Below are 71266 nucleotides of genomic sequence, written 5' to 3'. Positions count from 1 at the left end.
GTGACTATGTATCTGACTAGAAGCTGCCCTCTTACATTGCATTATATGCCCAGGCCAGAATCGTATTCACCTGGTACATGTTTTACCGAGACAGATATAGATGCGCACTCTTTTTCCCCCTTTTGATCACGAGAGTAAGTAATTAAAGCGTCACTAAATTGGGACCGGTGAGTTGCTCAAACCTGTTCTTTATTTAAGGTGCAGGACGTTGTGAGCTGTGTGGGACGATGTGAGCTGTGAGCAGAGCAGTTACAGAGCCAGAACCGAGGCGACTGATGACGACATGCTGTAGCTGTAGAGGACCTGGACCAGAGGAGACAGAGAAAAGGCCTTTTGGGGAATTGGGAGGGTGAACGTGTCACCCTTCCCAAAGCTAAGTACCTCTCCATATCCAACTCCAACATAATGCCTGATAGCGCCGTATGTGGACATTCTCTACTGTGTTGTGTCATACGCACTCATTAATGCCAATGTATCTGTGGCTTGAACCTGTAGCTGTGTGGACTCGACCGGAGGGCCATACTATGAGACAACGAGTCACTGCGAATCAAATTGACGGCTGCCGGCGAGCGGGAGGGACAGGAAATTGGGCGGGAGAACACTTCACCCTTCCTCAAAGCTAAGTACCTCTCCATATCCCATCTCCAACAGTTCTCCTGATAGCGCAGCCTGTTGACATTCTCTACTGATTTGCGTGCTACGCACTCATTAATGTCAGTGTATCTGTGGACTGAATTTATAGCTGCGTGGACCTGAGCCCCGCACACTACAGATGGCCATCGACGCAACAAACTACTGTAAACCAGATTGAACCAGAGAGGAGGCCTTTTGGGGTACTGGGAGGGTGAAACACATTCACAATCCCTAAATTAAGTAGCCTGCGCCTCTCCGATTTCAGCCGCAGCCGTAGCCATGGACAACCCTCGAATTCCATATAGCCATTGGATTGCAAAACATTGTGGATTAAAGCTCATTTTCTGGCTGAACCCTACCAGCTCACATCTGAACTGTCCCCCCACTAGCTTTTGCTCCAAAGACTATTGTGAATAGACATTGTCCTCTAAAGGATACCCGATAACGTTACCTGAACCACTATCCCTTGCCTCTCCATTTATTTTGTATTTGCATTACCTTGTGTGAATTTAGTTACTATTTTCCATTATCATTAGTTTTTGCTTTGATATTACTGTATTCCTTTATTTAGTAACTATTTTGGTTTATTGTGAATTTGTTGAATGGGTATTGTGGAGTTGTGTATTTGGTCTACGGCACCTTAGTGCAACAGTGTCCTTTGCTGACAGAATCTTTGTCTTTCACTCAGTACAACACCACCCAGGAGAGGCCTGCTGCAATTGCTACTAAATTGGAGCCCTCAACGTGTGCCTGCCGTTGGGGGACCACAGAACATTCAAAAAATATTTTTAAAACAGAAATTTTAACTTTTTCATCTCTTTGGACATGTCCATTTGGGACATTTAGATATAGTTCAAATAAAGATGTGTGTTTGAATGATATACAATCTGCTCGTCAACAGTAAATAGGGTTTTTATCATGGTTCAACTGGACCGGTGGTCTCGCCCCCGTTATGCGAGCGCGCTCATGCGTTACCTTGGTGGCCTGCAGGTCCACTGTCTCCAGGAAGAGCTGGCGACTCAGCTCCTCCAGAGCATCCACTTCCTGCTGGATCAGAGACAAATCTGGAGAGGGGGGTCAAGGAACCATACACACACACACAACAAAAACACACACTTCCTATTATGAGGAGTGAAGGATACTCTCGCTGCCTGTTGGTGAGGAGGTGACACTCTTGATCATGCCCCAGAATCCCGTCTGTTTGTTCTGGTCCTCCCCTCGCTGGTACATCTGCCTCCGCGTCATGGCAATGCTATACAGATAAAACACAAAACGCATGATACCAAACACTGGCACAGGACAACAGAAAATTACACTAGAGCCTTAGAATGACTTCATTATCAGAAAAAGGTAAGGGTCTCTTTGCTCTCTCTAGATACATATATTCCCCTCTCCCTTTCTCTCTCTCTCACCGTTTCTTCTTGCTGACGATCATGTCCATGGTCTGAAGAAGTCTCCTCTCCAAGGCAAGAATATCACTCTCTGTCACATTCCTGTAGATAAAGATGCAATGCATCACATAGGTATAAATGTAGTGAGGGTAGTGGTGAATGAGAGTGTAGGTCATTTAGTTGTGACGCATAGAGTATGTGAGAAGTAGAGTAGCAGGCGTCTATGGGGAGTTAGAGAATGGGATTGTAGGTAATGTAGTTGTTTAATGCTGTTTTGGACTATATAGACTTAGTCCACTAACCGTAGGAAGTAGGACATGTAGGTGTAAGGGCAGTTGACAGCACCAAAGCCGGACAATAGAGCCATCAGCGTGACCCCTATGACCCCAACACGACTGATCAGCTGCTCGATGGACAGGATACCTGAGGTACAGAAACAGGTATAGAAAGCAACATTATGTACAATCACTGTTACCATCCAGTCCTTATAATAATTTGGTTGGTGCTTATATTTGTTCTATTTCACACATGTACAAGTGTGTATGAATATGCATGTGTGAATTGGAAATGTGTTTGGAATAGAGCCTTACACACAGCAGTGAGAATAGGGCGAGGGGGCAGGGCAGGCACTCACCATGTTTGGGACTGAGGATGGGGAAAGGGTCCCCCAACTTCCAGAAGAAATACATGAAGGTAAACCAGACGACACAGGCAAAGAGCAGCTTCTGTCTCTGCACTGAACACAAACACACAACATACACTTCAGAGACTGCATGTGAGAATCCCCAGCAAGACAGCACCCATCATACATTCTGTAGCATCAAACACGGAAGGATCAATGGAATTATGCTACAGCTGGAATAATATGGACAAAATGTCACTCACACAGGCGGATGTTGCTGACGACAAAGTAGCCGATATAAAAAGGCACGACGAAGATTAGAACCAGTAGAATCACATACAGGTTGAACTTCCAGTGGAAATACCTGGAACTGAGGAACACAGATACAAGGACATCAGCTAGCCTATTTTAGCTGGTTGATGGAGAGCAAAGTATCATACCGAATGAACATGGTCATGTAAAGAATGAATTAAACCATTGTACTTACCTAGTTTCTAAGGCACCCAATATCTCAAAGATGATGAGCTCAAACATGGTGCAGGAGAAGGCAAAGGTGATGGAGAACACCACTTGGACCACATACTGCCGTACCTGTTGACCGGAACATGACCACAGAGTTAGATCTCTGTAGGTGCATTCTCAATAGATCACTACTGTGTAAACACCCATGCTGATGGATCAGTCTGTTTCATGCTGGTTCTCACAACTGTTCTTAAACAAAAACAGTCCAGGAACAGCTACAAAAATAAATACAAGGTATGTAGATTACTGTCTACCAAATCATAACTGATATAACAGTACTTGTGTAGTAACTAAATAACATACCTCATAGTCTTTGAACAGCTGCCGCATGAAGAACAGCCACCCAAAGCCAAAGAAGAACACCTGGGTCAAGAGAGTTGAAAGAGTTTCACGTTAGTAAACTTGCCCCAGACATAGTATGTGCCAACATTCTAAATGCCTAACATGATAGCTGGTTAAGCAACGGGAGCCAAAAGTGGTGTTATAGTAGCTAGCAGTTTCTTGTAAGGTTACACTAACGGTTAGCTAGCTAGAAGGACAGCCACCCAAGAAAAGCTAGCTAGCTATTCTTACCTGTGAGGTGAACATGATCACTGAATCCATAAGAAACGACATTTTGATCGGGAAACCACGGACTAAAATCTATAGAACACTTTCAGTTCAAAGGATCTGCATTCAGCTCATGTATGACTACAATACAAATGTCAACAAACACGTGAAAACGTGGTTATTTTGTTGATATTCTTGCATTGTGGAAACGTGTTGTTGAGCTGTCAACTTACTGAACTGTGAACTACGTCATCAGAATGAGTCACAGTCCATTCTGTCGCAATGCTATGACGTTTCAAAAAACTATTTATCTGGTTTATACATTTAATGTCCCCTTTGTGCGTTATTTTCAACAGTATTTTGTGGGAATTAATTTCAATAAGAAATCGACTTCTTTCTAATGCGAAACATGAAAAATGTATGCTCTCACTAACTGTTAGTCGCTCTGGATAAGACCGTCTGCTAAATGACGTAAATGTGAGGTTTGTGGCCTGCAGAGGGCGACAAAAACGATGGTCTAGGTTGGGGAGCCATTAAGGTTGAATACAGTCTGGTTTAATCTGAGATATTTATAAATATAAATTATGTGAATAGCTTATGTGAATGCAGACATACACACAGCTGTCTTACCAAAATAATACAAACTAAATGCTGAAAGTAGTAGCCTATGTAGTCATGCATGCAAATAAAAATACTGAATAGCAGTTTGGCTTAGAATACTGACACAACTGCGAATTTGAACGACTGAATGCGAACAGAATATCAGAACAGTAAACAAAATATCAGATCGATAAAGGCATGACACAATCTATATTTAGGCTAGTTACATTAACCTCTACGGGATCGGTGTCCCGTATACGGGACTGTTGAGCTAACGTGCGCTAATGTGATTAGTATGACTGTTGTAAGTAACAGCAAACTTTCCAGGACATAGACATGTCTTATATTGGCAGAAAGCTTACATTCTTGTTAATCTAACTGTACTGTCCAATTTACAGTAGCTATTACAGTGAAAAAATAACATGCTATTGTTTGAGGAGAGCGCACAACAACAAAGAACGTATCACGGCAACTGGTTTGATACATTCACCTCTGAAGGTAAATAATGTACTTACATTCAGTAATCTTGCTCTGATTTGTCATCCTGAGGGTCCCAGAGATAAAATGTAGCATAGTTTTGTTTGATAAAATCAATTTCTATATTTCTATAGCTGGGTTCTACAGTTTGAACCCTTGCTGTCACTGGCTCCACACCCACCCTGCCTGGCCATCTAGATGTGTGAAAGTTAGTGTATAAGCTAATGATCCATCATGTATGACATTCCTGGGAGTGTGTAAACTTACATTTTGTATTACCATATCATTTTTGTATGTTCTCTATAGTTATGCACTTGGAAATGGCGTAGCAGTGCGGTCGTGTGCTATGTGTGTGTCCGTGTAAATAGCCAGTTTTTTGTATTTTTCGTACATTTTTCCCTATCACACTTTTCATCCTTCTACTAAATACAGTGGGGAGAACAAGTATTTGATACACTGACGATTTTGCAGGTTTTCCTACTTACAAAGCATGTAGAGGACTGTAATTTTTATCATAGGTACACTTCAACTGTGAGAGATGGAATCTAAAACAAAAATCCAGAAAATCACATTGTATGATTTTTAAGTAATTAATTTGCATTTTATTGCATGACATAAGTATTTGATCACCTACCAACCAGTAAGAATTCCGGCTCTCACAGACCTGTTAGTTTTTCTTTAAGAAGCCCTCCTGTTCTCCACTCATTACCTGTATCAGGGATGCAATTGTAGACCTGCACAAGGCTGGGATGGGCTACAGGACAATAGGCAAGCAGCTTGGTGAGAAGGCAACAACTGTTGGTGCAATTATTAGAAAATGGAAGAAGTTCAAGATGACGGTCAATCACCCTCGGTCTGGGGCTCCATGCAAGATCTCACCTCGTGGGGCATCAATGATCATGAGGAAGGTGAGGGATCAGCCCAGAACTACACGGCAGGACCTGGTCAATGACCTGAAGAGAGCTGGGTCCACAGTCTCAAAGAAAACCATTAGTAACACACTACGCCGTCATGGATTAAAATCCTACAGCGCATGCAAGGTCCCCCTGCTCAAGCCAGCGCATGTCCAGGCCCGTCTGAAGTTTGCCAATGACCATCTGGATGATCCAGAGGAGGAATGGGAGAAGGTCATGTGGTCTGATGAGACAGAAATATAGCTTTTTGGTCTAAACTACAATCGCCGTTTTTTGGAGGAAGAAGAAGGATGAGTACAACCCCAAGAACACCATCCCAACCATGAAGCATGGAGGTGGAAACATCATTCTTTGGGGATGCTTTTCTGCAAAGGGGACAGGACGACTGCACCGTATTGAGGGGAGGATGGATGGGGCCATGTATCGCAAGATCTTGGCCAACAACCTCCTTCCCTCAGTAAGAGCGTTGAAGATGGGTCGTGGCTGGGTCTTCCAGCATGACCACGACCCGAAACACACAGCCAGGGCAACTAAGGAGTGGCTCCGTAAGTAGCATCTCAAGGTCCTGGATGGCCTAGCCAGTCTCCAGACCTGAACCCAATAGAACATCTTTGGAGGGAGCTGAAAGTCCGTATTGCCCAGCGACAGCCCCGAAACCTGAAGGATCTGGAGAAGGTCTGTATGGAGGAGTGGGCCAAAATCCCTGCTGCAGTGTGTGCAAACCTGGTCAAGATCTACAGGAAACGTATGATCTCTGTAATTGCAAACAAAGGTTTCTGTACCAAATATTAAGTTCTGCTTTTCTGATGAATCAAATACTTTTTTCATGCAATAAAATGCAAATTATTTACTTAAAATTATTGACTTACCTTTTGTCTAGAATCTCCAGTTGAAACTAGCTAGCCAGCTAACTAGCTACTTGCTATTAGCCACCGTTAGCGGTTTTCACCCAGAACATCGGATTTTCTGCCGGAATAACTGAATCACTGGACATTAACACCGGATCGCAACTAGCTAGCTGCAACCAAATGGATGTTGCTGTTGGCTAATCACCACTGCCCCCGAAGCAAGCACCAGTTAGCCTTGAGCTAGCCTCGAGCCAGGCCCATATCCCGGCTATCTACCTCTCTGTCTACCGGACGGGAGTAGCCAGCTAACTAGCTACTTGCTATTAGCCACCGTTAGCGGTTTTTCACCATTAACCATGGCCTGCACTACCTACCAGCCAGCTCTAGTCTGGACTATTATCGGCCAGTCTGCACTGTCTGCACAGCGCGTTATCGACCCAGAACATATCGGTTTTTCTGCCGGAATCACTGAATCACTGGACCTTTAATTCCGGATCATCGCAACTAGCTAGCTGATGCTAGCTGTTGTTGTTGGCTAATCAGCCTTGACCTACATTCGAGTCAGGCCCATCTCCCCGCTATCTACCTCTCTGTCAACCGGACGGGACCTCCTAGAGTCGACACGGAGCCCCGCCGAACCATCACGACTGGTCTGCCGACGTAATCGTCTGTGGTTTCAACAGGCTTTCCGTTGCGACGACTACGAAGATCCATCTGCTAGCCCCGGCCTGCTAGCACACGCAAACAACAGCCATGCTTCCTGCTAGCCAGTGCTGTAGCACCAATTCGAACTGCTCTCGGACTCACATATTGCTGTTCCCTGGACCTTACGATCACTCAGCTGCACAGCTGATGCCTGCTGGACTGTTCCTTTACATGGTACCCTGTCCTGTTTATCTGTTTAGCCTCAGCCCAAACTTTCATCGCCATTACCAGTTGTTGTCTTAGCTCTCTCGAATAACACCTGTGATTGCTTTATGCCTCTCTCCCATTTCAATATGCCTTACCTATTGCTGTTCCAGTTAGTTCTTATTATACAATTTCACTGTAAAGCCCCAAGTCCCTCTCAAACTGCCTCAAATAGCTCCTTTGTTCCACCCCCCATACACGCGGAGACCGGCTCAATCGGTGCCTCCAGTGATGCTATCTCTTTCATTGTTACCCAACGCTTAGGTTTACCTCCACTGTACGCATATCGTTCCATATCCTTGTCTGTACATAATGCCCTGAATCTATTCTACAACGCCCGGAAATCTGCCACCTTTATTCTCTGTACCCAATGCACTAGAAGACCAGTCCTTAAAGCCTTTAGCCGTATACTTATTCTAGTCCTCCTCTGTTCCTCTGGTGATGTAGAGGTTAACCCAGGCCCTGTAGCCCCCAGTATCACTCCTACTCCCCAGGAGCTATAATTAGTTGACTTCTGTAACCGTAAAAGCATTGGTTTTTTGCACGTTAACATCAGAAGCCTCCTCCCTAAGTTTGAGTTATTCACTGTGTTAGCACACTCCACCAACCCTGATGTTCTAGCAGTGTCTGAATCCTGGCTTAGGAAGGCCACCAAAAATGCAAAATCTCCATCCCCAACTACAAAATGTTCTGTCTAGATAGAACTGCCAAAGGGGGTAGAGTTGCAATCTACTGTAGAGATAGCCTGCAGAGCTCTATCATACTATCCAGGTCTGTGCCCAAACAGTTTGAGCTCCTACTTCTAAAAATCCACCTTTCCAGAAATAAGCATTTCACTGTTGTCGCTTGCTACAGACCTCCCTCAGCCCCCAGCTGTGCCCTGGACACCATATGTGAATTGATTTCCCCCCATCTATCCTCAGAGTTTGTACTGCTTGGTGACCTAAACTGGGATATGCTTAACACCCCAGCCATCCTACAATCCAAACTAGATGCCCTCAATCTCACACAAATTATCAAGGAACCTACCAGGTACAACCCTAAATCCGTAAACATGGGCACCCTTATACAGTGAGGGAAAAAATTATTTGATCCCCTGCTGATTTTGTACGTTTGCCCACTGACAAATAAATGATCAGTCTATGATTTTAATGGTAGGTTTATTTGAACAGTGAGAGACAGAATAACAACAAAAAAATCCAGAAAAACGCATGTCAAATATGTTATAAATTGATTTGCATTTTAATGAGGGAAATAAGTATTTGACCCCCTCTCAATCAGAAAGATTTCTGGCTCCCAGGTGTCTTTTATACAGGTAACGAGCTGAGATTAAGAGCACACTCTTAAAGGGAGTGCTCCTAATCTCAGTTTGTTACCTGTATAAAAAGGCACCTGTCCACAGAAGCAATCAATCAATCAGATTCCAAACTCTCCACCATGGCCAAGACCAAAGAGCTCTCCAAGGATGTCAGGGACAAGATTGTAGACCTACACAAGGCTGGAATGAGCTACAAGACCATCGCCAAGCAGCTTGGTGAGAAGGTGACAACAGTTGGTGCAATTATTCGCAAATGGAAGAAACACAAAAGAACGGTCAATCTCCCTCGGCCTGGGGCTCCATGCAAGATCTCACCTTGTGGAGTTGCAATGATCATGAGAACGGTGAGGAATCAGCCCACAACTACACGGGAGGATCTTGTCAATGATCTCAAGGCAGCTGGGACCATAGTCACCAAGAAAACAATTGGTAACACACTACGCCGTGAAGGACTGAAATCCTGCAGCGCCCGCAAGGTCCCCCTGCTCAAGAAAGCACATATACATGCCCGTCTGAAGTTTGCCAGTGAACATCTGAATGATTCAGAGGAGAACTGGGTGAAAGTGTTGTGGTCAGATGAGACCAAAATGGAGCTCTTTGGCATCAACTCAACTCGCCGTGTTTGGAGGAGGAGGAATGCTGCCTATGACCCCAAGAACACCATCCCCACCATCAAACATGGAGGTGGAAACATTATGCTTTGGGGGTGTTTTTCTGCTAAGGGGACAGGACAACTTCACCGCATCAAAGGGACGATGGATGGAGCCATGTACCGTCCAATCTTGGGTGAGAACCTCCTTCCCTCAGCCAGGGCATTGAAAATGGGTCGTAAATGGGTATTCCAGCATGGCAATGACCCAAAACACACGGCCAAGGCAACAAAGGAGTGGCTCAAGAAGAAGCACATTAAGCTCCTGGAGTGGCCTAGCCAGTCTCCAGATCTTAATCCCATAGAAAATCTGTGGATGGAGCTGAAGGTTCGAGTTGCCAAACATCAGCCTCTAAACTTAATGACTTGGAGAAGATCTGCAAAGAGGAGTGGGACAAAAATCCCTCCTGAGATTTGTGCAAACCTGGTGGCCAACTACAAGAAACGTCTGACCTCTGTGATTGCCAACAAGGGTTTTGCCACCAAGTACTAAGTCATGTTTTGCAGAGGGGTCAAATACTTATTTCCCTTATTAAAATGCAAATCAATTTACAACATTTTTGACATGCGTTTTTCTGGATTTTTTTGGTTTTTATTCTGTCTCTCACTGTTCAAATAAACCTACCATTAAAATTATAGACTGATCATTTCTTTGTCAGTGGGCAAACGTACAAAATCAGCAGGGGATCAAATACTTTTTTACCTCACTGTATATATATATATATATATATATATATATATATATATATAGTATAATTGCAGGAAATTAGATGTAAAACTGCTAAATGTAGTGTTATAATTAAGCAATAAGGAGGTGGTGTGGTATATGGCCAATATACCACCGCTAAGGGCTGTTCTTGCGCACAACGCAATGCGGAGTTAGCCGTGGTATATTGGCCATATACCACAAACCCCTGAGGTGCCTTATTGCTATTTTAAACTGGTTACCAACGTAATTAGAGCAGTAAAAATAAATGTTTTGTCATAACCGTGGTATGCGGTCTGATATACCACGTCAGCCAATCAGCGTTCAGTGCTCGAACCACCAGTTTATATTTGATCATTCACTCCCAATGTACTTTCAATGCCAACCACTAGAGGACAGCATTCCTACACCACACGCTGTTGAAGCGATAGGTGCGCCTTTTTGTCCGCACTACACAGAAGTGCGATAAAAAGGACATGCAATTCATTCGCCCCAAAGCATGACTAGCGTTGGCACCATGACGTAAGGCTACAATTTCATTTTCATTAAGAAAATACAAATATTTCCCTCTCAGTTGTTGCCCAATGCCCTTTGTTATTCACACTATTTGGTCCTTATTTGTAGACTCTCACAGATGTGCGGTGTTTTATCCGAAGCAGCTCTATATACCCGTAATAGATAGTCTATGAAATACATGGAATTACACGGACCATGAGAGTACAGTGATCGGACTAGCTGTCAAAGTAACGCCTGCAAGCTACAACAGAGGTAAGCTATTAAATATATTTTAAGAGAAAGTTTCAGGATAGATAGTGGCTTTTAGTGCCCAAAAGCGCTCTAATTACTAGGATACTACTTTAGATTTGTATATTCTGCATCATACACCAGTGAAATATTTGTTTAAATGTTCATCCTTCATTGTTATTTGATCCATAGCATATACTAGCTGTATTGATCAAAACTTATTTGGCTGGGGTAACAGGCCTATTGTATTACCAAATGCATATGTGGTGTGGTGTGATATGGTTGCTTAAATGTTGGTAGGCTAACGATGTCCTTTAATCTTGTGACAACAACAATGTGGTAGCAACAATGTATAGCCAATTTCTTGCCTAAAGAAAATCGTTTACAGAGAGATGTGAGAGGATTTTATGCTCCCCTTTGCTCTGGTCAAATTGACTAAGCTAAATGGGATTGTGTTCATGAGCTAGCAGGTTCTTTTTTACAATAATTATTTTAAAGAATGTCATGTGGCTTAATCTTATTCAAGAAAGTGAAAGGGATTGGATTTCACAACACAGCCCTTTAGGCAAGGCTCAAAACAGCCTTTATTTTCACTGTGGCATCAGGGTTTTTCTTTGAGGTGTGTTACTCAATTGGATATTTCAAAAAGAAGATGCTGGGTCAGAAGTTATCATTTATCCTCAATGGAGCAAGTGGAGCCTCATTCTGTGAGAGAATGGTAGCTGTTGGGCTTGGCCAGTCCCTTGATGGTAGAACGAAGCCCTTAATTTTACCTTCACATTTCTAAGGTTAAGTGACTGATCCTATGTCAGCAGTTCAGAGGCAGATTTCCACACTGGATTAAGCCAGATTCAAGGATGTGTGTGGGCTTATGTGTGTGTGTTTGTTTCACCCTCTGTGTGTCACGGTTCAGACAGACGACAAGAGGACCACAATTGCGTCACACCAGAAAGTTTATTAAAACTTAAGGGAAAAGGGAAGTAGGGAGTGAGTGAAGGCTCCAGGGGTTATCCCGTCCAATGTGCTGGGTCTGTGCCCCCCCCCCAGTGGCAGCGGTGCGTCCGATGACGCCGGTGGTTGGTGGTCCAGAAGTCCTGGGGGGGGGGAGGAAACACAGACACAACGGGGCGGATGAAACAAGGCAGAAGTACAGTTCAAGGGAAATCCAAATACGTTGTAGCAAGGCAGAAGGCTGGTCAGAGTTACCGGGGTCGAAGAGTAGTCAGGAGTCGTAATGGCAGAAAGCAGGTCTGGTTTTCCTGGGGCAGAAGAGTATCCAAGAATCAGGCAGGTCCGGGGTCACAAAACAAGGGTGAGCCAGAAGCGCGAGCACACAGGTTCCGGGTGTGAGCTTTGCAGACGATCTGACAAAGGAGAGCTGAGAGACGGGACTTTAAATACTGGGAGAGGTTAGTGGGTAATGCAGCGCAGCTGGCAGAGTAATTAGAGCCGAGCAGAGCAGGGACAGGTGGAGCTCGTTAGGCTGAGTAGAGAGAGAGAGATGAGCAGAGTGGAAGATAGTGGAAACACATTAAGGTGGTAACCCGGTGGAGTGAGAGGGCTCATGACAGAACCCCCCAAGGGACGGCCCCAGAAGTCCCAAGAGCAACACCACGCCGGGCGGGAGGAGGGGAGCCGGAGGAGGGCTAGAACTCCTCCGAACGGTCCGAGCGAACGCCCTCATCCTCGGAGGAAGCCGGAGGGCCGTGGTCGGGAGATGGGACAGGTCCCGAGACAGGATCAGGCACAGGACAGGAAGCCGAGCGGGCAGGACGGTTAGGGATCCCTCTGGGGCGGCCCCTACGGATTGCAGGTTGATCAGGATGCCGTTGGTGGAAGGCGGTGATGAGAGTCCTATCCACAATCCGACTAGCTGGCACCCAGGTCCTTTCCTCAGGTCCATAGCCCTCCCAGTCAATGAGGTACTGGAGACCCCTACCCCTCCGTCTGGACCGAAGCAGGCGGCGGACGGTGTAAACCAGACCACCATCGACGAGCCGTGGAGGAGGAGGACAAGGCGCAGCAGGGACCAGCGGACTCTCATGAATGGGCTTAATCTTAGACACATGGAAAGTGGGGTGCACCCTCATGGAATTAGGCAGTTGGAGCCGGACAGCAGTTGGGCTAATCACTCTTATGATAGGGAATGGGCCAATGAACCGAGGTGCCAACTTCTGCGACTCCACCCTGAGTGGCAGGTTCCTTGACGACAACCACACCCTTTGACCAACATGGTAGGTGGGAGCAGGGATTCTCCGACGGTTGGCCCCGGTAGTGTAGCTGGCAACGGATCTGAGAAGTGTGGCTCGGGCCTGTGACCAGGTGCGGCGACATCGACGGGCAAACGCAAGTGCAGATGGGCAAGTAACCTCCCCTTCCTGACTGGCAAATAGAGGAGGCTGGTATCCATAAACACATTGGAAAGGGGACATACCGATGGCAGAGCAGGTCAGAGAATTGTGTGCGTACTCCACCCATGTCAATTGCTGCGACCAGGAGTGGGGGTTGCGTGAAGTCATGCATCGCAGTGCCTTCTCGAGCTCCTGATTTGCCCGCTCTGACTGCCCATTGGATTGGGGATGGAATCCGGAAGTCAGACTGACTGTGGCTCCCAGCAGGTGACAGAACTCCTTCCAAAAAGCGGAGGAGAATTGTGGACCACGGTCAGAAACTACATCCTTTGGCAGTCCGTGGATCCGGAAGACGTGTTCCAGGACCACCTGGGCGGTCTCCTTGGCGGTTGGGAGCTTGGGGAGGGGAATGAAGTGTGCCATCTTGCTGAATCGGTCAACTATGGTGAGAATGACGGTCTTGCCCCTTGAAGGGGGCAGCCCCGTGACAAAGTCAAGGGCGATGTGAGACCAGGGACGTCTGGGCACAGGCAGGGGCTGCAGCAATCCGGCTGGGGGGCTGGCAGGACGACTTGTGTTGGTTGCAGATGGGGCAGGCTTGGACGAATTCCCGTACATCCTTTCTCAGAGCGGGCCACCAGAACCTCTGGGCGAGCAGGTTGTAAGTGCGGGTGGAGCCAGGGTGACAAGCTAGGCGGGAGTCATGACCCCACTGAACGACCTGGGACCTTAGGTTTTCGGGGACAAAAAGGCGGTCAGCTGGGCAAGTGCTGGGACCGGGCTGGTTACGGAGAGCTTCCAGCACCTGTTCCTCAACAGCCCAGGTCAGAGCTGCTACGATGCAGGGACTTGGCAGAATCGACACAGGATCCTTGGAGGGGTTGTCATCCTTCTGGAATTGACGGGAGAGGGCGTCTGGCTTGGTGTTGCGTGATCCAGGCCGGTATGACAGAGTGAAATTAAACCTGGTGAAGAACAGGGCCCAGCGGGACTGCCTGGAGTTCAACCGTTTGGCCGTGCGGATGTACTCCAAGTTCTTATGATCGGTCCAAACGAGAAATGGAGTGGTGGACCCCTCCAGCCAGTGACGCCACTCCTCCAAGGCAAGCTTCACAGCCAGCAGCTCTCGGTTCCCTATGTCGTAATTGCACTCAGAGGGGGACAACCGACGTGAGAAAAAGGCACAGGGATGGAGCTTCCTATCCTCCGCAGCCCACTGAGAAATCACAGCACCAACTCCCACATCCGAGGCGTCCACCTCCACAATGAATTGCCGGTCCACGTCAGGCATCTGGAGGATGGGAGCGGAGGTGAACCTTACCTTGAGGGTACTGAAGGCCTTGTCGGCTGCTGGGGTCCAGGTGAAGGGTTGCTTGGTGCTGGTTAGAGCAGTGAGAGGGGCAGCAACGGTACTGTAGTTCCGGATAAACTTTCTATAGAAGTTAGCAAACCCCAGAAACTGTTGCAGCTTCTTTCTGTTCTCCGGAACTGGCCATGACGTGACTGCTGATACTTTGGCAGGATCCATTTGGATACTTCCCTCTGCCACTATGTACCCCAGGAAGGCCACTGTCTTGACGTGAAACTCACACTTCTCTGCCTTGGCGTAGAGGGAATTCTCCAGAAGACGATGAAGGACTTGCTGGACATGGCGGGTGTGTTCAGACAGGTTTCTGGAGTAGATTAAGATGTCATCCAGGTAAACGAAGACAAACTTGTTTAACATGTCCCGCAGTACATCATTCACTAGAGCCTGGAACACAGCAGGAGCATTGGTGAGGCCAAAAGGCATAACCAGATACTCGTAGTGGCCTGTTGGTGTATTGAATGCGGTCTTCCATTCATCTCCCTCCCGGATCCGCACTAGGTGGTAAGCGTTTCTGAGATCCAACTTGGTAAAAACAGTGGCTCCCTGGAGCAACTCAAAAGCAGAGGTGAGCAGAGGGAGAGGGTAACGGTTTTTCACTGTGATGTCGTTGAGTCCCCTGTAGTCGATGCAGGGGCGAAGAGATCCGTCCCTCTTCCCCACAAAGAAGAAGCCAGCACCAGCCGGAGATGAAGATGAACGGATCAATCCTGTGGACAGAGAGTCATTGATGTAGTCCTCCATGGACCTTCTTTCAGGAGCAGACAACGAATAAAGACGGCCCCTTGGAGGGGCTGTTCCAGGGAGGAGGTCGATGGCACAGTCGTACGGTCGGTGAGGGGGCAGAGATGTGGCTCTTGCTTTGTTAAACACTTCTCTGAGACCATGGTAGCATTCTGGGACATGGGAGAGGTCAGGGGCGGAGTTAGTAGGTACTGGCCGAGGGGTAGTGCGGCAGCAAGCAGGCAGGTTCGGTGGCAGTCCTCTCCCCACTCCCTGATCACCCCGGTCACCCAGTCGAGCTGAGGGTTGTGCCGGCGGAGCCATGGGTAACCCAGGATGAGGGGTTGGCCTGGAGAGGGGGAGCAGGTGAAACTGGATAGTTTCTTGATGGTTTCCGGACAGACCCATCAAGACCGGGGCCGTGACATGAGTGACCGATCCGAGTAAGTGTCCGTCCAGTGCCCGGGCAGGAATAGGAGGTGTCAAACGGAGGTTCTCCAGTCCCAGTTGGCGTGCCAGCTTGATGTCCATTATGTTGGCTTCGGCGCCAGAATCCACCAGAGCAGCCAGGGTGTGAGTAGAGTCAGAGAGGCGGAGGTGAACTTGCAGCAAGGGTTTGCGGTCGGAGGACTGGATGGTCATTGAGCTCAACCGGACTCCCCTATGCCCGGTGAGCTTCGGCTTTTAAAGGGCAGGTTACCACACGATGTCCATCACCTCCACAATAGAGGCAGAGGTTTGAGGTGAAGCGGCGCTGGCGCTCTGCAGGAGTGAGAGAGGCTCGCCCAATCTCCATAGGCTCAGACTGATCAAGCTGACTTGGGTGAGTGGCAGTAGCTGACAGGAGCCCAGTCGGATCTCTCCGAATGCCGGTAGTTGGTGGACCTTGGCGCCCCCTCTCACGACGACGGGTCTGTATCCTTCTGTCGATCCGGACAGTCAGTGCGATGGCTTCATCAAGAGTGGAAGGCAGTTCATGGGAGACCAACTCGTCCTTGATATAGTCAGCCAAGCTATGGAAGAACGCGTCCACCAACGATGGTGTGTTCCAAGAACTTCGTCTTGCCAGGGTTCGGAAGTCGATGGAATGGTCTGCGACTGTACGTCTGCCTTGTCGAATACTGAACAGTTCACGAGACGCCTCTGCGGTTGGTGAATCCAGGTCAAACACCTTCAGCATCTCCTCAGCAAACAGGTCGAAGGTTGCACATGCGGGGGTTTGACGTTCGAACTCTGCTGTTCCCCAGAGTCGAGCTCGGCCCGTCAGGTGAGTGATGGCATACCCGACCCTAGCCCCCTCCGTGGCGAAGGTCCTTGGCTGCAAGGAGAACTGAAGTCGGCAGCTAGTCAGGAATGGCCGGACCTGGGTAGAATCGCCGTTGAACCGCTCGGGGTTTCCAATCTTGGGTTCCGGGGCAGCGGCTGAAATGACCGGGGCAGGTGACTCGGAGGCAGGGCTGGTGGGCAGACTGGCTGGGGTAAGGTTGGTGAGGAGTTGGATGATCCTGGCGAAGTTGTTGTTGCTGCTGCTGGGACTGCTGCTGGTGCTGCTGGAACTGCTGATGCTGTTGGCGGCCGACCTGAAGCAGAGAGGTGATGTCGCCGCTCATGCGGCCTAGCTCTCTCTCAGTGTGTTCCAGGCGTAGCATGGCGGTGGGTTGCTTAGGTTCTTCGGTTTCCATGTCGGGGGAAGTGTGCGCTGAGTCCATGATGGTCAGATCGTACTGTCACGGTTCAGACAGACGACAAGAGGACCACAATTGCGTCACACCAGAAAGTTTATTAAAACTTAAGGGAAAAGGGAAGTAGGGAGTGAGTGAAGGCTCCAGGGGTTATCCCGGTCCAATGTGCTGGGTCTGTGCCCCCCAGTGGCAGCGGTGCGTCCGATGACGCCGGTGGTTGGTGGTCCAGAAGTCCTGGGGGGAGGAAACACAGACACAACGGGGCGGATGAAACAAGGCAGAAGTACAGTTCAAGGGAAATCCAAATACGTTGTAGCAAGGCAGAAGGCTGGTCAGAGTTACCGGGGTCGAAGAGTAGTCAGGAGTCGTAATGGCAGAAAGCAGGTCTGGTTTTCCTGGGGCAGAAGAGTATCCAAGAATCAGGCAGGTCCGGGGTCACAAAACAAGGGTGAGCCAGAAGCGCGAGCACACAGGTTCCGGGTGTGAGCTTTGCAGACGATCTGACAAAGGAGAGCTGAGAGACGGGACTTTAAATACTGGGAGAGGTTAGTGGGTAATGCAGCGCAGCTGGCAGAGTAATTAGAGCCGAGCAGAGCAGGGACAGGTGGAGCTCGTTAGGCTGAGTAGAGAGAGAGAGATGAGCAGAGTGGAAGATAGTGGAAACACATTAAGGTGGTAACCCGGTGGAGTGAGAGGGCTCATGACACTGTGTATCTTTCATAGGAGACGTGTGTCAAGAGCGGTGTAAGATGAGGCTCATAAAAACCACTCAAACAGTGTTCAGACGAGTAAGGTGACATCCTTTTAGATGATTGTACAGACACAAGGTTATTAAGAACTATTCTAGTCCATGGTTGCCTACCCTGGTCCTGGAAAGCTTTGAACTTTGACCCCAGCCCGTGCCTCTCTACTCTGCCCAATGCAGACTATGATGTGTGAGTCCTCCCTGGTGCGATGCCTGCAGCTGTGTGTGTTCTTACTGATGGTGGCCAGACTGCAGGGTGAGTGGACATAGCACTTGACATATTGACAAATTGTTATTTGTATTAGTAAGTTCACCACATTATTGTGGTTTTGCTCATGTTTCCGCCAAATAATATGTTGTATACAGTGTTAGACATCTACAGTGCCTTCAGAAAGTATTTATAGCCCTTGGCTTATTCCACATTTTGTTTTGTTACAGCCTGAATGTTAAAATCAATTTTTTTAATCACCCATCTACACACAATACCCCATAATGACAAAGTGAACACATGTTTTTGTAGTTTTTGCAAATTTATTGACAATGAAATACAGAAATATCTAATTCACATAAGTACACTACATGACCAAAAGTATGTGGACACCTGCTTATCGAACATCTCAATCCAAAATCATGGGCGTTGATATAGATGGAGTTGGTCTAACCTTTGCTGCTATAACAGCCTGCACTCTTCTGTGTCACGAGTTGCTAAGCCAGAACCCAGAAGCAGACCAGGACAAGGTAAGTTGAAACGAAGGTGAGTGTTTATTTACAAGTTCAAGAGTGATGCTGAATAATCCAGGGAACAGAGCGGGCGGCGTTGATTAGTTGTTGGGGGTGCAGTGGTTGATCCCATCCTGGGTCGGCAGCCGCCGACCACCAGGCAGAGGTTGGATGAAGGTTCCGGACGGGTGACTGCAGATGGAACAAAACGGGGGTAAGTAAGCAACAAACCAACAAGGTGCAAAAACAACAAAACTAACGCTAGGCTCTAAGACTGATACTCTGGTAAACCTACTGTTCATGGCTAACGATCCGGCAGGGAATGGATGTTAGGCCAGAGCCTAAGAAGGGTGATGATCAGGACCAGGTGTGCAGATTGCTGATGGGATGCAGGTGCGGAAATCAAGAGAGCTCCCGGAGCGTTCCCGAACCCTCGGGAAACTGGAGATCACGAACAGAAAACTAGTCACCAGACAGGACCCGACTCAGACTGCCGGGATCGTTACAGTACCCCCCCTCCGACGAACGCCACCGGGCGGACTCCCCCGGAGCGCCAGGATGGAGGCGGTAGAAGTCACTGATGAGGTCAGCATCTAGGACCTGTCGCCGCGGAATCCAACTCCTCTCTTCAGGACCATACCCCTCCCAGTCCACGAGATACTGGAAACCCCGGCCCCGCCGTCTGGAATCCATGATGCGACGCACCGTGTAGGCAGGACCACCTCCGATCATCCGAGGAGGAGGAGGAGGAGGCGGAGGAGGCAACAGAGGACTGAGGAAAACAGGCTTGAGGCAGGAGACATGAAAGGTGGGATGGACTCTGAGCGTCCTCGGGAGTTTGAGTCGAACTGCCACCGGATTGATCACCTTCTCCACCACAAACGGACCAATGAACTTCGGTAACAACTTCCTAGACTCAGTCCGTAACGGAAGATCCCGTGGTGGCCAACCAGACCCTATCTCCGATGGAATAGGTGGGAGCGGGGATCCGGCGACGATTCGCCTGGAGCTGATACCGGTCCGAAACTCTAAGGAGTGCCTTTCTGGCCCGATGCCAGGTCCGGTGGCAACGACGAATATGGGCCTGAACAGAAGGCACTGAGAGCTCCTTCTCCTGAGAAGGGAACAGGGGAGGTTGGTAGCCATACAGGCACTGGAAGGGAGACATCCCAGTGGCAGATGTAGGGAGAGTATTGTGGGCATACTCAACCCAAGGCAACTGAGAGACCCAGGAGGTGGGGTTGGAAGAGACCAGGCAGCGTAGCGTGGATTCCATCTTCTGGTTGGCTCTCTCCGCCTGACCATTGGATTGGGGGTGAAAACCAGATGTGAGACTGACTGTAGCTCCAATGGCCAAACAGAAGGACTTCCAGACAGCAGAGGTAAACTGAGGGCCACGGTCGGAAACGATATCACTGGGCAAACCGTGGACCCTGAAAACCTCCCTAACCAGGATCTCGGACGTCTCCGAGGCAGAGGGAAGCTTGGCAATTGGCACAAAGTGGGCGAACTTGCTGAATCTGTCCACGATAGTCAGAACGACCGTGTTCCCCTCAGAAGCGGGCAGCCCAGTGACGAAGTCCAGGGCCAGATGCGACCATGGTCGCCGGGGAATAGGAAGGGGGTGAAGTAGTCCAGAGCTGGGCCGATTGGTACTCTTATTCTGCGCACACACTGGACAGGCAGCAACAAAACCCCGAGTATCCTCGGCCATGGCAGGCCACCAAAAACGTTCTGCGAAGAAACGCCATTGTCCGAGCCACGCCAGGGTGACAAGCCATCTTGCTGGCGTGGGACCATTTGAGGACAGCAGGACGAACCGACTCAGGCACAAACAACCGACCGGGTGGACCGTTACCGGGACCGGGCTGAGTCGAAGGGCCGCCAGCACCTCCTCCTCAATCTTCCACATAACTGCTCCCACGACGCAGTTCCGGGGGAGAATTGTCTCGGTCTTGGACCCACTCTCCTCCGTCTTGGAGAACATCCGGGACAAGGCGTCCGCCTTGCCGTTCTTAGATCCAGGTCGGAACGTCAGGGAAAACTTGAATCGTCCGAAAAACAACGCCCACCTGGCCTGACGGGAGTTGAGACGTTAGCCGATTGCACGTAAGCAAGATTCTTGTGGTCAGTCCAGACAATAAACGGTTGCTCCGCCCTCCAACCAGTGGCGCCACTCCTCCAAGGCAAGTTTCACCGCGAGAAGCTCCCGGTTACCCACATCGTAATTCCTCTCCGCAGGCGAAAGGCGACGAGGTAGTAGGCGCAGGGATGGAGTTTACTGTCCGTGGAGCATCGCTGCGACAGGATGGCGCCAACTCCCACATCAGACGCGTCCACTTCAACGACGAACTGACGGGCCGTGTCCGGTTGAGAGAGAATCGGTGCGTTGGTGAATCGCCTCTTCAAATCCAGAAACGCTCGATCCGCCTCCGGATTCCACTTGAAGGTCCTGATACTGGAAGTCAAGGCAGTTAACGGAGCGGCCACACGGCTGTAATCCCGGATGAATCTGCGGTAGAAATTCGCAAACCCCCAAAAATCTCTGGAGCTGCAATCTCGTACCGGGCTGGGCCCATTCCAGAACCGCTCTAACCTTCTCCTGGTCCATCCTAATCTCTCCCCTGGAGATGATGTACCCGAGAAAGGATGTCGTGTGGGCGTGAAACTCGCACTTCTCGGCCTTCACGAACAGGCGATTCTCCAACAATCGCTGCAGAACCTGCCGGACATGCTGGACGTGGTCGGAAGGTTCCTTCGAGAAGATCAGAATGTCATCCAGGTAAACAAACACAAAGAGACCGATCATATCTCTCAGGACGTCGTTCACCATACTCTGGAATACCGCTGGAGCATTGGTCAGTCCAAACGGCATCACCTGATACTCGAAGTGACCCATCGGTGTATTGAAACCCGTCAACCACTCGTCCCCCTCTCTGATCCGGACCATGTGATACGCATTGCGTAGGTCTAGCTTGGTGAACACCGTAGCACCCTGTAAGGAGTCGAAGGCAGAACTCATCAAGGGCAGGGGATACTTGTTCTTGACCGTGATGTCATTCAACCCCCGATAATCAATACACGGTCGAAGAGAGCCATCCTTCTTACCCACAAAGAAGAATCCTGCCCCCCAGGGGTGATGACGAGGGACGAACGAGACCAGCAGCTAGGGACTCCTTGATGTAGGTCTCCAAAGCCTCACGCTCAGGTCGGGAGATACTGTATAACCTTCCCTTGGGGTAGACAGCTCCAGGGAACAGGTTGATGGCACAATCATATGGTCGGTGGGGAGGGAGTGACAGAGCCTTCTGCTTACTGAAAACTTCCCCCAAATCGTGATATGTCTCGGGAACCAGGGACAAATCTGGGGGTTTAGCCTCAATCACCTGACTGGGAACCGAATGGGGGCAGGCAGTCTTGAGACAGTTAGCATGACAATCAAGGCTCCAACTCGTTACCTTGCCCGTCACCCAATCGAACGTGGGATTGTGCTCCTTCAGCCAGGGGTATCCAAGGACCAGAGGAACATGGGAAGACGGCAGAATGAAGAATGAAATCATCTCAGAATGATTCCCCGACAACCGCATCTTAACCGGTTCAGTCCTCATCGTGATACGTGCCAGACTACTGCCGTTCAGAGTGGTCGCTTCAATGGCTTCCGGCAATTGCTCCTTGGAAAGCCCCAGCTGTTCCACCAACTCGGCATCAAGAAAGCTTCCATCGGCACCTGAATCGATAAAGCGTTAATCGCTAAGCTCTGATTCCTGTTCACAAGGGTAGCCGGGAAACGGGGTCTGACAGAGGTACTGAGAGGTTGAAACTGGCTCGCTAAAAGTCCTCCCAACTTTAGCGAGCCGGGCAGTTTGACGACCGCCGGGAACAAGTGGAGATGTAATGTCCCGAGCTACCACAGTAGAGGCAGCAGTTGGTCTTACGTCTATGTTGACGCTCCTCCTTGGTTAACCCGTGCCGCCCCACTTGCATGGGTTCAGAATCGGGAGAGAGGACCTCTCCACTAATCCTTTGTGGTGGAGAATGATCGACGTGTTCTGGTCCACCACCCGACCCGACTGGGAACTGAAAAGCTGATCGATTGGACGGACCCCATTGCTTCTCCCTCCTTCGCTCTCGGACTCGATTATCCACCCGAATAGACAAGGCTACCAAGCTGTCCAGGTCACTAGGCTCCGGATAGGAGATCAACTCATCCTTGAGCTGCTCCGACAGACCCTGGTACAAGGCCGCTTGCAGAGACTCCTCGTTCCACCCACTCTCCACAGCCAACGTCTTGAACTCGATCACGAAGTCGGCCACGCTGCGAGTTCCTTGGTGAAGCGAAAACAGGCGCCTAGCTGCGTCCCTCCCTCGGACGGAATGGTCGAAGAGCTTCCTCATCTCGGCCGTGAACCCCTGGTATGAAGCCATGCAGGGGTCTTGTCGTTCCCAAACGGCTGAAGCCCACTCCAGCGCTCGACCACGCAGCAACGCAATCACAAAGGCTATCCTAGCCTTGTCTGTGGCATAAGAGTAGGGCTGTAGATCGAACACTAATCCACACTGCATAAGGAAGGAACGGCATCTTCCCAGCTCCCCCTCATATTTATCCGGCGTCGGAACCTTGGGCTCACGGAAGGACACAGCTCCAGAAGCGGCAGGCGAGATGGGTGAAACCGGTAGTGGATCCTCCACCGGAAACTTGCGTTGGTTCTGGACCTCCGTCAGACCGGTAGAAAGGTTCCGAACTGACAACGCGATCTCCTGTAGTACCGTGCTATGATGGCCCAACATCTTCTCCTGATGGGTAATGGCATGGCGAACAGAGTCCAGGTCCGCTGGGTTCATTACTGGCCGGATCGTTCTGTCACGAGTTGCTAAGCCAGAACCCAGAAGCAGACCAGGACAAGGTAAGTTGAAACGAAGGTGAGTGTTTATTTACAAGTTCAAGAGTGATGCTGAATAATCCAGGGAACAGAGCGGGCGGCGTTGATTAGTTGTTGGGGGTGCAGTGGTTGATCCCATCCTGGGTCGGCAGCCGCCACCACCAGGCAGAGGTTGGATGAAGGTTCCGGACGGGTGACTGCAGATGGAACAAAACGGGGGTAAGTAAGCAACAAACCAACAAGGTGCAAAAACAACAAAACTAACGCTAGGCTCTAAGACTGATACTCTGGTAAACCTACTGTTCATGGCTAACGATCCGGCAGGGAATGGATGTTAGGCCAGAGCCTAAGAAGGGTGATGATCAGGACCAGGTGTGCAGATTGCTGATGGGATGCAGGTGCGGAAATCAAGAGAGCTCCCCGGAGCGTTCCCGAACCCTCGGGAAACTGGAGATCACGAACAGAAAACTAGTCACCAGACAGGACCCGACTCAGACTGCCGGGATCGTTACATTCTGGGAAGGCTTTCCACTAGATGTGGGAACATTTCTGAGGGGACTTACTTCCATTCAGCCACAAGAGCATTAGTGAGGTCAGGCACTGATGTTGGGTGATTAGGCCTGGCGTGCAGTCGGCGTTCAATTTCATCACAAAGGTGTTCAATGGTGTTGAGGTCAGTTCTATGTGCAAGCCAGTCAAGTTCTTCCACACCAATCTCGACAAACCATTTCTGTATGGACCTCGCTTTGTGCACAGGGGCATTGTCATGCTGAATCAGGAAAGGGCCATCCCCAAACTGTTGCCACAAAGTTGGAAGCGCAGAATCGTGTAGAATGTCGTTGTATGCTGTAGCGTTAAGATTTCCCTCCACTGCAACTAAGGGGCCTAGCCCTAACCATGAAAAACAGCCCCAGACCATTATTCCTCCTCCACCAAACTTTACAGTTTGCATTCAGGCAGGTAGCGTTCTCCTGGCATCCGCCAAACCCAGAGTCGTCCATTGGACTGCCAGATGGTGAAGTGTGATTAATCACTCCAGAGAACGCGTTTCCACTGCTCCACAGTCCAATGGCGGCAAACTTTACACCACTCCAGCCAACACTTGCCATTGCGCATTGTGATCTTAGGCTTGTGTGCGGCTACTCGGCAATGGAAACCCATTTCATGAAGCTCCCGATGAACAGTTCTTGTGCTGACGTTGCTTGCAGAGGCAGTTTTGAACTCGGTATTGAGTGTTGCAACCGAGGACAGACGATTTTTACGCGCTACGCGCTTCAGCACTCTGCGGTCCCGTTCTGTGAGCTTGTGTGGCCTACCACTTCGTGGCGGAGACGTTTTTGCTCCTAGACGTTTCCATTTCACAATAACAGCACTTACGGTTGACTGGGGCAGCTCTTGCAGGGCCGAAATTTGACGAACTGACTTGTTGGAAAGGTGGCATCCTATGACAGTGCCACGTTGAAAGTCACTGAGCTCTTCAGTAAGGCCATTCTACTGCCAATGTTTGTCTATGGAGATTGCATGGCTGTGTTCGATTTTATACACCTATCAGCAATGGGTGTGGCTGAAATAGTGGAAAGCAAACTGAACCAGGTTTTCCTCTAGGATTTTCCTTGTGCAAAATCCCTGTGCAAAACTCCCTAGTCCTTGCATATGACAAGGAAATATGGAGAGTGGTACTCAGTAATGCGTTGTATTGGATTTGTCCCAAACATAACACTTTTTATTCAGGACAAAAAGTGAATTGCTTTGCCACATTTTTTTCAGTATTACTTAGTGCCTTGTTGCAAACAGGATGCATGTTTTGGAATATTTTAATTCTGTACAGGCTTCCTTTTTTTCACTCTGTCAATTAGAATAGTATTGTGGAGTAACTACAATGTTGTTGATCCATCCTCCGTTTTCTCCTATCACAGTCATTAAACTCTGTAACTGTTTTAAAGTCACCATAAGCCTCGTGGTGAAATCCCTGAGCGGTTTCCTTCCTCTCCGGGCAACTGAGTTAGGAAAGACGCCTTTATCTTTATAGTGACTGGGTGTATTGATACACCATCCAAAGTGTAATTAATAACTTCACCATGCTCAAATGGATATTAAATGTCTGCTTTTTTTTTACCCATCTACCAATAGGTGCCCTTCTTTGCGAGACATTGGAAAACCTCCCTGGTCTTTGTGGTTGAATCTGTGTTTGAAATTCACTTCTCGACTGAGGGACCTTATGTGAGATACAGAGATGTGGTAGTCATTCAAAAATCATTTAAAACACAGTCCATGCAACTTATTATGTGACTTGTTAAGCAAATATTTACTCCTGAACTTATTTAGGCTTTCCAAAACAAAGGGGTTGAATACTTATTGACATATTAGGTCCAAAAGACTTCTCAACAGCTTCTACCCCCAAGCCATAAGACTCCTGAACAGCTAATCATGGCTACCCGGACTATTTGCACTGCCCCCCCCACCCCCATCCTTTTTACGCTGCTGCTACTCTGTTAAGTATTTATGCATAGTCACTTTAACTCTACCCACATGTACATATTACCTCAACTACCTCAACTAGCCGGTGCCCCCGCACATTGACTCTGCAACGGTACCCCCCTGTATATATAGCCTCCCTACTGTCACTTTATTTTACTGTATATATAGATTAAATTAATTAAATTAATTAAATTAATTAAATTAATATGCCATTTAGCAGACGCTTTTATCCAAAGCGACTTACAGTCATTCGTGCATACATTTTTGTGTATGGGTGGTCCCGGGGATCGAACCCACTACCTTGGCGTTACAAGCGCCGTGCTCTACCAGCTGAGCTACAGAGGACCATATAGCCTCCCTACTGTCACTTTATTTTACTTCTGCTCTTTTTTTCTCAACACTTTTTTTGTTGTTGTTTTATTCTTACTTTTTTTGTTTAAAATAAATGCACTGTTGGTTAAGGGCTGTAAGTAAGCATTTCACTGTAATGTCTGCACCTGTTGTATTCGGCGCATGTGACCAATATAATTTGATTTGATTTGATTTAATATTAAATTCAGGCTGTAACACAACAAAATGTGGAATAAGTAATGGGCAGATCAGTCAAACAACACGTGCATGAGTTGTTTGAATGATCTGTGATCCCTGTTGTCCCTTCCCCTATCAATGTCCCAGGCAAGGTAACAGCCCCTGAGCGCGTGGAGGCCCCCGTGGAACTCCCCTTCACTCTGACCTGTCTGGTATCTAAGGGGCGTGGGGACAGCCTGAAACAGGTGCGCTGGCTGGATGTCCAGAACCAGACTCTGTTGACCTACCAGCCCAGCCAGAAGGACAGCGTGAGCGGCCAGCAGCATGTAGAGCTGGCCCCCTCCCCCAAGGACACCTCAGCCATCACCATCCGCAGGGTGGGCTTCAGAGACGAGGGCTGCTACACCTGCATCTTTGACCTTTACCCCTCGGGATCGCAGGAGGGTCACACCTGCCTCACCGTCACATGTGAATAGAGGAGAATGTTCAGATTTCCTCTGTGTCATTGCTGTGTTACTCTTTGATAGGAGTCTGAGTGTCACAGCTGAGTGCATTGGCATGTCCCAATCATTGTTTTATACTTCTCTTTTTCCTGCCCTGCTTCACTCGCTCCTTCTGAATCTTTGATCTTAGAGGAGTTAATATGTCAACAGAGAAATGGAGGAAGGGGGCAGAGGTTATCTGTATTCAGATACAGTGGCTGGAAGCGTTAAGGGGACAGAGAGAAACAACAGGAAGAGAGAGAGGGGAATAGAAATAAATGTCTGGGGTGTTCTGGTCAGCAGCATGGCCACTCACATGAGGTTTACAAGGAGCGTGTTGTTGATTCTGAACTCAATTTATACTCTATTTTCTGCCCATCCTTTTGTTTGGTGCCATACTTTTTTTCTCAGTGGACTCAGTGGTGCCTTGCTACCTATCTGGAGACCTATTCAGGAAAGGGGAAATGAAAGGGGGATATCTAGTCAGTTGTACAACTGAATGCATTCAACTGAAATGTGTCTTCCACATTTAACCCAACCAGGAAGTCACTCCTCTTTTGATAAACCTCTATACTATAGGGATGTACTCAGATGGATGTAGAGAGATGTCATGACTCCCATCCCTATGTGCTGTTGTCATATGTTCCCATATCAGCGTGTAGCATAGAAGCTGTGGGAGCAGACCCATGTGTTACTGACAGGTCTGTGTGGTCACAGACTGTGGTTAGGGGAGGGGAGGCTCATACTGGTAATCAGAAACTGCTGTTGCAGACAGAACGGTAGACGCACAGATAGCATACCATAGTGTGTGTGTGTGTGTGTCTGTCTGTCTGCGATAACATATTATTTCCCTCTCCTCCAGCCCGTGTGACTGCTGAAGGTAACAAGACAGTGGTGAGTGGTAAGGCGGCAGCCCTGTCTTGCTCCTATGGCCTGCCAGAGAAGGTACAGCAGGTGCTGTGGAGACATACAGCAGAGCAGGGGGACTCCAGCGAAGTAGCCTCCTATGCCAAGCGCAGCGACCCCATGATCGAGCCGCCCTACCAGGAGAGGGCCTGGCTGACCCCCTCCCTTTCCCACAGCCAGCTGTCCATCAGACCAGTCAGCGTCCAGGATGAGGGCTGCTACACCTGCGAGTACCACACCTACCCAGAGGGCACCAAGAGCGCTACCGTCTGCCTCACTGTCTTTGGTAGGAAGGGTACTCAACATACACCTTCCTCACTGTCTTTGGCAGTGTTAAGCTAAACATCCTCATCACTGTCTAATAGTGTCTATAGTAATGATAGTAATCTATAGTAATGATGATTTAATATAATGCCAGCATACCCATCTTCATGTGCATGTGCTTTACACTGTGTTAAATGGGTGTAACTGTAGAGTGGGAGCCTAGGTAGTGCAAGATGTTTGAATCCCCAGCATGATAGTTAATCTGGTTCAGACCTGACTGTGCTGAATGAACCAGACTGGTGAATGCTCTCTTTCACTCCATAGAGAAGAGTTATTACTCCTCTGTTATAGTAATATACAGTGCAGACCCTAAGGTGAGGAATAATACTGCTGTTGTGATTGGATGATGGTGGTCGAAATGTTATCAAATATTAGGTTATAACACTGGGAGTTATTTTGTTGCTGTTGTGATTCGCTGATGGTGGTCGATATGTTATCAAATATTAGGTTATAGCACTGGGAGTTCTTTTGTTGCTGTTGTGATTGGCTGATGGTGGTCGATATGTTATCAAATATTAGGTTATAACACTGGGAGGTCTTTTGTTGCTGTTGTGATTGGCTGATGGTGGTTGATATGTTATCAAATATTAGGTTATAACACTTTTTTTTGGTTGCTTCTGCATAGTTTCACCTAGGCAAGGGAGGGAGATGATTTGACAAATGTGTGTGTGTGTGCACGAGTGCATGCACGTGCACGACACGTGTGTGTGCTCTGACCTCTGTGTCCACTGACAGCATTGACAGTCTTAAATGACGAACATGGTTGTAGTGACAGTGAAAGAGGCAGTTTAACAATATGCCGCTACTCCTATTTGATTACTACTGCTGCTACAGTATGCTATAGCCCAGAGGTGCTCCCTGAACAGCCATATGTTAGATGTAGGCTGAGACCTGAAGGCAGCTCTAAAGGGATTGAGGTGGAAAGGAGTGTATCTAATACTGTGCTGTTCCTGACATGGTTGTGGCTGAAAATGAGGTATATCTGTTGCTGGTAAGGGCTCTTCAGGGAAGAGGTACAGGTGGGTTTATTTCATGGTGGATTTATTACCTGACACACTGTATACTGTGGGAGACGCATGCACACGCCCACACACACACACACACACACACACACAGACACACAGACACACACACACACATACACACACACACACACTCGTTTCAAATCAGTGTTTGATCATCATTCGTTTTCCGGCTGTTTGAAGTTGTAGTTAGTGGTGTTTGTGTGATTAAGTGAAACACAAACCCAGAATGAATAGAACGGACTTGGAAGCTTTAACCCTGGCAATTGACTGGTAAACTCATGGGTACACTCGCAATGGCTGCCTGGTATTGTGAAATGTTCTATCAACTGATGCTGGATTGCCATGGTAATGTAGAATGTTCATTAAAATGATGCTAACTGATGTGGCTCGTGCAATGGAATATATATATTTTTAATGTCAGTTGAATTGACTCAACAAATCACAGCAAAGATTGAAGGGTACACTTCCTGATTTTACTTCCTGGCATGGGTACACTCAAAATGGCTGCCAGTCCACCCATTATGCCCTCATTGTCTTGAATGGAGATGCCCTTTCTATTAATTCTTATTTCTATGGATGTGTCTCCCTGAAGGAGCACTGACAGAGAGTTTACATTAGCAGTAAATAATGGATCTATTAAATGGAGAGAGGGGGGAGTAAAGTGTGACACCCAAAGGCATGACTGTATTACTGTTTCAGGCAGACAGTGCTCCCTACTGTCTCATCAACCCCACCTCTCTCTCCCTTTTCCCATTTCTCTCATTCTTGCTCTCCCTCCCTCTCTCTGTCTTTTCCCTGTCAGCCCAGTCAAACAGCAAGGCATTTGTCTCAAATGGAACTGCCAGCGATTCCAGCAGAATAACTCTCTCTCTCTCTCTCTCTCTCTCTCTCTCTCTCTCTCTCTCTCTCTCTCTCTCTCTCTCTCTCTCTCTCTCTCTCTCTCCCTCTCTCCCTCTCTCCCTCTCCCCCTCTTCACTGGTATTATGACCTTGTTATGGTACTACTCTCCCTTCTCTTTTCCTCAGTCTGCCTGTTTTAGAATGTTATTCTGTTTTTCTTGTTTGAAATCTGGGTGGAGGAGGAAGACCGAGATGAAAATATAGAGAATAAGACTAACAAGGAGGGAAAGAGACTTGACTTCTTTCTCTTGGTGTTCATTCATGTACTGTATGACATCACAATGCTATGTCAGTAGATAGCAGTCTTGGTACATATCACAGTGCTATGTCAGTAGATAGCAGTCTTGGTACATATCACAGTGCTATGTCAGTAGATAGCAGTCTTGGTACATATCACAGTGCTATGTCAGTAGATAGCAGTCTTGGTACATATCACAGTGCTATGTCAGTAGATAGCAGTCTTGGTACATATCACAGTGCTATGTCAGTAGATAGCAGTCTTGGTACATATCACAGTGCTATGTCAGTAGATAGCAGTCTTGGTACATATCACAGTGCTATGTCATTAGATTGCAGTCTTGGTACATTTCACAGTGCTATGTCAGTAGATAGCAGTCTTGGCAAAGAGTCAATACAGGACCAAGATTGAATCGTACTACACTGGCTCTGACGCTCGTCGGATGTGGCAGGGCTTGAAAACTATTACAGACTACAAAGGGAAGCACAGCCGCGAGCTGCCCAGTGACACAAGACTTCCAGACGAGCTAAACCACTTCTATGCTCGCTTCGAGGAAAGCAACACTGAAGCATGCATGAGAGCACCAGCTGTTCCAGATGACTATGTGATCACGCTCTCCGTAGCCGATGTGAGTAAGACTTTTAAGCAGGTCAACATTCACAAGGCCGCAGGGCCAGACGGATTACCAGGACGTGTACTCCGAGCATGTGCTGACCAACTGGCAAGTGTCTTCACTGACATTTTCAACATGTCCCTGACTGAGTCTGTAATACCAACATGTTTCAAGCAGACCACCATAGTCCCCGTGCCCAAGGACTCTAAAATAACCTGCCTAAATGACTACCGACCCGTAGCACTGACGTCTGTAGCCATGAAGTGCTTTGAAAGGCTGGTCATGGCTCACATCAACAGCATTATCCCAGAAACCCTAGACCCACTCCAATTTGCATACCGCCCCAACAGATCCACAGATGATGCAATCTCTATTGCACTCCACACTGCCCTTTCCCACCTGGACAAGAGGAACACCTACGTGAGAATGCTATTCATTGACTACAGCTCAGCATTCAACACCATAGTGCCCTCAAAGCTCATCACTAAGCTAAGGATCCTGGGACTAAACACCTCCCTCTGCAACTGGATCCTGGACTTCCTGACGGGCCGCCCCCAAGTGGTAAGGGTAGGTAACAACACATCTGCCACACTGATCCTCAACACGTGGGCCCCTCAGGGGTGCGTGCTCAGTCCCCTCCTGTACTCCCTGTTCACCCATGACTGCATGGCCAGGCATGACTCCAACACCATCATTAAGTTTGCCGACGACACAACAGTGGTAGGCCTGATCACCGACAACGATGAGACAGCCTATAGGGAGGAGGTCAGAGACCTGGCCGTGTGGTGCCAGGACAACAACCTCTCCCTCAACGTGACCAAGACAAAGGAGATGATTGTGGACTACAGGAAAAAAAAGAGGACTGAGCACGCCCCATTCTCATCGACGGGGCTGTAGTGGAACAGGTTGAGAGCTTCAAGTTCCTTGGTGTCCACATCACCAACGAACTATCATGGTCCAAACACACCAAGACAGTCGTGAAGAGGGCATGACAAAGCCTATTCCCCCTCAGGAGACTGAAAAGATTTGGCATGGGTCCTCAGATCCTCAAAAAATTCTACAGCTGCACCATCGAGAGCATCCTGACTGGTTGCATCACCGCCTGGTATGGAAACTGCTTGGCCTCCGACCGCAAGGCACTACAGAGGGTAGTGCGTACGGCCCAGTACATCACTGGGGCCAAGCTTCCTGCCATCCAGGACCTCTATACCAGGCGGTGTCAGAGGAAAGCCCTCAAAATTGTCAAAGACTCCAGCCACCCTAGTCATAGACTGTTCTCTCTGCTACCATACGGCAAGCGGTACCGGAGTGCCAAGTCTAGGTTAATTATTTATGCATAGTCACTTTAACTCTGCCAACATGTACATATTACTTCAACTACCTCAACTAGCCGGTGCCCCCGCACATTGACTCTGCACCGGTACCCCCCTGTATATATAGCCTCCCTACTGTTATTTTATTTTACTTCTGCTCTTTTTTTCTCAACACTTTTTTTGTTGTTGTTTTATTTTTACTTTTTTGTTAAAAATAAATGCACTGTTGGTTAAGGGCTGTAAGTAAGCATTTCACTGTAATGTCTGCACCTGTTGTATTCGGCGCATGTGGCCAATACAATTTGATTTGATTTGATTTGATTTGGTACATATCACAGTGCTATGTCAGTAGATAGCAGTCTTGGTACATATCACAGTGCTATGTCAGTAGATAACAGTATTGGTGCATATCACAGTGCAATGTTCTGTTGTCTGAATTCCTCCTGGAGTTGCCCCACCTCTACCACAGATCTACTCCAGATTGGTGGTTCATGTGGTTCAGTAGAAACGCCTGTGAAGACACTCTACTGCTGCTGTGCTATCAGGGCCAAATATCTGTGGCCAGCCAGATCAGTTCTCGCCAACACAAATGTTCTAAATTCCTACCACAGCTCTGAGAACAGATAATTGAAAACAGAGATTATTTGTTGCATATGGATCTCAAGTATGCACGTAGTCACAAGATTCTTATGGTTGATAGTATTTTCACACATAGATTTGATCTGTTACATTGATTCTCTGCCCAAATAAGTTGATGTTCTCTTGTGATCAAGTAATCTATTCAGGACCTAGTCGTAGTTAAGTCAACCCACCTGAAAACACACTGATTCACTAAACCCAATATTGATCTTTGGTTATCTCTGTGTCTTCCCCAGTACTGCCTAAACCCCAGGTGAGCTACAAGAACACATCTCCAGGGGTGATCGAGGCCAACTGTACAGCCGTGTCCCGGCCCCCAGTGGAGATAGTGTGGAACGTGGAGAGGGACAACCGAACTATGGGTCCCCCTGTGACATCACAGCTCCAGCAGGGGGACGGGACCACCCTGGTCATCAGCACCCTCACTGTCCAATCAGGGCTGCTGAAGGACGTGTCTGTCAAATGCCTGGTCCACCATAAGGGTCTGGAGTCGCCCATCGCTGTGTCTATGAACACCAAGAGTGAGTGAGACACACACGAATGTACACGCACGCACAGACATATACACACACACACACACACACACATTGGGAGGAAGCAAATGTTTTTAATTTTTCTTGGCTCAGAGCTAACACTTGTCTTTAAATTAGCTTATTTATTTATTTTGTAGCCTGACCAAACCAGGCTAAAGCCAAGAATACTGATCCCCGAGTGATGGATAAAAACATTAATGACTGACCTAAACACAGTGTGTAAGATTTGAGATCTGTTTTTGTTGCCAAGCAGGGTTAATGAGTGTTCATGCCCAAAGGGTCAAATCAGATATCTACATAATTAAATCCTAACTAAGTTAATCTGAACCAATCAACATATACTTTTATTTTATTTTCAAAAGTTAGAATTGTTTCTAAATTATTCTCTCTCTCTCTCTCTCTCTCTCTCTCTCTCTCTCTCTCTCTCTCTCTCTCTCTCTCTCTCTCTCTCTCTCTCTCTCTCTCTCTCTCTCTCTCTCTCTCTCTCTCTCTCTCTCTCTCTCTCTCTCTCTCTCTCTCTCTCTCTCTCTCTCTCTCTCTCTCTCTCTCTCTCTCTCTCTCCCTCTCTCTCTCTCTCTAGTTGGGACAGCTCTGACCATCTTAATCTCTGTGACCACTGTAGCTGCTCTGCTGGTCATATGTCTCTGCTTCTGCCTCTGGAAGTGTTTCCTGCGCAAAGAAGATGGTGAGTGTGTGTGTGTGTGTGTGTGTGCGTGCGTGTGTGTGTATATCAGTCTCCTCCCTCTCTCTACCCCTTTTAGAGAGGAAGTCATCCTTCACTCTCTCCCTCCACAGATCTCAAAGAAGGTGTCCACTGACCTCATTGACCTCGTTGGCTATTTCGTAGCTCTCAGGCTAATGGTTGTCACCAGCATGATTGCCTGCAGCTGGGATGGGGGTTTTCTCCAGGAATCATTCAGTGTGTGTTTCTGTGTCTGTCATGGGAATTGTGTAACTACAGTGTGTTTATCCTGTGTGTGTCTCTTGTGTGAGTGCTATAGTGTTCCTGTTCCCTTCAGTTTCCTGGTATGTTCTGGCATGTGTTGGATTTTACCTGACTGCCTCACCACCTTGACATTCATTTCCGAGGAAGTTGGTCATGGACGACCTGGTTGCTACTGTTTGGATGAGAGGTTTATGGCACAACAGTGTGTGTGTGTGTGTGTGTTGAAACACCCTCATAGTACAATAGTAGAGGAAGAAGCTGATGTCATTCTGAGGTCATTATCACTTTCATTCATTGAGTGTTTGAGCACCGTACAGTCGGCATGGAAACACCCTGGAATATAATGTTAGCCCAATGGTGTGTATGTGCGTGTGTGTGTGTGTGTGTGTGTGTGTGAGTGTGTGTGTGTGTGTGTGTGTGTGTGTGTGTGTGTGTGTGTGTGTGTGTGTGTGTGTGTGTGTGTGTGTGTGTGTGTGTGTGTGTGTGTGTGTGTGTGTGTGTGTGTGTGTGTGTGTGTGTGTGTGTGTGTGTGTGTGTGTGAGTGTGCATGTGTTTGTGCATGTGTGTGCGTGTGTGTGTGCCTTGGTCTCACGGATGCCAGAAGGCAAAAGGAAGTGTGATACAGAGAGCGAAAGAGATGTGGAATTATGCATCCTTTGAAAATATCAAACCTGTGGTTGGCATTTGTATGATTTAATGATACCCTAAAGACAATTGTTTTCCATTGTTTGCTAAATATAACCAGAACCCCTCAGGGATGAAGGTGTATCTATTCCTGGCTCTTAAAATTCACAGCCGTGACTTGTGTATGAGTGTGGGGAATCGATCACATGAAAAGAGAGAGCACTCTCTATCGTTGTATCTATCCATCTCTATGCTGACAGCTGTCTCCAGTCACTACAGAGGAATTACAAACATGAAACTTTGCAGCTGGCCAGACGGAACTGTTTTCAGATGCTTTAGTAGTTCTGGTGGTTCTCAGAATGGTACAGAGAACCAATACAAGAAGCTACCACCCCAACTTCACATGGGGGGAATTGACCATCAGCTTGCCTATTACCTGCACTCAACCTGCACTTTGCCTGTTGCCCGAACTTTGTCCTCTTTCTGTATGGACTATGGGGTCCTTTAAAATAACCTCTGTGTCATCGCTGGTTTCAGCATTGGTATGGCTCTGTGGAGAATGGAGATATTTGACATAAAGGATTGTAAGGGATAATAACGAATAAGAGTGTGTCCAAGCTAGGGCTGTGGCGGTCATTTAGTCAGCCAGTGATTGTCATGCAAATAACTGCCAGTCTCATGGTAATCGACAGTTAATTAACATAAACAAGTTTACATTTACGTCATTTAGCAGACGCTCTTATCCAGAGCGACTTACAGTTAGTGAGTGCATACATTATTTTATTTTTCATACTGGAATCGAACCCACAACCCTGGCGTTGCAAATGCCATGCTCTACCAACTGAGCTACATCCCTGCCGGCCATTCCCTCCCCTACCCTACCCTGGGCCAATTGTGCGCCGCCCCATGGGTCTCCCGGTCGTGGCCTGCTACGACAGAGCCTGGATTCGAACCAGGATCTCTAGTGGCACAGCTAGCACTGCGATGCAGTGCCTTAGACCACTGCGCCACTCGGGAGGCGCAGTGGCTTCCTGGCTTCCACGCATAGCCTACAAGCCACTGATGCAGACTGTTGGAACATCTACATTTAAAAAAGTCTAATAAATCCATTTAATATAGCCTACATCATTACAATAAATCCATTATTTATTTTAGACAGGTCTAAAGAAACATAATATGAAGAAAATGTAGCCTATTTCAGAAGAACATAATAGCATATTCTGAGTTGTCCTTATGTTAGGCCCTGATCTGGCTATGCCATATGGCTGAAGGCTACACAGTTAATTTAGCAGACAAGATTTGCTTCAAATTCCGTGGCCTTATTTTATAGTATGAAGAATTCAATTGAACACAGCTGAATGAAATAGGAAGGATATTTTCTCCAAACAATTTCAGAGAGAGTGCACACATGCAGCTATTCTGTGTTGAGCAGTTAACAAAGAAACAGGTCCTCCTTTATGCTTAATTTAGAGTTATTTATGTAACTTTAGTTATGATACAAATGATAGGCTATATATTTAGATGTTTTATCAATTCTAAGGCTGCATGATGTGACTCTAATGATGATTTGAAAAAAGTTGCATGAAAGGCATGAGCTCTGCTTTGTTTGAGCAGGCTGCACATACTTCATCAGTCTCTCATTCACAATTTGACAAGCACATGCTAATATTGTCACCCATCAGACTATTCTTAATTTAATCTGGTCTTAATTTAATTATCCCCAATTTCATGATATCCAAATTGGTAGTTACAGTCTTGTCCCATCGCTGCAACTCCCATACGGACTCAGGAGTCAGCTTGCAGGCGCCCAGCCCGCCACAAGGAGTTGCAAGAGCGCGATGAGACAAGGAAATCCCGGCCGGCCAAACCCTCCCCTAACTCGGACGACGCTGGGCCAATTGTGTGCCGCCTCATGGGTCTTCCGATCACGGCCGGCTGTGACACAGCCTGGGATCGAACCCGGGGTTGTAGTGACACCTCAAGCACTGCGATGCAGTGCCTTAGACCGCTGCGCCACTCGGGAGGCCGGTGGAATAATTGTCTATTTAGAATGGCCCACAAAAAAAACATCATCCGTAGCCTGCACTCGAATAGCGAATGGAAGTTACATGCTGTTATGTTTTTGAATATGCAAGCATAGGCAGCGAGTCCATAAGGCTAGGGGAAGCTTTTCTTAAAGTAAATTGAATTAAATTGCCAAAATCATATAGCCTAATTAACCTACTCCTGTCTATACAGAAATAAATACAATAATTCAAAATAGGCTGCTAATGCATGATTTGGCCACAGAGGATCATTTGCTTTTTTAAAGTTGTGGATTATTTTAAATCATATTGCCTACAGTCTGAAGGAAAGGCAGCACGCGCAATTTGGGCAGATTGTTCTTGAGTTGCGACTGTCTGTCAAAGTAGATAGGCCAAGCCAGGCATATCGCAATATTTCAAAATACAATCGCAGGGAAAACATAGTTTGGAAAGCAAATGGTTATTGCTGCAAAAGAGAAGACAATGAAAAGACTAATCTGTCTTTTAGTTATCAAAATTCTCAATTTAATTGAGTCAACAACAATATAGCCTATCTTATTGGCACCAGCGGAGAGCATCGGCAATTGAGTCATGATACCCATAAAACCTAGCGGTCAAACAGGGAAATGGTTCCAATCATTTTTCCATCATTCATTTTTCTCCTAGGGAATTTTATCAAATAAGGGCTGTGTTTCGTGTAGGCTTACCCTGGCGTGACGTTTTGATAACCATGTAAATCTCTCTCGGACAAGGTGACTTTTATCAATATATCCATCTCTATTCACTCTCAGATTCGAAAATGCTCATTAGCATCTAAGTAATAATAATAATAATATGCCATTTAGCAGACGCTTTTATCCAAAGCGACTTACAGTCACGTGTGCATACATTTTTACGTATGGGTGGTCCCGGGGATCGAACCCACTACCCTGGCGTTACAAGCGCCATGCTCTACCAATTGAGCTACAGAGGACCACATCTTACAAAACTACAAATCCCTGCAAGCTCCTGCACATCATCTCTAGCTGACACCTTTGCTAACAGGTATTGTGTCAATTTAAAACTTGCACAAGACAGTTCACAGAATTGTCCATTGAAGAAATGTACCACATTTATTCATTACTACATTTAACTAATATTCGATAGTTGATCCTGTGATTCTTACCTTTACCTCAATTTGGCAGTCTCGTCCAGATCATCATGGCATTTGTATTTCTTTATGATAGCTACACTAGCAGCTAAATAGCATTTCATTTTTGGGGGGTAAATACAGGCGAATATATTGATAAAAGTCACCTTGTCCTAAAGAGATTTACACAGTTATCAAAACACGCCAGGGTGTATTGTCTCTCTGTCTGTCTCTTTTTCTCTCTCTTTCACTCTCTCTCTCGTTCCTCTGCAGAGACAGAGTCTGAAAGGAGGAAGTGATATTCAGCCAATCAGAGACAGTTCCTCAACATTCTGCTGCACCTTCAGAAGTGAACCAACGCCCACCTCAAGAAGAGGACACACAATACAATCCGTCATGACCAACATCACAGGGCCACTGAGAATCTGAATCCATCCACTCAAAACATATTTTGTTTAGTCACAATGGCTTGTATTCACCAGTTTCTAGAGTTTCAGAGTAGGAGTGCTGATATGCGATCAGATTTCCCTTTTAGATCATAATGAATAAGATTACATGGACAGTGGCATACCTGATCCTAGGTCAGCACTCCTACTCTGAGTATCTTTGAATACAGCCCATCATAATCACAACACATCCTAACAGATCTGAACTTAACCTTGTCCTCTGATAACCCCAATCAGCATCCATATCTATTATGAGGTGTGATGCTGACTGACTATTTTATTATTGTAACTGCCTTGGTTTCTTTGTGCCATTCTAAAGTTTGTGCCATAAAAGTTAGTCCCATGACCTAAGGGACCAAGTCCGTTGGAAAACCATGAAAACTATGAATGAGAAGAGAAAATACCTTAGTCTACCATGGTATTACAGTATTCAGTGGCCCTAACGTCTTGTGATACACTAAATCCAGAAGAGATGAGTAGTTATTGTATGGAATTTACTAACTTTAAAGTCCCACTTTAGACCACTGTAATGCAGCCTCTGTGGAAGAACTACCCTGTTTGAACTCCCCAGAATGTACTCTGTTTTCATTCTATTCTCAGTGTTGCCTGCTTTGCCAAGTGATTTGCCAATTAAGTGTGCATAATGTGTATGTGACTGATAGTATTTAGCTAAGCGTGATTTCTTTCCGGAACCTCCTACAGATGTAGGATCTTAATTTGATCACATTTTCCTGCAATGTAGTGTATTTGAGGTTTAAAAAGGCTTCTGAAGTTTGTAATTTCCACTTTGAAATTTCAGACTTGATTTTTCCTTATGAAAAATGGGTAACACTTTACTTGACACCCAGTGTCATAACATGTTATGGCACTGTCATAAACATGTCATAATATGTCATAACAACTGACATAACTTGTCATAACCTGTCATAATATGGTTATAACACTGTCATGACCGATATAGTTACACCTGTTGTGACATACAGTATATTGTGTTATTTTATGGCTGGTTATGACATTTACAAACATTTTATTTTGTTTAAAAGTTTGTTTCTTAAATAACTTGTTGTTGTTGAATTCTTTACAGTCATCATATTTTAAATCACTTGTGGAAAATACACTTTATGACAGTGTCATGAAGCATTATGGCCATCCTGTGTCACTTTACTTGGACTAATTAAATACACTTTATGACACTCTCAAGAAGCATTATGACCATCCTGTGTCACTTTACTTGGACTAAGAATATACACTTTATGACACTGTCAAGAAGCATTATGACCATCCTGTGTCACTTTACTTGGACTAAGAACATACACTTTATGACACTCTCAAGAAGCATTATGACCATCCTGTGTCACTTTACTTGGACTAAGAACATACACTTTATGACACCGTCAAGAAGCATTATGACAATCATAATGCCAGGTAGGCCTATCACGTACATGCCCTTTTTAATTACTTAAAAATCATACAATGTGATTTTCTGGATTTTTGTTTTAGATTCCGTCTCTCACAGTTGAAGTGTACCTATGATAAAAATGTCAGACCTCTACATGCTTTGTAAGTAGGAAAACCTGCAAAATCGGCAGTGTATCAAATACTTGTTCTCCCCACTGTATGTGTGTAATTGCTTTCCTTTTTAATCATTGCCATCAAGATGTGTTAAAGGGGCCAGTCCATCAGTATTATCAGGTCTCTGCAGATTTAAGCTTCATGAAATGCTGACCTTATTTACTTCATTTGTATAAGCATAAGATAGCAGTTAAGGTTGGTTGCCTTTTTAGGAGAAAACTTTCATGGTTTACTATCATAATGCATCTTCTGTGGTACTTCTCTAATTGCGTCATCATACACATCACTTTACTTGATCAGAGTTTTTTTCCCTGTATTGACTGGTGTGATATGTGATGTAACCATTGAATATGTGTGTGGAGGGCTCTTACCAGATGACATGCTTTTCATAATGTGCCTTCTTACAGTCACTTCACATGCCGAAAAAGCACCTAACCACATCAAAGGTCAACACAGTCCCCGTATGAAGGAAGATGCTGTCGCTTGAAAATGTACCGTGTGATGATGACGTAATGAAATGTAAGATAAAAACGTTTAGAAAAGGCCTAGTGTATTACTGGTTATTAAATATTTTACACTTTATACTGAACATTGAAAGTTGACAAAACAAAACTGAGGTTTTTTAGTTTGTATCCCAGGAATGGAATTCTGGGGCCAGTCTCTGTACACCTGCATTTACTTTAAAGAAAGGTGGAATGATTTTCCTCTTGGCTGTTTGTCCAGATCTGGCTTCCATAGTCTGTTTTATCCTGAGCCGTGGGGTTTGAAAGGGGTACCGAGCTTTGGAGAACAAACACACACTCACACACAGAAACACACACACACACAGCTGCAAATAGGCCAGCATCAATCTGTAAGGGCAGCTCTGCAGTGAAGGCGGGTTAAAGTGTGTTTATTAGCTCTGTGCCACAATCACTGCCCTCTGTGACTGCCTTCTGTGTGGGATTGTGTTCTCTTGGCTTGATATGCAGTAGAACAGATTATTGTCTGAAAATTGAATGTTTTCTTATGGGAGATCAGATCACTACTTTTTCACACAATTTTAGCATGGCCAGGAATGTGTTTGTGTGTCTTCAGAACTAAATCAATAACCTGTTCTACTTCTTATGCCCATTGTACACCCAAGAGGTATGGATGCTTGCTTTATCAGTATAAGGTTTGATCATGGAAGAATACTGGAATCTGCCATGGTTCTCATGTTTTCTCCAAACCCCCCCTCCACTGACGCACCCAGTTTCCCTTATACTAAGAAGACTGAGTGTAGTGTGTTGTTTGGGTTGATTTTGGACCAATCCCACAGTCATACCGCTCCTACACACCTTGTCCACTCTTTCATAGGGTTTCTGGGAATGTGATGAAATCACATGGGTTCTGAATGACCTCAGTCTGGACGCAGTCTGCCATTTCTCTCGCCCCACCCATCTACCACCCCTCCATCCATCCCTCTCTCCCTTCTCTCCACCCCTCTTGTGGCTGAACGAGGGATTTTGTCCTCTAAAGAAAACGTACATTGCCACAAGTGTGTCCAGGGCTGCAGCTAAGACCAATGAGCAGATATGAGAGTGTGGGCTGATTGTGTAAGCGTGTGTGTGTGTGTGTGTGTGTGTGTGTGTGTGTGTGTGTGTGTGTGTGTGTGTGTGTGTGTGTGTGTGTGTGTGTGTGTGTGTGTGTGTGTTACAAGGACAGAGGGCAGTGTGTGTGGGCTGTGACTGACAGACATCCATAGTAGGAAGATAAATTCCATTCAACCAAATCTGAAGGGAGATGGAGTTCATTAACCCTTGTAATCATGGCCTTTTCAATACACTTAAAAGGGCCTCAAAGTTATAATGTCCTCATGTCTCAGCCTGTCCTAATGTCCTGTACTAGCCTTTGCTCTAATGCCTTAGAAAGAATGATGGTAGAGCCTGATGCTATAATAACAACATACACCCACATGGGAGCAGGCAGTAGCTGACGATAACACAGCATCAAGGTACAGTCACTGGTCTGCTCTCAAAAAACATCTAGGCCAACATGTTTAAGCCATTACACTGATAAGAATGGGATCTCTTCTGAGATTGTTAGGCTAATGGATGTGTCAGCAATTATGAAAATATTGTAATGACATAATTAGGCTGAAGAGTTTGTATATTTTGTGTCCCAATAAGTTATTTAAGTCAAATCAGAAAACAAGACAACTTGCATTGGTCCGAAACTGGCAGGATAATTTACCATAGTGCATCATCTTTTTGAGCATAGAGTTTCTCTCTGAATAAACATAATCTCTCTGAGTATAGAGTTTCTCTCTGAATAAACATAATCTCTCTGAGCATAGAGCTTCTCTCTGAATAAACATAATCTCTCTGAGCATAGAGCTTCTCTCTGAATAAACATAATCTCTCTGAGCATAGAGTTTCTCTCTGAATAAACATAATCTCTCTGAGCATAGAGTTTCTCTCTGAATAAACATAATCTCTCTGAGCATAGAGTTTCTCTCTGAATAAACATCATCTCTCTGAGCATAGAGTTTCTGTCTAGGTGTGGTGGGCTGCTCCTAGCACTTCCTGTGCACTGTGTTTTTAAACCACAAACACAAAGCCCTGTGCAGGTTAGGATCTGTATCTGGGGCAGAAAGTACACCCCAGCACTTTACAGGAACCACTCACTCACTCACTCAGGGTTTTACCAGAACACATACAGAGACTGTGTAGGGACCAAAGACATTACCAGTAAGACAAGACCCAATATTTATTCTGTTCTCTCCAAAACTAGCTATTGCCGCTTCAAATGGTAATACTCTATGACTCTGTCACAATTTCCAATAAAATGAGGGACATCGCTATTCTCTGGTGAATGTATTGTAATTGAGTTGAGTTGCATAGTAATCATGTAACCTTAACTTGCAGAATTTTCAATTGTGAGGTTTCAAACTAACATGTTTCCAACCGACAACAACTGAGACTAAAATGTGTCACTGTATTTGTCACTTTATTACAATCATGCCACACCAACATAACATCACAGTTATGCAAACTATTACCTTCATCTTCATATAGCCATAGAGAAACAGTCATTTCCATTAATGTTACATTGAAATTACATTTCCATAGTCTCTGAAGAGGGAGAACTTATCTATTTGCAGGGACTCCCTGTTTCGGCTACAGTATATGGTGGGCTCAACATTTTACATAAACCATGGAAAGCCCCCAACCTGTACCCAGCACACACGTGCAAACACATTAATCTGTACTTATACAGTGAGGGAAAAAAGTATTTGATCCCCTGCTGATTTTGTACGTTTGCCCACTGACAAATAAATTATCAGTCTATAATTTTAATGGTAGGTTTCTTTGAACAGTGAGAGACAGAATAACAACAACAAAATCCAGAAAAACGCATGTCAATAATGTTATAAATTGATTTGCATTTTAATGAGGGAAATAAGTATTTGACCCCCTCTCAATCAGAAAGATTTCTGGCTCCCAGGTGTCTTTTATACAGGTAACGAGCTGAGATTAGGAGTACACTCTTAAAGGGAGTGCTCCTATTCTCAGCTTGTTACCTGTATAAAAGACACCTGTCCACAGAAGCAATCAATCAATCAGATTCCAAACTCTCCACCATGGCCAAAACCAAAGAGCTCTCCAAGGATGTCAGGGACAAGATTGTAGACCTACACAAGGCTGGAATGGGCTACAAGACCATCGCCAAGCAGCTTGGTGAGAAGGTGACAACAGTTGGTGCGATTATTCGCAAATGGAAGAAACACAAAAGAACTGTCAGTCTCCCTCGGCCTGGGGCTCCATGCAAGATCTCACCTCGTGGAGTTGCAATGATCATGAGAACGGTGAGGAATCAGCCCAGAACTACACGGGAGGATCTTGTCAATGATCTCAAGGCAGCTGGGACCATAGTCACAAAAAAATTAAAATGGTAACACACTACGCCGTGAAGGACTGAAATCCTGCAGCGCCCGCAAGGTCCCCCTGCTCAAGAAAGCACATATACACGCCCGTCTGAAGTTTGCCAATGAACATCTGAATGATTCAGAGGAGAACTGGGTGAAAGTGTTGTGGTCAGATGAGACCAAAATCGAGCTCTTTGGCATCAACTCAACTCGCCGAGTTTGGAGGAGGAGGAATGCTGCCTATGACCCCAAGAACACCATCCCCACCGTCAAACATGGAGGTGGAAACATTATGCTTTGGGGGTGTTTTTCTGCTAAGGGAACAGGACAACTTCACTGCATCAAAGGGACGATGGACGGGGCCATGTACCATCAAATCTTGGGTGAGACCCTCCTTCCCTCAGCCAGGGCATTGAAAATGGGTCGTGGATGGGTATTCCAGCATGACAATGACCCAAAACACACGGCCAAGGCAACAAAAGAGTGGCTCAAGAAGCAGCACATTAAGGTTCTGGAGTGGCCTAGCCAGTCTCCAGACCTTAATCCCATAGAAAATCTGTGGAGGGAGCTGAAGGTTTGAGTTGCCAAACGTCAGGCTCGAAACCTTAATGACTTGGAGAAGATCTGAAAAGAGGAGTGGGACAAAATCCCTCCTGAGATGTGTGCAAACCTGGTGGCCAACTACAAGAAACGTCTGACCTCTGTGATTGCCAACAAGGGTTTTGCCACCAAGTACTAAGTCATGTTTTGCAGAGGGGTCAAATAATTATTTCCCTCATTAAAATGCAAATCAATTTGTAACATTTTTGACATAAGTTTGTCTGGATTTTTTGGTTGTTATTCTGTCTCTCACTGTTCAAATAAACCTACCATTAAAACTATAGACTGATCATGTCTTTGTCAGTGGACAAACGTACAAAATCAGCAGGGGATCAAATACTTTTTCCCTCACTGTACACCCACACATACACACTCACTTACTGAGTGAGTCACACGCACACACACACACACACACACACACACACACACACACACACACACACACACACACACACACACACACACACACACACACACACACACACACACACACACACACACACACACACACACACACACACACACACACACACACACACACACACACACACATAAACACACACAGGGTCATAAAATGTTAGGTATAAGTAATGTCCCTCTTTTATATCCCTAATTCCTCACTTATATTCACCAAAATGACTCAGTGGTTTTATCATTAAAATATACACTACCGTTCAAAAGTTTGGGGTGACTTAGAAATGTCCTTGTTTCGAAAGAAAAGTAATGTTTTTTCTCCTTTAAAATAACATCAAATTGATCAGAAATACAGTGTAGACATTGTTAATGTTGTAAATGGCTATTGTAGCTGGAAACGGCTGATTTTTAATGGAATATCTACATAGGCGTACAGTGGCCCATTATCAGCAACCATCAGTCCTGTGTTCCAATGGCACGTTGTGTTTGCTAATCCAAGTTTATCATTTTAAAAGGCTAATTGATCATTAGAAAACCCTTTTGCAATTATGTTAGCACAGCTGAAAACTGTTGTGCTTATTAAAGAAGCAATAAAACTGGCCTTCTTGAGACTAGTTGAGTGTCTGGAGCATCAGCAATTGTGGGTTCGATTACATGCTCAAAATGGCCAGAAACAAATAACTTTCTTCTGAAACTTGTCAGTCTATCCTTGTACTGAGAAATGAAGGCTATTTCATGAGAGAAATTGCCAAAAACTGAAGATCTCGTACAACGCTGTGTACTACTCCCTTCACAGAAACGCGCAAACTGGCTCTAACCAGAATAAAAAGAGGAGTGGGAGGCCCCGGTGCACAACTGAGCAAGAGGACAAATACATTAGAGTGTCTAGTTTGAGAAACAGACGCCTCACAGGTCCTCAACTGGCAGCTTCATTAAATAGTACCTGCAAAACACCAGTCTCAACGTCAACAGTGAAGAGGCGACTCTGGGATGCTGACCTTCTAGGCAGAGTTGCAAAGAAAAAGCCATATCTCAGACTGGCCAATAAAAAGAAAGGATTAAGATGGGCAAAAGAACACAGACACTGGACAGAGGAAGATTGGAAAAAAAGTGTTATGGACAGACAAATTGAAGTTTGAGGTGTTCGGATCACAAAGAAGAACATTTGTGAGATGCAGACCAAATTAAAAGATTCTGGAGGGGTGCTTGATGCCATCTGTCAAGCATGGTGAAGGCAATGTGATGGTCTGGGGGTGCTTTGGTGGTGGTGAAGTGGGAGATTTGTACAGGGTAAAAGGGATCTTGAAGAAGGAAGGCTATCACTCCATTTTGCAAATCCATGCCATACTCTGTGGACGGCACTTGATTGGAGCCAATTTCCTCCTACAACAGCACAACTCCAAACTATGCAAGAACTATTTAGGGAAGAAGCAGTCAGCTGGTATTCGGTCTATAATGGAGTGGCCAGCACACTCACCGGATCTCAACCCTATTGAGCTGTTGTGGGAGCAGCTTGACCGTATGGTACGTAAGAAGTGCCCATCAAGTCAATCCAACTTGTGGGAGGTGCTTCAGGAAGCATGGGGTGAAATCTCTTCAGATTACCTCAACAAATTGACAACTAGAATGCCAAAGGTCCGCAAGGCTGTTTGTTGCAAATAGAGGATTATTTGACGAAAGCAAAGTTTGAAGGACACAATTATTATTACAATAAAATGTATTATTGCTAACCTTGTCAATTACTACATTTTCTATTAATTTTGCTATATTTCCTATTCAAACTCATTTAATGTATGTTTTCATGGAAAACAAGTACATTTCTAAGTAACCCCAAACTTTTGAACGGTAGAGTACATTATATGACCGAAAGTATGTGGACACCTGCTCGTCGAACATTTCATTCTGAAATCATGGGCATTAATATGTAGTTGGTCCCCCATTTGCTGCTATAACAGCCTCCACTCTTCTGGAAAGGCTTTCCACTCGATGTTGGAACATTGCTGCGGGGACTTTGCTGGCCCAAACCATTAAAAACAGCCCCAGACCATTATTTGTCCTCCACCAAACTCTACAGTTGGCACTATGCATTGGGGCAGGTAGCGTTCTCCTGGCATCCGGCAAAACCAGATTTGTCCGTCGGACTGCCAGATGTTGAAGCGTGATTCATCACTCCAGAGAGCGCGTTTCCACTGCTCCAGAGTCCAATGGCGGCGAGCTTTACACCACTCCAGCCAACGTTTGGCATTGCGCAGGGTGATCTTAGGCTTGTGTGCGGCTGCTCGGCATTGTAAACCCATTTCATGAAGCTCCCGACGAACAGTTCTTGTGCTGACGTTGCTTCCAGAGGCAGTTTAGAACTCGGTAGTGAGTGTTGCAACCGAGGACAGACGATTTTTACGCACTACACACTTCAGCACTCGCCGGTCCCGTTCTGTGAGGTTGTGTGGCCCACCACTTCGCGGCTGAGCCGTTGTTGCTCCTAGACGTTTCCACTTCACAATAACAGCACTTACAGTTGACCGGGGCAGCTCTTACAGGGCAGATGTTTGACGAACTGACTTGTTGGAAAGGTTGCATCCTATGACGATGCCACGTTGAAAGTCACTGAACTCTTCAGTAAGGCCATTCTACTGCCAATGTTTGTCTCTGGAGATTGCATGGCTGTGTGCTCGATTATATACACCTGTCACCAACGGGTGTGGCTGAAATAGCCGAATCCACTAATTTGAAGGGGTGTCAACATACTTTTGTATACATTTTGTATTTCTTGATAGTAATTAACAAATGATGGTTTACCATCATTATGTGTGAGATAACTTGAAGAGAGAGTTATGGTCACCTTTGCTCCTCAAACTCTGAGGTGTGATGTGAAGGAGGTTCACTGAGAAGCACATACTCTCTAGCTCTAACACTTCTCAGTTACACCCCATCTTTACATCTCACATCTTCTTCTCTGAAACACTGCTGCACTGCGGTTAACACACTGCTCACCATTGCAATTAAACCAGGAAGAGTGTTTCATTGAATGAGTGAGAGTTATATAAAGTGGCCCAAAAAATTATAATATGAAAACAGATCCCCCTATGAGTCATATTTTCATCAACAAAAATTTTCAGCTTTCCTCTTCCTCTGTAAAAACCACCATCAAAGAACACAACTAGCACAGAAGGACAGTATAGCAGCACTGTACTGCTGTGGACTGGCTGAGGTCTCTCTCAGAGCTTAGTAGACCCGGATGGCTGCGTACTCAGAGAACGCATCCTGAGGGGTCGGGCTATGGGGGGATCTCAGGGACAACCTGGTGGTCTGGTGGTTCAGGGAAGCATACACAAGGTGGCTTGACACTTGACCTCCTGCTCTGATGTTAGAGGATGGCAGAGCTCCATTTTTCCCATTGATGCTGTTGCAGTAGAGACCGTTGTCGTAGAGATTGGTGGGCTGGGCAGGGTTTGGGGTGGATGGTGATGATGGAAAGGTTCCCTCAGGGCTGAAGGAGAGGTCTGGACATGGTGCTGCCAGTGTGGATATCTCCTGTGTCATAAACACAGGAAGAGACATTTAGACCAGGGATGGTCAACTGCCGGCCCGCGGCGGCCCCCCCTTTGTAGACCCGTGGATTAATCCTCCCCCTTCCCAAAATATTATTATTATTATTATTTAATTTTTTGGGAGAAAAAAAATAAGTTGGGGTCTCAACTTACTGTTGCGAGTTAGAATAGAAGAATACACAAGATGCAGATTCGAAATGTGGTTGTGCATCAGCAGTTTTTCTCTTATTATGTCAGTCACTGATAGTACCTCAATAAGTCCACGTCAGCTAAAACATTTTTGATTGGTAAGTTAGTCTAGCCTGCTATCTAAACTTCTAGTAATCATGGTTGACTTACCGATATCATAATAAAAACTGCAAAACAAAATGTGTAGAATTGCAGGAAATTAGCTGTAAAACTGCTACATTTTCTCTCTGCTCCATGGCAAAATGAGTATAATTGCATGAAATGTGTTATAAAATTGCTAAATCTTCTCTCCGCCACATGGTAAAATGTGTAGAATTCCAGCAAACTTGCTTTAAAACTGCTAAATTTTCTCTACGCCCCATGGTAAGATGTGTAGAATTGCACTTAGGGTTCCCAAAAGACTAGTGTATGGATGTGGGTACGCAGACCCGCAAGCCACTGCGGCCCCTCAAGATGGGATTCGCACCCACCCCCATCAAAGGCATTTAGACATGGCAGCACAGCAATGCTACCATTTATTATGTTTAGCCTTCGCATGCAAGCAGGTGTACTGAGGACCAGTATTGTCATGTTAACAGATGACCTGTTGGTTAATTATGAAATGCTATAAGAAATACAATTATTTTGTTGCTTTACCTGCTTATTTGTTCTATTTTCGGTTGACCTGGTTGGTCCTGAAAAAGATATCCAGTGTAGAAATGTAAAATTTGAATTTGTTCTGTATTTCAACCTTGTAAAAAACATACATTTTTCAGTATTGAATCAATAGCATAACTCACCTTTACGTGCATGCAGACAGAAGAAGGAAATTGCTGTCACAATGACCACCAGGAGTACTATTCCCACACAGATGTAAAAATATGGCAGCCAGCTCAGATCATTCCAATCAGGATTTACATTTGGTGAGTCATCTGTTAGAGTAGAAACAGAGGTCTTAACACCAGACACAGTTATCACATAGGCCTACTAGTTAATGTGATGTGACTGAATGTCTGTAAATTCCATAACACATTGTCTTACTTGTGTTGTGGTCTGCTGTGCTTGTAATCTCCAGGTTGCTATCTATAGAAAGAAGTTTGCATAGGCGGATTAGCCATCTGGCAATTCTGGCAAATGCCAAATGGGCCAGACCATCTTTTTGTTGGGTGGTCTGGTCGAAATCGACAAATGTTTATTTGGGGGCGATGGGCCTGCTAAGATTATTTTTTGAAGATTTTTGCACCATTTCTCAGAGAAATGATGCAAAAATCTTATTTTTTAAAAATGATTTTTGCACATTTTCTCTGTTACATAATAATATATTTGAGCATTTGCCTGATCAGTGGGCTGAGCTGAGGTCGCACAAAAATTCACATTGAAAGTCAAACGCACATCAGCAAAGACACCTGCTCTGACTCTCTATCATCAGTCAGCCCAGATCATGGATCATAAAACATAGAAAGATGGTGCCGAAAAAGTTAGTGATCAAATAAAGGCTCTTGAGGCCGACACTGCTAAATGTGTGAAATTAAACTAATTTTATTAAATACAAGTCATCATGTATTACAAGGAAACACTGAATTCATGCATAATAATTGATAAATAATCCTCTGATAAAGGTCAATTCAGGGACTGTCTGTGTATTTTAATTGTTTTATCAATGTTTATTCGCTTCTGAATCTGTCTCTTCAGCCAGCGAGTGGGTCGGGTAGGAGAGTTGGGCCAAATGCGGAAGACACATTTCAGTTAAATACATTCAGCTGTACAACTGAATAGGTATCCCCCTTTCGCTAGTTTATGAGCTGTAGTAACAAGTGCCTCTTGTGTCAGATTACATTACATTGCCAACGCCAGTGAAGGCTGGAAAGTCCTGCCTATTTCATTAGCTGAAAGGCCATCACTTCTTGGCACAAAGATATGCATACTGTCAAAAGAAGCACCATCCACATACTGTAAACTAGTCCCGGCATTGTTCTATGACAAACACAAAAGGTTTTATATTGAATTCAATAGAAGAAAACAGAGAGAGAGGGAGAGAGCGAGACTGACAGTTCCTTAATGTAACCATTGGCTGTATTATACAGCCAAAACAAGAGTCTCTCTCTCTCTCCTTCTCTCTCTCTCTGTTTTCTTCTATTGAATTAAACACTAGATAAGTGGGCAGGGTAGAACACAAGAATGGCACTAATTTGAAATATGTAGTTAGGCTGTTATAAGGTATTATGTAAGCCAATGGTCATCTATAAGGCATTTATTCAGTGATTTTCTTCTTAGTGCCTTCGGAAGGTATTCAGACCCCTTGACTTTTTCCACATTTTGATACGTTACAGCCTTATTCTAAAATTGATTAAATTGTTTTTTTCCCCTCATCAATCTACACATAATACCCCATAATGACAAAGCAAAAACAGGTTTTTAGATATTTTGCAATTCTGAAATTTCACATTTACATAAGTATTCACACCGTTTAATCAGTACTTTGTTGAAGCACCGTTGGCAGCGATTACAGCCTTGAGTTTTCTTGGGTATGATGCTACGAGCTTGGCACACCTGTATTTGGGGAGCTTCTCCCATTCTTCTCTGCAGATCCTCTCAAGATTTATCTGGTTGAATGGGGAGCGTATCTGCACAGCTATTTTCAGGTCTCTCCAGAGATGTTCGATCAAGTTCAAGTCCGGGCTCTGGCTGGGCCACTCAAGGACATTCAGACTTGTCCCGAAGCCACTCCTGCGTTTTCTTGGCTGTGTGCTTAGGGTCGTTGTCCTGTTGGAAGGTGAACCTTCGCCCCAGTCTGAGGTCCTGAGCGCTCTGGAGCAGGTTTTCATCAAGGATCTCTCTGTACTTTGCTCTGTTCATCTTTGCCTCTTACCTGACTAGTATCCCATTCCCTGCCGCTGAAAAACATCCCCACAGCATGATGCTGCCACCACCATGCTTCACCATATGAATGACCATCAGGTTCTTGGTCCCCTACCTGGCCAAGGCCCTTCTCCCCCGATTGCTCAGTTTGGCCGGGCAGCCAGCTCTAGGAAGAGTCTTGGTGGTTCCAAACTTCTTCCATTTAAGAATGATGGAGGCCACTGTGTTCTTGGGGACCTTCAATGCTGCGGAAATGTTTTGGTACGCTTCCCCAGATCTGTGCCTCAAAACAATCCTGTCTCGGAGCTCTACGGACAATTCCTTCGACCTCATTGCCTGGTTTTTGCTCTGACATGCACTGTCATCTGTGGGACCTTATATAGACAGGTGTGTGCCTTTTCAAATCATGTCCAATCAATTGAATTTATCACAGGTGGACTCCAATAAAGTTGTAGAAACATCTCAAGGATGATCAATGGAAACAGGATGCACCTCAGCTCAATTTCAAGTCTCATAGCAAAGGGTCTGAATGCTTATTTAAATAAGATATTTCTGTTTTGTATTTGTAATACATTTGCAAACATTTCTAAAAACCTGTTTTCGCTTTGTCATTATGGGGTAGTGTGTAGATTGCTGAGGATTTGTATGTATTTAATCAATTTTAGAATAAGGCTGTAACGTAACAAAATGTGGAGAAAGTCTGTATGTATGTGTTTATTCATTCACAACTAGGATACCGGATGGGTAACACTTTATTTTAAGGGACTGTAATAAAGCATTTATAAATGATGTGTTCACCATTATATAATCATTACGCCCACATTAATAAACAATGTACTAATCATTAGCAAAGTATTTTTGCAGTCCCTAATCTAAAGTGAGTGCTATTATAAATGTTTTGCATGACCAGCGTAATTTGTCACAAAAAGATGGGCATGCCATGGGTAGACATTCCTGCAGTACCTGCTAAAATAATAAGCACACAACACAGGATGTTTAATATATACATGTGTGAATAACTAACATTCATAAATGGTGAGCAAACGCTTTGTAAATGCCTTATAAATCCCTTATAAAAGGTTTATTATGGACCATTAAAATAAAGTGTTACGCTAGGGGGTAGCTGGGCCCAGCACAGGCAGTGTGGTCCCCTGGTCTTCTGGTCCCAGTGATGCTAGGCGTAGCAGCATAGACAGCTAACAGACAGCTCAGCTGCTGCTGCAGTGGAGGTAGGAAGAGAGAGAGACACACACCGACACAGATGTACTGCCAGTTTTACCATTTTGGCTCTATATTATATATGTAAGGTAACTAACTATATGGGGAGTATTATGAGCCAATGGTCATCTATTAGGCATTTATTCAGTAATCTTTCTTCTTTATCTAATAAATGTGTTTATTCATTCACAACTAGGATGTTGCTGGGCCCAGCACAGGCAGTGTGGTCCATCGGTGTTCTGGTACCAGTGCTGTGGGAAAGGATGCTAGGCTTAGCAGAGACAGTTCAGGGGTGAGTGCAGTGGAGTTAGGAAGAAAACAGAGCGACACAGATGTACTGCCAGTTCCTTAATACGTTGGCTCTATATGTAATAGCGTGTGATGGTGCACGAGCGGTGATGTGTGGCTAAAATGGCAGGGCTTCATTTTTTTCCCAGTCCGCCCCCGGATGTTTGTCAGACAACAATGGCTTCCAGAACAACTTAGTATCTCTCTGATCCATTCTAGGACATTAGATTGAAAGATTAAATAAGCTTTGGTTGGTTACCTGAGACAGAGACGTTGATAGCATGGCTAACAGATGTTGACCCATTTTCAGCAACTCCACATCTGTACAAACCATCGTCATTCGTAGATATCTTTTTAAAATCCAAAATCAAAAGATGTTCTGAACCTCCATTTTGCCTCCATCCAAATGTGACTTGCTCTGTCTCATGTATCTGTTCGCAGTGGATTGGGTCCACAAATTTACACCAGGTGGCGTGTAGCTCTTTTCCACAGTGCCTCACAGGGCAGTTGATTGTTAGGGCTTTCTGAGGGACAGCATTCCAAATGGTGTTTCTTTTGACTCGCACCTCACATTTAGGGCCTTGGTCTGAAAAAAGATAATGGAATCAACTGAAATAAATGACTGATAGTTCATATGTGATCTTCCTGCTCATAGATCACACTGGATCACATTGATCACAGAACATCAATTAAAACATGATGACCACTCACACTTCATTCAAATAGCAGTTGAGAAGTTATTACTATTTGATACTGTCCATCACCCCTCTTGAACTGTGTTTTTTGTTGTTCATAATATACCACAAAAAGTATTTGTGGCAAGGTATGACATAAATTGGCATCTTACCTTGAGCGTTGCCATGGACACAGAGCAGAAAGAGGAGGCATAGGACCAGCAGGATGTGGTCAGAACGCGGTCGGTCCATCAGAGCAAAGATGCAATGTCTTATGAGCTCTCAAAACAGGTCATGCCTGAGTCACTCAGTTAGAGCAAACCCTCTGTGTATACGCACATGAAGTGACACTGATATTATGTACTGTCGATCTCGCTCTTTCTCTCACTCTCTCTCCTTCTCTCTCTCTCTCCTTTGTATCTTAGTGGTTTTCACTTCCTGCCCTACTACATAAGCATAGCTTCCATAGCTATCTTGTCTGTTGCTACTCATTTTGAGTTGTGTTTCGTATCATTGGGCTACACTCATGTGTCTGTCTTTTTATTCCATGTCTCTTAAGGGTTACCGTTGGAGGACTTTGCATAAATGTTGCTCATTCAATTAATTTAGTAGCCCTTTCCTGCAGTCAAGACTACCAAGAAACAATCTGTGTGACCCTGATTTAGTCCACTGCAGTGAAAGGTTAAATTAGCTACCGGTACTCATCTTTTCACCCTTCCGTGTCTAAAAATGGGGACAGGGTCACATTAAAAGCAGATTTATGCAATGTATATAAAGTGTAATAGTGGGATGCAAACTCAAAATGGACAAACTCTTTATCTGACATGGTACTGCTGTCTTCATTTTTTAAGCCCATAACCATGTGAGTGAGATGTACACTACCAGTCAAAAGTTTGGACACACCTACTCATTCCAGGGTTTTTCTTTATTTTTACTATTTTCTACATTGTAGAACAATAGTGAAGACATCAAAATAATTAAATAACACATATGGAATCATGTAGTAACCATAAGTGTTAAACAAATCAAAATATATTTTGTATTTGAGATTCTTCAAAATAGCCCCCTTTGACTTTATGACAACTTTGCACACTCTTGGCATTCTCTCAACCAGCTTCATGATGTAGTCACCTGGAATGCATTTAAAATAACAGGTGTGGCTTCTTAAAAGTTAATTTGTGGAATTTATTTCCTTCTTAATGCGTTCGAGCCAATCAGTTGTGTTGTGACAAGGTAGTTGTGTTGTGACATATCGCCATCTACTGGTATACAGAAGATAGCCCTATTTGGTAAAAGATCAAGTCCATATTATGGCAAGAACAGCTCAAATACGCAAAGAGAAACAACAGTCCATCATTACTTTAAGAGATGAAGGTCAGTCAAAACGTAACATTTCAAGAACTTTGAAAGTTTCTTCAAGTGCAGTCGCAAAAACCATCAAACGCTATGATGAAACTGGCTCTCATGAGGACCGCCACAGGAATGGAAGACCCAGAGTTACCTCTGCTGCAGAGGATAAGTTCATTAGAGTTACCAGCCTCAGAAATTGCAGCCCAAATAAATGTTTCACAGAATTCAAGTAACAGACACATCTCAGCATCAACTGTTCAGAAGGGACTGTGTGAATGAGGCCTTCATGGTCGAATTGCTGCAAAGAAACCACTACTAAAGGACACCAATAATAAGAAGAGACCTGCTTGGGCCAAGAAACACAAGCAATGGACATTAGACCTGTGGAAATGTGTCCTTTGGTCTGGAGTCCAAATTTGAGATTTCTGGTTCAAACCGCTGTGTCTTTGTTAGACGCGGTGAACGGATGATCTCCGCATGTGTGGTTCCCACCGTAAAACATGAAGGAGGAGGTTTTATGGTGTGGGGGTGCTTTGCTGGTGACACTGTCTGTGATTTATTTAGAATTCAAGGCACACTTAACCAGCGTGGCTACCACAGCATTCTGCAGCGACACTCCATCCCATCTGGTTTGGGCTTAGTGGGACACTCATTTGTTTTTCAACAGGACAATGACCCAACACACCACCAGGCTGTGTAAGGGCTATTTTACCAAGAAGGAGAGTGATGGAGTGCTGCATCAGATGACCTGGCCTCCACTATCCCCCGACCTCAACCCAATTGAGATGGTTTGGGATGAGTTGGACGGCAGAGTGAAGGAAAAGCAGCCAACAAATGCTCAGCATATGTGGGAACTCCTTCATGACTGTTGGAAAATAATTCCAGGTGAAGCTGGTTGAGAGAATGCCAACAGTGTGCAAAGCTGTCATCAAGGCAAAGGGTGGCTATTTGAAGAATCTCAAATATAAAATATATGTTTTGTTTAACACTTTTTTTGGTTACTACGTGATTCCATATGTGTTATTTCATAGTTTTGAGGTCTTCACTATTATTCTACAATGTAAAAAATAGTACAAATAAAGAAAAACCCTGGAATGAGTAGGTGTGTCCAAACTTTTGACTGGTACTGTATACTTTTGTTTAAAAGTAGATTTGTTTAAAACTACCAAGAAACAATCTGTGTGACCCTGATTTAGTCCACTGCAGTGAACGGTTAAATTAGCTACCAGTACTCATCTTTTTACCCACCCGTGTCTAAAAATGGTGACATTAAAAGCCAATTTATACAATGTGGTCAGGAGGTTCCGTACGGAGGGTGTGATGCAATCGTGGAGCCTCCAGAGGTATGTGGAGGCCAAATCAAGCTCCATACAGCAATGCCGTGTGCCTCCCAAATTTTGCAACAATGTGGAGGGCTCCATATAGCTCTGTATAGCTCCGCATTAACATGATTGGTTGACGGTAGGTAGGGGTGGTACGTCCTGTATAAACACGAACACCCTTCCTTGAGAACTTCCTTCACAACAGCTCTGCACTGCTCCATGAAGTGCAAGAAGTACGAATGTCCTGACTTCTGCATTGGCCGCATCGCAGTAAATGCTGTACGGCCAACGCAGATGCCAGATTGACCATGCTGCTAGCTTTAGTTTAGCACCTACCCCACCCCAGTGGTAATAAACATCCACCTGATGACTAATGCTTTCCATTTTGTCACTATCAGAGCTCATCAGTGGCAACTGTTTTCCTCCAGCCCCTTATAGTGAGTTACAATATCGCCATCTACTGGTAAATAAATGAGTGAAGCACTGTTCTGTTCTTGAGAAGTGTATTTATTTACTTAAGTAACAGAGTTTTATTCAACAGCTACAGTTGAAATAAATGTTGTATTGAATTTTCTGCCTCAAGAGATATTATTTAAAGGACAGTCAAATAGTTGTTACAAAGCTGATACAATTTTATCAAGATTATATCACATCATCATAGAATCTCACACATACTGCTTTGTTGTTCTACATCAGCTTCCTGTATTCTCAGCTCACTTAGTTCCACTTCTGATTCCTGAGATGGTTTCTGCAAACAGAGGCAGTCATAAGTAACAAAGCCACATACGTACTGCAGATGACACAACACAGGTGTGTGTGTGGATGTGTGTGTATTACTGTAATTCACCTTGTACCCTCCTCTCACTACATACGCGATGGTCAGGAGGATGGGAATGGTGCAGATGCCTGCAATCTTCAGGATATGAGAGATGTCCATCCCCAAATTACCAGACTGCTTCTTCTCTGCACATAGGAATGAAAGAATGTGATATGATATGAAATTATATGCTATACGATATAACACAATATGATATTATACGTTTCTAAATACAATTATCCCAGCACAAAATGCCAGGTTTGTCTCAATGTGCTCCTCTGGCCTGGAATGGTGTATGACAGCACAGATCAGGTGGTCTTCAGAGCCACTGTCAGGCAGGACCAACCGTCCCGCCACAGAGTAGGAGCCATCTTGGTTATGTATGGTCTCTATAGCGCTGGCTGTGGTTGAAGTAGAGTTCCATGTATTCCTCCAGGAGATGGAGGCAGCTGGTTTCCCCCCTTTAGCCAAACACACAGCCACCCTCTTACTGCCCTCCCACTCCAGACAGGAAGACACTGGGAGGAGCTAAACACAGGGGTGAGGAAGGAATCAGGGACACTGAATATTACAATGGAATTGTGAAGGAATATGTCAGAAAAAGCACAGGCCTTTAGCACAAACAAAATAAAGCTAAAAAGGCACAGGCCTTTACAAACAAATACTCTAAATCTAAAAAGGTCAGATGGAGACGTTGTCTTACCTATAGCCAAAACATGTATATGTGCATTGTGGCTCCCTCCTTTGTAAACAAACTCACATTGGTACTTTCCCTCATCCCTGATGGAAAACTCTGGAATAAACAGGAGGGGTTCTCCAGGGAAGGCATTGAGCAGGAGTTTGCTGTCATTACATGTGTTCTGGTATCGGTTCTCAAAATCACTGTATATTCGACACTCTCTCCCACGCAGGTTTAAATTCAAGATGATGTAGATTATCTCACTCCAAGTCTTATTGATGCACTTTAGGATGACGTCACTACCCAAATTAACAAATTCATTTCTGATATCTGAAATGAAGACAATTTCAATTAATTTAACAATCAAAATCGATCCCACTTTAAATTAAGTGGCTTAAAACCAAACTACCTACACTGTAATGGCTATGTACATTCCTATGCAACTACAATGTAAATGCATATGCTTTAAGCCAGTGGTGTAAAGTACTTCAGTAAAAATACTTTAAAGTACTACTAAGTCGTTTTTGGGGGTATCTGTACTTTACTTTACTATTTATATTTTTGACATTTTTACTTTTACTTCACTACATTCCTAAAGAAAGTAAATGTACTTTTTACTCCATACATTTTCCCTGACACCCAAAAGTACTTGTTACATTATGAATGCTTAGCAAGAGAACATCCCTGGTCATCCTTACTGCCTGATCTGGCGGACTCATTTAACATACATGCTTCATTTGTAATGTCTGAGTGTTGGAGTGTGCCCCTGGCTATCCGTAAATTTAAAAAAACATGAAAATGGTGCCGTCTGGTTTGCTTAATATAAGGATTTGAAATTATTGATTATTTTACTTTTGATACTTAAGTATATTTAAAACCAAATGCTTTTAGACTTTTACTCAAGTAGTATTTTACTGGGTGACTTAACATTTACTTGAGTCATTTTCTATTCATGTGTATTTACTGTTACTCAACTATGACAATTGGGTACTTTTTCCACCACTGCTTTAGGCTAGGGCTCTTCATGTGAAGTGGGACCTCCAAATGAAATGAGGCTACATGCACATAAGAACAAAAGAAAACCGTGTAGCTATGATGACAGCAGTTAGCATTACAGTCCACATCAAGCAGAATGGCTATATTTACATATCTCCTTCTTTCCTTTGAATGTCTTTCAGTCTCACCTGTACATGAGACCAAAGTCAGTGGAGTAATGACTGCAAACAGAGCTGTGATGAAGTTCATTGTTCACTGTCTGACTTCTCCGCTGTCCTTTCACCTGAGACGCAACCAGGCTGAGACAGAGAGAGAAAGTTGGCTTTTGTTTCCTCTTCTACGCACACGTGCATGCATTTTGCATATGGTACATAATTTACATAATTCCTTGAATTGCCAGAAGAGGGGGCTATATAACTGTGACAGTTAAAGTTTGCATTTTTCACAGTGCAAAATACTTTTTGTAACATGCATGACGCCGTCTCAAACGATAACATTGTTGAGTCAGTTCAATAGCTTCATGCTCCAGTAGTATTGGACTGGCAACTGAGTGAAATAGATTTCTGCAAAGTGACTATTTACATAGATTGCATTGTATAACTTGTATACACTGTATTACTTTGATATGACTGATCATTCACTGTTTGCCTAAGTCAGGAAGTGGTTAAGTTCATGTGTGTGTGTGTGTGTGTGTGTGTGTGTGTATGTATGTGTGTGTGTGTGTATGTGTGTGTGTGTGTGTGTGTGTGTGTGTGTGTGTGTGTGTGTGTGTGTGTGTGTGTGTGTGTGTGTGTGTGTGTGTGTGTGTGTGTGTGTGTGTGTGAACATGCGCATAGAACCGTTGATATCCTTTGAACCACAACACATCAAGTAACATTTGAATATATGACTGCTACTGTATAATAGCTATATAACGAAAATCCTGTTAGCCACGGGACTATGACAATATTCTACATATTGATTCTATTTGAGTTCCATTTGCAGGTAAGTCATGCTCTCTACTCTCAAATGGAACCTATTTTGGGTTTTTCCAACTTGTTTAAATATTTGCATAGACATCATGCAAAGCTTGACATAGAAAGTCCTGCATTCTCACCTTGTGCTTCTACTCACCGTACCCATGTGTGTGTGTGTGTGTGTGTGTGTGTGTAAGTTATTTCTATTAGTTGTGATAGAGAGCTGCTGGAAACATAACACAGGAAATCTGTATATAACACAAACAGACCTCTGTCTCTCTCTCTCTCTCTCTCTCTCTCTCTCTCTCTCTCGTATGTTCTTCCTCACTCTATCTTGCTGTCAGAGAGGGGGCTGAGGCAATGTCACTTGAACGTTAATGGCAGCAGAGCAGAGTTGTCGTGCCAACCGGTTCCTGGGCACCGCGACCTCAACACCTGGTACGGTCTGAGAGTGCTCCAACTCCGGCTCCTCGGATCAGCTAACTCACCATGGGAAACTACATGTGTGGAACACTGAGGTGAGTGCTCCCTGGGTTTCTCACACATACACAAACTCACACATACATTTGGATTGTTCTTGTAGTGTGCTCTGCTTCTTTCACAACTGTTCCGCAGTAGTTGATCTCATTTGTAAAGAGTCTGTAATCAAAGTGTGCATGACATTAATGTTGATCTCAGAGAAGACCAGGCATATGGCCTCAGAATACATATACAAGCATGTGTACAGAGATTCCTGTTACAGCAATAGTGATGAGTAGACTGGGCCTGGATGGCAGCATCTTCAAGGAAGTTCTTTTAACATTTACTTTGCAGTGTGGTCAAGTCTTTATTAGCAATATGTTTTAATTTGAAGTGCACATATTGTAACATCGCTCTCTCTCCTATTTCTGTTGGGTGAGCAATTCAATAAAAATTTCTCTGTTGTAAGAATGAGTAATGAATTCTAAAGTTTGTCCTCTGTTTTTGTTTTTCAGGAAGAAGAAAAATGAAGATGGTAATACTTATATTAGTTTTGTAAAAGCATGTCACATTTTCTTGTTATACTTCAAGGTATGTGTTATAATTTAATAAAGACATTGCTACATGTCTGCTTCTTTGCAGAAGATGACGGTGATAATCATAGCAGCCCAGACAACAAGGTATGAAGAGTACAACCAATATTTGGCATGTCCATACACTATGATGATATGACACTGAGTTGAGTAAATGCAGGTAAATTGCATTCAAGCTGTGTGTGAATCACAGGAGGTTGGTGGCACCTTAATAGGGGAGGACGGGCTCGTGGTAATGGCTGGAGCGGAGTTAGTGGAATGGTATCAAATACATCAAACACATGGTTTCCAGGTGTTTGATGCCATTCCATTTGCTCCCTTCCGGCCATTATTATGAGCCATTCTCCCCTCAGCAGCTTCCTGTGGACTGTGCGTGCATACATGTGTGCATGTGTGTGTGTGTTTGTACATGCATGTGTGTGTGTGTATAATTCTGACTCTCTGGATCACAGTTCAAAGTTTTTTTGATGGCTCTTCAAACAAGTAGCGAAAGTTTTCACAGGACGATCTATGATAAGCTGTGGAATATCAGGTCAAGTTCACACTGTTTCACTTGTTTTGCATGTTTTGTGGGAGTTGGGTTCTGTGGTATGAAAGGCTGTATTCACATAGTCCAAGAACTGTACACATAATTAGATCATAGTCAAATCAAAACCTCTCCCTGAAATACACGGATAATGTGTGTGGTGTGTTCAAGCATTCAAATGTTTCCTTTTCCTTTTTACTGTTGGTCAATACTCAAGTAGAGAAGTGTCCTGTCAGACAAACATTCTCCAATTCACCTGTGATACATTCTCATCAGATCAGTGGTCATGGGAGAGAAGTAATTGATAAAACAATATTATATTTTAGTCCTGCAGTTTTTCGTGATCAGATCACATGGTCAGGGATAATTCCTGGGCCTAATAATAAAGGAAAAGATACAAGGAAAGGAAGCTCATTGAAGACAATTAGAATATAACCTTTGTTTCACTCCATGTTTTCCATTTTGTGACAGGAAGAGGATGTGACATATGCCACCATCGACCATAACAACGCCAAGACAACAGGATTCATCGAAGATTCCGGAGATAACGATTGTGACTACGCCATCCTTAACCTTCCAACTGGCCCAACCCACCAGCCGTCAATCAAAGAAGACTGTGCAGACGACTATGTCCTTATGGGCTGACCTCATGGACAATGTGTGTGTGGGTGAGATGACAGGGGTAATGTGAGTAGTGGGAGAAGGGGGGACACTTTGTAGGGGGATAAAGGAGATGCAAGGTGGACATGGGGCTGGGGCAAGCTAGACAGCACCTTACTGAACCAAAGGAACATAGTTATGATGCCTATGGCAGTGCCAACAAACTGAAGTTGATGCAGTGTGGGATACAGGAATTATAGGTTTCTATTTATGTTTAATTATGTTTTACAGTCATATATTATGCTCATGTTAATATATGCAGTTAAATTGTCATTTATTTTGAACACCTTAAGGACCTATGAGCAGATATGACAGCACAACCTGTGGGGATTCCTCCTGAGAGAAACAGATGCTGTAGTTCAGAGACTACAGTGGCTTGCGAACGTATTCACCCCCCCTTGGCATTTTTCCTATTTTATTGCCTTACAACCTGGAATTAAAATTGATTTTGGGGGGGGTTGTTTAATTTGATTTACACAACATGTCTACCACTTTCAAGATGCAAAATATGTTTTATTGTGAAACAAACAAGAAATAAGACAAAAAAACAGAAAACTTGAGCGTGCATAACTATTCACCCCCCAAAGTCAATACTTTGTAGAGCCACCTTTTGCAGCAATTACAGCTGTAAGTCTCTTGTGGTATGTTTCTATAAGCTTGGCACATCTAGCCACTGGGATTTTTGCCCATTCTTCAAGGCAAAACAGCTCCAGCTCCTTCAAGTTGGATGGGTTCCGCTGGTGTACAGCAATCTTTAAGACATCACACAGATTCTTAATTGGATTGAGGTCTGGGCTTTGATTAGGCCATCCCAAGACATTTAAATGTTTCCCCTTAAACCACTCAAGTGTTCCTTTAGCAGTATGCTTAGAGTCATTGTCCTGCTGGAAGGTGAACCTCCGTCCCAGTCTCAAATCTCTGGAAGACTGAAACAGGTTTCCCTCAAGAATTTCCCTGTATTTAGCGCCATCCATCATTCCTTCACTTCTGACCAGTTTCCCATTCCCTGCCGATGAAAAACATCCCCACAGCATGATGCTGCCACCACCATGCTTCACTGTGGGGATGGGGTTCTCGGGGTGATGAGAGGTGTTGGGTTTGCGCCAGACATAGCGTTTTCCTTGATGGCCAAAAAGCTCAATTTTAGTCTCATCTGACCAGATTACCTTCTTCCATATGTTTGGGGAGTCTCCCACATGCCTTTTGGCAAACACCAAACGTGTTTGCTTATTTTTTTCTTTAAGCAATGGCTTTTTTCTGGCCACTCTTCCGTAAAGCCCAACTCTGTGGAGTGTACGACTTAAAGTGGTCCTATGGACAGATACTCCAATCTCCGCTGTGGAGCTTTGCAGCTCCTTCAGGGTTATCTTTGGTCTCTTTGTTGCCTCTCTGATTAATGCCCTCCTTGCCTGGTCCGTGAGTTTTGGTGGGCAGCCCTCTCTTGGCAGGTTTGCCATATGCACGCACCACTTTTCCGTTATTTATTTTTTAGAATTTTTTGAAACAAGTTATTTTTTTCATTCCACTTCACCAATTTGGACTATTTTGTGTATTTCCATTACATGAAATCCAAATAAAAATCAATTTAAATTACAGGTTGTAATGCAACAAAATAGGAAAAACGCCAAGAGGGATGAATACTTTCACAAGGCACAATAAATGCCTTGCTACAATAAATGTGTTTATTGTAGCTCAGTTGGTAGAGCGTGGCGCTTGCAACGCCAGGGTTGTGGGTTCGTTTCCCACGGGGGACCAGTATGAAAAAATGTATGCACTCACTAACTGTAAGTCGCTCTGGATAAGAGCGTCTGCTAAATGACAAAAAAGGAGGAGACTCATTCTGACAAAGACCCAGCTACCAACCACACCACAAACACCCTGGGCTTGTGCCAAAGAGAATGTCTAGTAGTGCAAAAGAGAGAGATGAGATATTTATAATTTGTAATTGAATTACATTGGAATTGTATGTAAAATTATCTTCCTTGCACAAATCTATTTGAATGAGATACAGTAAGGTGAGAGCGGGATTGGAGTTGTTTTGTGTACCGGTTTTAGATATTTCTCAAAATCACCAGCAATTGTCCTATCGTATATCGTATCCTATAAATTATGGGCACAAAGATGGATTAAATGTCAACGTTGTTAGAAAAGGCCATGTTTGTATCCTGTTTTTTATAACATCAATGGCAACAGTCAACTGCAGACTATACTCTGCAACTTCAAGATTTAATAATTGAATATTTTGGGACTTCTTTGAAAGGTGAAGTCTGGGTTATGGTTAAACTTAGTGAGCAGATGTCAAAGAGTAAGACACTGTCAAATACTAAAATAGCCAATTTTGTAAGAGATCCTTATGAGGTACGGTCGTAACTATCACCTTCTGATAACAAAAATAGAGCCTCTGTGAGATCAAAATAGATCAGGTTAGCTTCCTTTTTAGCTACCAATACAGAAATCACATATTAGCCTACAGCCCAAGCATGCTAACCAAAACATGTATCAATTCATAGTCCAGAAAGCATGTTCATCAAAAGAGATATGGTCTGATAACCAGAGGGTGATTGGTTCAAATCCCAGGTGAGTCACAGTGACGATGAACCTGTAATGTGTTGCAGTGTCACTCTGTATCACTGGGCCTACTTCTACAGGCTTTCCTTTACTAGTCTCCTACACTACTTCAATGATCTAACATGACTAAATTAGTGGAAGTGAGATGGAGGAATGTCCACCTATGGTTTCACATTATTCTATTCCCCTGTTCTTTTTCTTTTAGATTTATGGTTGGGAAAGAGATGAGGGAAAGTAGATCTAAACATTTCTCATAAACTGAGTTTACCAATATTCTCCAGCAGAGGGTGCTCATACAGAGATCACTGGTTTATCATGATGATGTCACATCGTATGAGATGGACTAATACAAACAAGCAAAGTGCGAATATCGCACATTTTAGGGGAAGCATGGCTTCCCTTGGCATCCATGAATACACGCAAGTAGGCCTAATGACAATCAGCGAATGTCACTTATAGGGCTCTATCTTCAGCTTGCGCAAGTGTCACATTTCGTCATGTAAAAATTTGGTGCACTGGCATTTTCCAGCCCTAACGCCAAGTTCGGCAATTGACCTGTATAACATCAGCTCGCTTGCCCTGAGATAGGAGGGGTGGCAATATTTGAACTGTGTCCTTAAAAAAAAGCACAAAAGTGACAATTTCATGGTAAGTTTTAAGACTCACGCAGGTCTTAACATAATGCATTTGATAATGGCATGGATTGAGAGCGGAATCCAGCCTCTCCAGCCATGACGCAGAGTGCCCATGGACGAGAGATGTGCCTTTTTTGCGGGTGAATCTCATATTTAGAAACATAAAAAAAGCGATTTTGTTTAATAATAAAAAAACAAGCATAGCCTCCCCTCCCCTTAATCAAGGCAGGTTTAGCAGCATCGCATAGGTGCGTCTTTTTTATCCTGGTCATTAGCCAAGTAGCCTATGAATAAAGGGTTTTTAAATGGTCTACTGATAGAGCTTTTAAATATTTTGGATGTTTTGGCCCTCATGATTTTTCATTATTTACATACCTGCACCTGCATACTTAATTTCGCTGGTTCAAGTAGGCCATCGTCCCCATTTTCAAAGGGCGCCCCTCGTCCGATTACCAAAGACATGCTCCTCCAAACAATTCAGTCCTCCATATCAACAGCAGAGCCTCGCACACAGGCACTGATACAGTTGACAGGAGCCTAGTATATTGTATAGACGTACGAATGATATGCATCCAGACATTTAGGCCTACGTGTGGCAATAGCTATGTTTGCACACAGTGCCATGGAACAAGAGAAGCAATTGATTTTATGATATACAGTAATCAATCAATCAATCAAATTATATTTATAAAGCCCTTTTTACATCAGCAGATGTCACAAAGTGCTATACAGAAACCCAGCCTAAAACCCCAAACAGCAAGCAATGCATATGTAGAAGCAGGGTGGCTAGGAAAAACTCCCTAAAAAGGCAGAAACCTAGGAAGAAACCTAGAGAGGAACCAGGCTCTGAGGGGTGGCCAGTCCCCTTCTGGCTGTGCCGGGTGGAGATTATAACAGTACATGGCCATTAATGACAGATCTTTCTCCAAGATGTTCAATCGTTCATAGATGACCAGCAGGGTCAAATAATAATCACAGTGGTTGTAGAGGTTGCAACAGGTCAGTACATCAGGAGTACACGTCAATTGGCTTTTCATAGCCGAGCATTTAGAGGTTGAAATAGCAGGTGCGGTAGAGAGAGAGTTGAAAACAGCAGGTCTGGGACAAGGTAGCACGTCCGGTGAACAGGTCAGGGTTCCATAGCCGCTGGCAGAAGAGTGGAAACTGGAGCAGCAGCACGACCAGGTGGACTGGGGACAGCAAGGAGTCATCAGGCCAGGTAGTCCTGAGGCATGGTTCTAGGGCTCAGGTCCTCCGGGATGGGAGGAAGAGAGGGATTTTGGACACACCTACTCAGAAGTTTGGACACACCTACTCATTCAAGGGTTTTTCTTTATTTTTACTATTTTTTACATTGTAGAATAATAGTAAAGACATCAAAACTATGAAATAACACATACGGAATCATGTAGTAACCAAAAAAAAGTGTTAAACAAATCAAAATATATTTTATTTTGAGATTCTTCAAATAGCCGCCCTTTGCCTTGATGACAGCTTTGCACACTTTCCTTCACTCTGCTGTCCGACTCATCCCAAACCATCTCAATTGGGTTCTGGTCGGGCGATTGTGGAGGCCAGGTCATCTGATGCAGCACTCCATCACTCTCCTTCTTGGTAAAATAGCCCTTACACAGCCTGGAGGTGTGTTGGGTCATTGTCCTGTTGAAAAACAAATGAGAGTCCCACTAAGCCCAAACCAGATGGGATGGCGTATCGCTGCAGAATGCTGTGGTAGCCATGCTGGTTAAGTGTGCCTTAAATTATAAATAAATCACAGACAGTGTCACCAGCAAAGCACCCCCACACCATAACACCTCCTCCTCCATGCTTTATGGTGGGAACTACACATGCAGAGATCATCCCTTCACCCACACCGCGTCTCACAAAGACACGGCGGTTTGAACCAAAAATCTCAAATTTGGACTCCAGACCAAAGGACAAATTTCCACCGGTCTAATGTCCATTGCTTGTGTTTCTTCATTCAAGCAGGTCTCTTCTTCTTATTGGTGTCCTTTAGTAGTGTCTTCTTTGCAGCAATTCGACCATGAAGTCCTGATTCACACAGTCTCCTCTGAACAGTTGATGTTGAGATGTGTCTGTGACTTGAAGTCAGTGAAGCATTTATTTGAGCTGCAATTTCTGAGGCTGGTAACTCTAATGAACTTATCCTCTGCAGTAGAGGTAACTCTGGGTCTTCCATTCCTGTGGCGGTCCTTATGAGAGCCAGTTTCATCATAGCGCTTGATGGTTTTTGCGACTGCACTTTAATAAACTTTCAAAGTTCTTGACATTTTCCGCATTGACTGACCTTCGTGTCTTAAAGTAATGATGGACTGTCGTTTCTCTTTGCTTATATAAGCTGTCCTTGCCATAATATGGACTTTGTCTTTTACCAAATAGGACTATCTTCTGTATACCCCCCCCCCCCACACACACACACACCACCACCTTGTCACAACACAACTGATTGGCTCAAATGCATTAAGAAGGCACACCTGTTAATTGAAATGTATTCCAGGTGACTACGTCATGAAGCTGGTTGAGAGAATGCCAAGAGTGCGCAAAGCTGTCATCACGGCAAAGGGTGGCTATTTGAAGAATCTCAAATATAAAATATATTTTGAACACCAAAACACCAAAACAAAACAAAAACATACAAAAACAAGACGTTTATACATCCCATTTCAGTTCTCTGCTCTTAATTTTTCATTACTTTAATAATATATTGCCTTTATTAATTTGACGCAAAATGTGTGACTGTTCCCGACGACACCCAGTACAAATAGCCATGGGTCCATTCTTATAGGACATATGAACATGCCCTCCAGCTCCGTTTTGAAATTTTTCCAGAAAATTGTATTTCATTTGTAAGTCCAAAACAGACGGCCGGGACTGCCTTTTTCCTTCCACTTACAACAGGGATCAGAGAATTCTGCTTTCATGTTATTCCATATAATGGGAGTCCTATGAACCCTTTGCATAATCTTATATTGCATCTCTTGCACCTTCTTGCAGGTGAACAGTTGTCTTGCCTTGAGCATAGCCTTTGTCCAATTTTGAATTCCTGGGCCTCTTCCCAGCTCTGTTTCCCATACCTTAATCAGAGCACTTGAGTTACTTTCAACATTAGAGTGTATAGCGACATAAAATGAAGAGATAAAGTGTGTAATCCTTTCAGCTTTCAATAGGAGATTGTCCACTGGGGTTCATATTGGGTTCTGTGGGAGGAGCGCCATCTTGGATTCAGTTAATGTCTTACTTGCAGATGCCCAAATAATTGTCTGTGTGGTACAGCACATTTTTGTTGGATTTGCTGAAATGATAGCAATGTGTCACCATCAAACATATCTGATATTGACCTTATACCTTTCTGGTACCAAAGGTGGAAAATGCTATCAGAGACACCAGGGGGAAAGACCTTGTTATTAATAAGGGGAGTCAGAGCAGAAAAGTTATCCTTTCTCCCAAGGTGTTTGCAAATATCTCTCCAGATCTTAAAGGTACTGTTAAGAATCTGGTTATGTTTAACTTCTGTGCTGACTGAGTTTCTGTCACAAGTCATAACACGTATTAATGAGAATGGAGATGTGAAGCAGGAGTCATTACTGAGCCATTCTGCAAATATGTAAGCATGGCATTCTCAGTTATAAAGTAACAAATTAGGTAGTGTTAGGCCTCCTAAATTATATGGTAGCTGCAGTTTACACATTTTCAACCCTGGTCTTTTTCTGTGCCATATAAAATCTGAGAGGTATTTATTGAGTTCATAAAAATTATTTTTCGTTATATATAATGGGAACATCTGGAGAGGATACAGTCTGGGGAAAACATTCATTTTAATCAGATTAATTCTACCCAACCATGACAATGGCAGGTCCATCCACCTATCCAGGTATTCCTTAACTGCCCTAAGTACAGGTGCAAAGTTGCTGTTAGACAGGTTGTGAAGTTTATTCGAAATGTTTATACCAAGATAAACAAAATCATTTTTTGTCCAATTGAAGGGGAAGTTCTTGTTGTCACTCAAGATCCCTAGGGGCATAGCTTCTGATTTATTTAAATCAATTTTGTAGCCAGAAAAAGAGCTAAACATCTTAATTATGGCAATAAGAATGGGATTAGAGGTTTCTAGGTTAGAAATGAATAGCAAAATACAGTGAGGGAAAAAAGTATTTGATCCCCTGCTGATTTTGTACGTTTGCCCACTGACAAAGACATGATCAGTCTATAATTTTAATGGTAGGTTCATTTGAACAGTGAGAGACAGAATAGCAACAAAAAAATCCAGAAAAACGCATGTCAAAAATGTTATAAATTGATTTGCATTTTAATGAGGGAAATAAGTATTTGAACCCTCTGCAAAACATGACTTAGTACTTGGTGGCAAAACCCTTGTTGGCAATCACAGAGGTCAGACGTTTCTTGTAGTTGGCCACCAGGTTAGCAAACATCTCAGGAGGGATTTTGTCCCACTCCTCTTTGCAGATCTTCTCCAAGTCATTAAGGATTCGAGGCTGACGTTTGGCAACTCGAACCTTAAGCTCCCTCCACAGATTTTCTATGGGATTAAGGTCTGGAGACTGGCTAGGCCACTCCAGGACCTTCATGTGCTTCTTCTTGAGCCACTCCTTTGTTGCCTTGGCCATGTGTTTTGGGTCATTGTCATGCTGGAATACCCATCCACGACCTATTTCCAATGCCCTGGCTGAGGGAAGGAGGTTCTCACCCAAGATTTGACGGTACATGGCCCTGTCCATCGTCCCTTTGATGCGGTGAAGTTGTCCTGTCCCCTTAGCAGAAAAACACCCTGAAAGCATAATGTTTCCACCTCCATGTTTGTAGGTGGGGATGGTGTTCTTGGGGTCATAGGCAGCATTCCTCCTCTTCCAAACACGGCGAGTTGAGTTGATGCCAAAGAGCTCGATTTTGGTCTCATCTGACCACAACACTTTCACCCAGTTCTCCTCTGAATCATTCAGATGTTCATTGGCAAATTTCAGACGGGCCTGTATATGTGCTTTCTTGAGCAGGGGGACCTTGCGGGAGCTGCATGATTTCAGTCCTTCAGGCGTAGTGTGTTACCAATTGTTTTCTTGGTGACTATGGTCCCAGCTACCTTGACATCATTGACAAGATCCTCCCGTGTAGTTCTGGGCTGATTCCTCACTGTTCTCATGACCATTGCAACTCCACGAGGTGAGATCTTGCATGGAGCCCCAGGCCGAGGGAGATTGACAATAGTTCAAAACAATATTGTGACGAAACATGCAAACCATGAATAGCCTCTGCCAAGGGCTCTAATACCAAGGCAAATAACATAGGTGACAGTGGGCAACCCTGGTGTGTCCCTCTACCCAAAAAGAAAGTGGGTGACTGCATTCCATTTGTTACCACAGCGGCCTGAGGGGCATGGTATATCAACTTTATCCAGTTAACAAAATTCTCTCCCACTTCAAAGCCGTTAAGTACTTTCAATAGGTATTGCCATTCTACTCGGTAGAATGCCTTCTCGGCATCCAATGATAGAGACACTGCTCTATGTTGTGATTGTTCACAGTGTTGTATTATGCTGAGGAGACGTCTGACATTTGTAAATAAATGCCTTTGCGTTATGAAACCAGTATGGTCCAGCTTTATTAAAGTTGGTATAAATCTTTCTAGTCCCCTAGCTAGGATCTTAGAAAAGACCTTACTGTCCACATTAATAAGGGACACTATATCTAGAGCCGTTTTCGGCTGGTTTGTTTTTCTAAAGAATGAGAGCAATATTATCATGGTTTGAAGTGGGAGGGAGTCCGCCCCTGGCAAAGGAATCTGTATACATTCTGAAAAGGGGTTCCGTTATGAAATCTTGACAATTCTTATAAAACTCTGGTCCAAACCCATCAGGTCCTGGGGATTTTAATCGCCTCTTGTATTTCTTCTTTGGATATCTCCTTGCATAATAATTATCTGTCTCCTACTTGTATCATTGGAAGA

General features: G+C 44.7%; 3 protein-coding genes and 2 long non-coding RNA genes across 8 annotated transcripts in view; 2 read left to right on the top strand and 3 right to left on the bottom strand.

Annotated features, from left to right (window-relative positions):
- The window catches only part of LOC121537093, a 2377-nt gene extending 863 nt beyond the window's left edge, over window positions 1-1514 (top strand). The window contains exon 2 of the long non-coding RNA XR_005994948.2: window positions 1-1514. This exon is cut by the window's left edge and continues 414 nt beyond it. This is a non-coding gene — a long non-coding RNA (uncharacterized LOC121537093).
- On the bottom strand, window positions 1513-3959 carry LOC123481698 (Golgi pH regulator-like). Its single transcript, XM_045206434.1, has 9 exons — window positions 3742-3959; window positions 3472-3531; window positions 3134-3237; window positions 2910-3016; window positions 2659-2760; window positions 2327-2447; window positions 2046-2126; window positions 1776-1885; window positions 1513-1697 (listed from the first exon to the last, which is right to left on the bottom strand). Exons 1-9 carry the CDS (start codon window positions 3781-3783, stop codon window positions 1528-1530), a joined length of 897 nt encoding a protein of 298 aa, XP_045062369.1. The 5' UTR covers window positions 3784-3959; the 3' UTR covers window positions 1513-1527.
- Window positions 3960-10571: 6612 nt separating this feature from the next.
- Window positions 10572-39262, top strand: LOC121537090 (OX-2 membrane glycoprotein). 4 transcript variants are annotated; one of them, XM_041844856.2, is made up of 9 exons: window positions 10572-10660; window positions 10763-10906; window positions 17728-17792; window positions 17930-18005; window positions 26503-26823; window positions 27700-28029; window positions 33031-33315; window positions 33908-34012; window positions 38324-39262. In XM_041844856.2, exons 3-9 carry the CDS (start codon window positions 17754-17756, stop codon window positions 38347-38349), a joined length of 1182 nt encoding a protein of 393 aa, XP_041700790.2. In that variant the 5' UTR covers window positions 10572-10660; window positions 10763-10906; window positions 17728-17753; the 3' UTR covers window positions 38350-39262. The 4 variants fall into 4 exon arrangements, with proteins under 4 accessions (XP_041700790.2, XP_045062368.1, XP_041700791.2 ...); XM_045206433.1 differs by having other exon boundaries at window positions 10642-10906; XM_041844857.2 differs by lacking the exon at window positions 38324-39262 and adding an exon at window positions 34123-34667 and having other exon boundaries at window positions 10642-10906.
- Window positions 39263-47689: 8427 nt separating this feature from the next.
- LOC121536343 (B- and T-lymphocyte attenuator-like) lies at window positions 47690-54037 on the bottom strand. Its single transcript, XM_041843617.2, has 6 exons — window positions 53900-54037; window positions 53312-53638; window positions 49729-49770; window positions 49488-49619; window positions 49345-49382; window positions 47690-48502 (listed from the first exon to the last, which is right to left on the bottom strand). Exons 1-6 carry the CDS (start codon window positions 53976-53978, stop codon window positions 48194-48196), a joined length of 927 nt encoding a protein of 308 aa, XP_041699551.2. The 5' UTR covers window positions 53979-54037; the 3' UTR covers window positions 47690-48193.
- Window positions 54038-56962: 2925 nt separating this feature from the next.
- Window positions 56963-59166, bottom strand: LOC121536342. The gene is made up of 4 exons (XR_005994859.1): window positions 59079-59166; window positions 57919-58224; window positions 57246-57743; window positions 56963-57146 (listed from the first exon to the last, which is right to left on the bottom strand). It is a non-coding gene; the product is annotated as an uncharacterized LOC121536342 (long non-coding RNA).
- Between the last annotated feature and the right edge of the window lie 12100 nt (window positions 59167-71266).

The sequence above is a fragment of the Coregonus clupeaformis genome, chromosome 23, assembly GCF_020615455.1.
Source record: "Coregonus clupeaformis isolate EN_2021a chromosome 23, ASM2061545v1, whole genome shotgun sequence".
Taxonomy (NCBI): domain Eukaryota; kingdom Metazoa; phylum Chordata; class Actinopteri; order Salmoniformes; family Salmonidae; genus Coregonus; species Coregonus clupeaformis.
This window is presented reverse-complemented; position numbering and strand designations above follow the sequence as displayed.

Coding starts and splice junctions, on each gene's coding strand:
- LOC123481698 (XM_045206434.1), bottom strand. CDS start 3,783: ATGTCGTTTCTTATGGATTCAGTGATCATGTTCACCTCACAG. Junction 3,017..3,133: donor TTGGGTGCCTTAGAAACTAG/GTAAGTACAATG, acceptor TGTGTTCCTCAG/TTCCAGGTATTTCCACTGGA. Junction 1,886..2,045: donor ATCGTCAGCAAGAAGAAACG/GTGAGAGAGAGA, acceptor TTATCTGTATAG/CATTGCCATGACGCGGAGGC.
- LOC121537090 (XM_041844856.2), top strand. CDS start 17,754: ATGAGGCTCATAAAAACCACTCAAACAGTGTTCAGACGA. Junction 17,793..17,929: donor CTCAAACAGTGTTCAGACGA/GTAAGGTGACAT, acceptor TGCCCAATGCAG/ACTATGATGTGTGAGTCCTC. Junction 34,013..38,323: donor TTTCCTGCGCAAAGAAGATG/GTGAGTGTGTGT, acceptor GTTCCTCTGCAG/AGACAGAGTCTGAAAGGAGG.
- LOC121536343 (XM_041843617.2), bottom strand. CDS start 53,978: ATGGACCGACCGCGTTCTGACCACATCCTGCTGGTCCTATGCCTCCTC. Junction 53,639..53,899: donor TGTCCATGGCAACGCTCAAG/GTAAGATGCCAA, acceptor ATCTTTTTTCAG/ACCAAGGCCCTAAATGTGAG. Junction 48,503..49,344: donor AAAATAGAACAAATAAGCAG/GTAAAGCAACAA, acceptor TTTATGACACAG/GAGATATCCACACTGGCAGC.